This window comes from Magnolia sinica, chromosome 17, assembly GCF_029962835.1.
Source record: "Magnolia sinica isolate HGM2019 chromosome 17, MsV1, whole genome shotgun sequence".
Lineage (NCBI taxonomy): Eukaryota > Viridiplantae > Streptophyta > Magnoliopsida > Magnoliales > Magnoliaceae > Magnolia > Magnolia sinica.
The window spans coordinates 19,452,487-19,524,575 of NC_080589.1; the positions used below are offsets into that span (position 1 = coordinate 19,452,487).

The window sequence follows — 72,089 nt, forward strand, 5'->3', positions numbered from 1 at the left end:
TTTGTTTTCCCTTTGTCTATGACTTCGTGACCTTATGAAAAGGTTGGATGATAAATAAACATCAATGTGGGTCTTAGTGAAAAAATAGCTTTCAACAGTTGTTATCTTTATAATCATTATTTCTTAAGGTGTGGCCCATTCTACTTTGGGATTTGCCTCATTTTTGGACTCATACCCTAAAATATGTTGTTAAAAAGGTTGGATGGTGTGGATAAGTCACATACATCACGATGGGGTCCACAAGTTTAAATCAATACAGGCATTGTTTTTTGGACTCATTTTCAAGATGTAATTCCTGCTGATTTAAGGCTGGTGGGAAACTTAAAAATCAAATAACCTCTAATTAACACCTATCCTAGAATTGAGTCTATATGATGAGCTATCTCGGGTTACTTGATCGATGATTCCCTATCGTTGATGCTGATGCTTTATCAATACTTTAGCTTCAAAATTAAATACCTTGCATGCAATACTCTATTGAAATGACGAGGTAATGTAAGGCTGGTAAAATATTTACAACTAATAAGGTAGTTGGAATTCTAGAAAATTTACCTAGAAGATTCAAATTTTCATTGCTAATTTGGATCGCTCACTTTTCACTTTTAATCCTTCACTTGTAGCCATCAATTGATGATTCAAATTTATTTATCAATGTGATGTTATAAATGTATACAGTGCACAATGTGTTCCACAAATTTAATGGTGTAGATAGCTTATGCATCTTGGCACATGAGGAGATGAGTCACTGCCTTTTTAAAATAATTCAAAACTTAACATAATAACCTATAAATCCTCAATTAAGGTAAAAGGCAAGCGGATTAGGGGAGACTCCAGCCTTACCGTGGGTTTACCATAGGGCCCACCTTGATGTATGTACTATGTATCCACACCATCCAACCATTTTTCCAGATCATTTTATAAAGTTAGCCGAAAAATAAAACATATCCTATTATCAGGTGGACCATATGTGTTGATTGACCATCAATGGGATAAGAGAGTTTTGGATAAAGCTAATAATCTTTTTATCCCCTTCATCCAGGCTTATCTGAGCTTATCAACAGATTATATGGTAAATAAACACTGCGGAACCATTAAGATGCGCCCTAAAAAGTTTTTAATAGTACGGCAGTCAATCACCACTATGTCTTATGGTACGGTCGACTTGATAATTTGATCTGCTTCAAAAAGATGATGCTCTTGAATTATTTAAAAAGCAGATCGATGGCGTGGATACATTATAAATACGAAAAGATGAGCCCACGGGGGGACGCGGTTTGCATCCTACCCTGGGGTCCACCGTGATGTAATTATTTTATTCATGCCGTTGAATACTACTTTTCTCGGATCATTTTAAGTACGATCATAAAAATGAGGCAGGTCCACAGCTCCGGTGGACCACACTAAAGGAAGTACTGACAATGACACCCACCATTAAACCTTTCTAAAGGCCAACATGATTTTTTTACCATCCAACCTCATCATAAGGTCATGTAGGCGTGGATGAAGTGAAAACACAAATATCAGCTTCATCCAAAACTTCTCCCGCTCTCAAGAAGTTTTTAATGGTGGATGTTCAATTCCTACTTTGTGGTCCACTTAAGCACGAAACCTGCCTCATTTTTTTTAATTGTGTCTTAAAATGATCCTAGAAAAGCGTTGAATGGCGTAGATAAAATATTTACATCATGGTGTGCCCCATAGAGCCCTGCCTGCGGTGGGGGTTGGATGCAAAATGCATCCGAGCCACGCAACCCCGTGGTAGGACGCGGATTGCGTCCTACCTGGGCAGGGCTCGGTAGGACTCATCGTGATATGAGTGTTTTATCCATGCTGTTAATCATTTTTCTCAGATTAGTATAAAATATCATTTAAAACATTAGGCAGAAATAAGGCTTAAGTTGGCTACAAATTAGGCATCACACTTTCACCATTAAAAACTTCTTGGTAGCTGGAGAAGTTTAGTATCAAGCTGATATTTATTTTTTCGCTTCATCCACGTCTAAATGACCTCATTAATAGGTTGGATGGTAAAAAAAATAAATCACGGTGGCCCTTAGAAAGGTTTCAACAGTGGGTGTCATTATCACTGCAGCTTCTTTTGGTGTGGTCTATTGGAGCTGTGGACTTACTTCATTTTTTATTTTATTTTTTCAGATTTAAAATCATTTAGGAGAAAATATAAATGGCGTGGATAAAACACTTATATCACGATGGGCACCACATAGCCCTGCCCGGATGGATTACCGTCCGGGCAGGGGTAGGACGCAATCCGCGTCCCCCGCAGTAAGAGCCGCACTTGCGTGAGGAGGCCGGGGTCTCACCTGATCTGCAAAGTACGCCCCTGGTTACGTATGCACAGAAAATAGTGGACAGTGACGTCTGTTGGGGACAAAAGATACGGAGTTCGGAGACTCGGACTCTATGCCTCGGGTCGCCAAAGGATGTGTCAGATCCGAGGCATGGTTTACTGAACCGAGACAGAAGATGAGTCGGTTCGGACAACACATCAGCGATCCGGGCATGCATCGGGCCGATCTTCTTGCCGGATCAGCTAGCGCAAGATAAAGCCTCATCCCGGATATCTTGGAAGAAGATCCCCGACCCCGAAGCTCATGGGATCGAATGAAGGCTGGAGATGGGCACGATCCTATCTCCGTGATACCAGGAGAGAATCCCGCGCATGATATCAGGAGGAGAATCCTCGCACGATTGAATGCTCCAGCAGCTATAAAAGAGGAACCTCCATCGTCTCGGAGGATAAGGCAAAAATTCTATCTCAAAACCCCTTAATACGCTTAGACCCAGAATCCAGGCCTGACTTTGGCATCGGAGGGTCCCCTGCTTAAGCCAGGGTCTCCTTTGTCCTCTTTTTGTGCAGGTATACGAAGGTCTAAGAGGGCGAACCAGATATTCGCATCAACAGTTTGGCGCCGTCTGTGGGAACCGTACAAAAAAGCCATCTCATACTTCTATATTGAGTTCCATGGTGATGACTAGAAGGACGGTCCCAGAAGAAGATTTGAATGAGATTGCGATTACAGGGCCAGCGGGTCCAGTCACGGTCCCCGCAGCCCAGAACCCACCTAATAACCGCCAACGAGGAGCGACCAGAACAAGCAACAATCAGCGGGGTCGCGACGATGGGCGGTTGGACAAGGAGGTTCAAGAAATCCGGTCTGATATGAATATGATGAAGCAGATGCTGGAACGAATGTATCAGCAGCAAATGCAGCCACTCCCGCATCCTCAAGGGGAGACAGCGCACGTACCGACTGTGGCGGGTGATCCTCAACCTTCCGCGCCGCAATCTTTCCGGCCGAGCCAACCCCAAGGCGAATCAGAACCATCTCCAGCGCAGTCGGCCAACGCTTCCCTGCCCTCGACCGATCTTCGACACGAGATAGAGCGAAGAAGGCGCAACCCCCCTTCCATGGAAGGCACAACGGAGAGCAGTGAACCTTGGAAAGCCGATATTCAAAATTTTAAAAGAGAAGTGCGGGAAGAAATGGCGAAAGAGATGGCAGACATAAAGCATGGCCGGAATATGTACTCGGCCAGATCCGAAGCCAAGGCGTCCCCCTTTGTGGACTCGGTAATGAAGGCTCGGTTGCCCGAGAGGTTTCGCTTACCTCAGATCACTCCTTTCACCGGCAAGACCGACCCGACGGAGCACATCGAATGCTTCAGAACCTATATGGAGCTCCACGATGCCTCGGATGCAGTGATGTGTCGGGCCTTTTCTCTTACGTTGACCGATGTAGCTCGACTGTGGTTCAAACAGTTGAAACCAAAGTCCATCGGCTCATTCGTTGAGCTGAGCGACGCCTTCCTCACAAACTTCATCGGCGGAAAAAAGAAATTGAAGCCCCCTGCACATCTGAACAACATAGTTCAAAAGCAGGGAGAGCTATTGAAAGACTATATCAAGCGTTTCAATTTCGAATCCCTTCAGGTTCGAAAACATTCAGAAGAAACGGCTCTCAATGCGCTCATGCAAGGAGTTAGAGATAAGCCATTCCTGGCATCTCTAGACAAAACTCCGCCCGATACTCTGGCAGAATTTATGGCGCGGTCAGATAAGTATGCAAACGCCGAAGAAACGCGAATTCTGCGTGAAACCAAAACTTTGGTCAAAGAGTCGGCCAAAAAGGAAGCCGACTCGGCCGGAGGAAGGAAACGCAAGGATGATCAAGCGCATGATGAGCGAAGGTCAGGCAAACGGCCAGATCGAAGATTTTCCATATATACCCCCCTGAACAAGACTCAGGAACAGGTATTGATGGAAATAAAAAACGAAGGCTTTGTCAACTGGCCCAGTAAGCTCAGGAGTAATCCTAATCGGCGGGACAAGGATAAATACTGCCATTATCACCGTGATCACGGGCATAACACAAGTGATTGCCGACACCTGAAGGAAGAGATCGAACGACTCATAAGGGACGGCCGACTCAAAGAGCATGTGGTTAAAGCTGGGGAAGCTGAGGGACGTCCGACCGAGAGTCAGCCCATGGAAGAAATCCGGACAATTATCGGCGGCCCACGAGGTGGAGGCGACTCAAACAATGCTCGAAGGAATCACGCGAGGAAGCTCAGTCAGTCTAAGTCCGAGCTTATGATTATAGATCGGCCACCAAAGGAGAAGAAAAGGGAAAGATATTGCATCTCGTTTACAGAGGAAGATGCCCGAGGTATCTATCACCCCCACGATGACGCATTGATTGTCACCCTGACTATCGCTAACCGAAAAGTGTTCCGGATACTCGTCGATACGGGGTCATCTGCAGACGTGTTATTTACACAGGCGTTCGACAAAATGGGGATCGAACGATCCATGCTACGCCCAGTTCGAACCCCGTTAATCGGTTTCTCCGGAGGACAGGTACTGCCTGAAGGGATTGTCTCGTTACCACTCACTGCTGGTAGTGCCCCACATCAGACGACGATGATGGTTGATTTCTTGGTCGTCGATCAACCCTCAGTATACAACGCAATACTTGGCCGACCTTCATTAAGTCTCCTCCAAGCCGTGGTATCTACATACCATCTTTCACTGAAATTCCCGACTGACTCGGGAGTAGGAATTGTCAAAGGAGACCAGCAAGATGCGAGGCGTTGTTACATGATAGCTGTAAAGGGAACCGCCGACAAAAGTCCGATCAACATATCAACGATCGAATCATTGGACCCTCGGGGCGAGAATTATGAACGAGGGCAGCCGGTCGAAGATCTTATCTCAGTCCCGTTGGTCGAGACAGATGGATTCAAGACGGTACGAATTGGCTCGTCTTTACAGTCCCCCTTGAAAGAAAAGCTGATGGCCCTGCTCCGTAGGTACGCCGACGTATTTGCCTGGTGTCATGAAGATATGCCCGGAATCGACCCCTCTGTGATGACTCACCGACTCAACATCGATCCATCATATCGACCGATCCGACAGAAGCGACGACCGCTCGGCCCTGAACGATACGCCATCATTGAAGAAGAAGTCAACAAACTCCTCCAGGCTAATTTCATAGAAGAAATACACTATCCAGAATGGGTCGCGAATGTCGTGCTTGTAAAGAAATCCAGCGGGAAGTGGCGAGTCTGTATTGATTATACTGACTTAAATAAAGCCTGCCCGAAGGACAGCTTTCCGCTTCCGAGGATAGACCAGCTAGTAGATAGTACCGCCGGGCATGAGCTCCTTAGCTTCATGGATGCATATTCAGGGTATAATCAAATTGTAATGCATCAAACAGACAAATCAAAAACTACATTTGTCACCGACAAAGGCCTTTATTATTACCGAGTGATGCCCTTTGGTCTGAAGAATGCCGGCGCAACTTATCAAAGATTAGTTAACAAAATCTTTGCTCGGCTTATAGGCCGAACCATGGAAGTATACATTGACGACATGCTCGTCAAAAGTATACACGCGGCAGATCATGTGGATGATTTGGAAGAAATGTTCCTCATCCTACGGAAGTTTCGGATGAAGTTGAACCCGAGTAAATGCGCTTTTGGGGTGGGCTCTGGAAAGTTCCTCGGTTTCTTGGTTAGTCAGCGAGGAATAGAAGCAAACCCTGAGAAGATAAAGGCTTTGATTGATATGGAATCCCCTAAAACCATTAAGGACATCCAAAGGTTGACTGGACGAATCGCAGCATTTAATCGGTTCCTGTCCAAAGCCACGGATAAGTGTCTCCTTTTCTTCAAACAGTTGAAAGAAAGACAAACAATGGGTTGGACGGAAGAATGTGAAGCGGCATTCCAACAATTAAAATCATATCTCGGCTCTCCACCTCTCTTATCAAAACCCGAACTAGGGGAGTCCCTGCTCCTTTACCTAGCAGTATCCGAGGCAGCGGTTAGCTCGGCTTTGATACGAGAATCCGAAGGAAAGCAACTGCCGGTTTATTACGTCAGCAAAGCGTTATTGCCAGCAGAAACGAGATACCCAAGCTTGGAAAAAGTGGCCTTGGCTTTAATAACTTCCTCTCGCCGACTCAGGCCGTATTTCCATGCCCATACCATCATCGTGGTGACCGATCTTCCGCTTCGCCAGGTATTGCAGAAACCAGAAGCGTCCGGCCGACTCACAAAGTGGGCTATCGAACTGAGTGAGTTTGACATTCAATACAGACCGAAGGTAGCAATCAAAGGGCAAGCCGTAGCTGATTTTATTGCCGAGGGAACACCACCAACCGAACTCCCGGTCAACGATATGCCAAAGGATGTTGCAGTTCCAACAACAACCGCTCCCCCGACCCTACCCTGCCCTATTCCCTGGAAACTGTTTGTCGACGGTTCTTCCAACTCGAAGGCAAGTGGGGCTGGGATTGTGCTGGAGACCCCCGATCATACCTATATACAGTATGCCTTACGACTTGGATTCCAAGCGTCGAACAATACGGCAGAATATGAAGCATTGTTACTCGGCCTCCGACTCGCCGCCAGCATGGAAGTCACGCACCTAAGTGTTTTCAGCGATTCTCAGTTGGTTGTTAATCAAGTTACCGGTGTATACCAGACACGGAAAGAACAGTTAAGAGCATACATGAAGAAAGCGAAAGAACTTATCAATGGATTTCAACTCTGTCGTGTCACTCGGATCCCTCGAACAGAAAACGGCAAAGCCGATTTATTAGCAAAGCTCGCCTCCGCCGATGAAGATGATATACCCAGATCCGTCCCTGTCGAATACGTCGATAAGCCAAGTATAAACGAACCAATTAGCGGGGCCATCAATACGATCGACTCGGAACCTTCCTGGATCGATCCAATCCGCCAATATCTTGACGAGGGAAAGCTGCCTGAAGATCGTGCCGAGGCTCGACGAGTTAAGATCCGAGCCTCCCGTTACACCATACTCAACGGATCCCTCTATAAGAAAGGTTACTACGCTCCGTTGCTGCGGTGCCTCAAACCCAGTGAGGCGAACTATGTATTACGTGAAATCCATGAAGGAATCTATGGAAACCACTCTGGAGGGCGATCTCTCGCCCACAAGGTCCTACGACAGGGATATTACTGGCCCACTATTCAACACGACGCTCGCAAGCTCGTCCAAAAATGCGACAAATGTCAACGGTTCGCGGCAATTCCGAGGCAAGCCCCCGAGGCACTGACGCCAATGACTGGTCCCTGGCCCTTCGCACAGTGGGGTGTCGACATCATAGGTCCACTCCCTATGGGAAAAGGTCAGACCAAGTTTGCTGTGGTAGCAGTGGATTATTTTACGAAATGGGCCGAGGCAGAGCCATTAGCTAAAATAACCGAGCAGAAGATCACCGAGTTTGTGTGGAAAAACATTATCTGCCGATTCGGAGTACCCCGCACCATTATTACAGACAATGGAAGGCAATTCGATAATAGAAGCTTTCGCGAGATGTGCGGCAACCTCGGAATCAGAAACGTCTATTCTTCGCCTCATCATCCTCAAACTAACGAACAAGTAGAAGTGGTTAACAAGATTATCAAGCAACATTTACGGACCAAGCTTGACCGGGCCAAAGGAGCATGGGCCGAAGAGCTCCCGAAAATTCTTTGGGCTTACCGAACTACAGCTCAAACCGCCACAGGAGAAACCCCCTTTTCGCTCGCGTACGGCTCGGAAGCCGTCACTCCCGTTGAAATCGGATTACCTTCGGCTCGAATCACTTCGTTCAATGCGGAAGAAAATGAAGAACTCCTTGCACTCGGGCTCGACCTTCTGGACGAACAAAGGGAAGTAGCGCGGCTGCGCACGGAGGCACGGCAACGACAAGTGGCTCGGTTCTACAATACCCGAGTTAAGATCAGGAGGTTTCGAATGGGAGATATAGTTCTCTGAAAAGTATTTTCCAATACCAAGGAATTTGGATCGGGTACGTTGGGGCCCAATTGGGAAGGACCCTATATCGTCTCGGGCACCATCCGACCAGGAACGTATCGGCTAGAAGATCTAAACGGACAATCGTTGCCTCATCCTTGGAACGCTGAGCACCTCAAGATTTACTATCCTTAGTACTCAATGTTTAAAAACTCTGAACTAAGAAAGATTGAAGCCGAGTCAAATGAATAAAACTGAGCGTTTCCTTTCATTCATCAATCGCATGCGAGTACAACATGTGAGTACATCGAATTTAAAAAAAAAAAAAAAATACAAGGGGCCCTGGTTACTGTCCTCCGGTAGGAGCGGCACCCAAAGCGTTCTCGCATGTACCGGCCTCATCCCCAGCAGTGACTTCAGCAGCGGCGTCCGGATTCTCGGATTCTGAGGCTCCTCCTCCCTCGATTTCTGAGAGATCAAGGTCAGGAAAAGATTTCTTTATGTCTTTGACACATTCCAGATATCCGCTTTGGAACAAGCGATCCCTCTCATCCTCGAACTCCGCTGACTCAAGGAAAGCTTGGACGGCTTGGTCCCTAGCCTTCTCAGCCTCCCGAGTCTTCTCGTTGGCCTGCTGAATATGCTCCGCCGCCTCAAGCTTAGCCCGAGCCAAGTCATCTGCACAAGAAGCATGGGCTGCGAGAACTCGTCGGTTCTCTTCTTCAGCTCTGGAAAGGAGAGCCGACACCCGAGCGACCTCGGCCTGCGCTTCATCAAGGGCTCTCTTGGAGAAAGCCGCCTCTGCTTTCGCGTCTTCGGCAGCTTTCCGGGCAAGGGCCGCCTCGCCTGTCAGAACGCCGACCCGAGTTTCGGCTTCCTCGCGTCGCCCTTCGGCCTCCGACAGAAGAGCCTGCAGCCGATGAGTCGAAGATAACTCTTTGCTGGCCTTAATCAAGCAGGGAGCGAGTTCAAAAAGCACCCTTGCTGCATGGCCGACGGTTTGCGATGAAGGAGCGTTGTAGAGGCTGATGAACTCTTTTTCGCCCCCATGGGCTAAGGCCCAGGGAACCATCCCCGACACCACCTTCTGCAGGACGGACGGCCCTTCTTGGTTCGTTTCCTCCCCTCTGGAGGACGCAGTCCTCGTCTCTTCTTCCCCTCTGGAAGACGCAGCCCTAGCCTCTTCCTCCTGTCTCGGAACATCCGTCGCAACGTGTCCCGAGTCGGGTGCCGCCTGAGGTTCCGAGGCTGCGGCCACCGTCGCTTCCACCCTTTCTTCCGGGTCAGAAATTACGACGACAGAAGGGGCGGAAGAACTCGCAGGCTCCCTCTCCTTCCGCACCACTCTTTGCCTCTTCGGCGGCCGAGGCTCCGACAGAAGGACTGATCGCGGAGGAGCCTTTAACTTCGTAACTGCCCTAAGAGGAGGACGAGCCCCAGTCATTTCCGAGGGAGCCGGTTCAGGAGCAATCCTAAGATTGGGTCGAGCTTCGGGCAAATCTAAAAATAATAAAAAAAATGAAGTAAGTCAGGGAAAATTCAGAAGATGCATGAGGATACATTTTCAATTACCTGTGACGGCCGAGTCTAGACCTGCGAGATGAAGACGCTCCGGCTGTAAAAGCACCTTCCAGGACCTATCTGCTGGATCCAACGCCCTCAACTCTTTGATCCGAGCTGAAGCACTGGAGCCGAGCTTTGGCCGCTTCTTCGGAATATCTGCCAGACACAAGAACGTCAGACTCAGAATATTATGAAAATAAAAAAAAAGGGGGCAAGGGAGAAGACCCAAGTCACCTGCTCTCTGGAACGCCCGAGGAACACGAGCCTCGCAGGGCTCGGACTCAGCCGTCTCCCAGCGACCACAGGCCCAAAACCAACGTTCTCTCCAATGTTTGTTGGAAGTGGGAGGGTCAGTTATTAGGGAGCCGCCTCCGCCCCGCCAAGCAGCGAAGACATAAAAGCCGGGGTAGTTCGGGTTCACGCGCACTTGGTACAAGTGGAGAAACTCGTCGACTGTTAGCAGTGGCTGTTCCATCTCAGCCCACAACACCGCACACCCGAATAAGTTCCTCCACCCGTTCGGAACTATTTGCCCCGGGGCAATCTGAATACGAGATAAAACTCCCCGGACAATGGCCTGAAGGGGCAGACGCAAGCCGCATTGCATTGAGACTTGGTAGATCGCGACCGCCCCAGCAGGAGGATGATCCGGCAAGTCATTTGGACGGGGGAGATAAGTGATAACCGATTCGGGGATATGATACCCGATTCGGATTCTGTCTAAATCCGCCTCAGTCAAAACTGAAGGAACCGGGCCGCTTAGATCATCCCCCGATCCTTCTCCTTCAGACTCGGCGTGTGCCGACTCATCAACAGGAACCGACCCAGAGGTTCCCTCGGCAATCAACATTTCCTCTTCTTCCTCCTCTTCTTCCTCTATGCCCCTTGAAAAATTAGGCCTTCCCGGGCGGGTTAATAAAGACGACCCACCATGAGAAGGATCAACGGAAGTAGGGCGCTCCGCCGGAGCTTCAGTAACCCTCTCAGAAAGAAAAGCAGCGTTCGCATCAACTGCTATCTCTGTCAGTAAGGAAGGCGATTCCGCAACATTCCAAAAACGTTGCGCTTCGCCTTCATCTCCGGAAACTCCCTCCTGGGGACTTCGAGGGCCTCTAGCCGCCATTATCACTAAATAAAGAGGAAGGAGAGACTCACCGGAGGGAGAAAGGAAAACGGAAATGGCGAAAGGAGACGCTGGCAGTTAAGAGAGAGGAAAGGAAGAAGACGCAAGACCAAAAAAGCTCCGAAGGAAAAGCAAAGCGGGAATGGCAGTAGAAGTTCGAAATGCGGGACCCCCACCATTTTATAAGATTGCCATGTAGCGGAAGCAATTAATGGGGAAATGATTCGACGCCTGCATCGACTCCCCCACTCGACACGTGGCGCACGTCTACTGACGACAATAATGCCCTTGCTACGTGTCCAACCCTCATTGGCGGGGTGAGCGATTTGACGGCTGACGGCGCATGCGATGTCAGAAACTGAACCGTCTCCCGTCAAAGGCGACACAGAATGCATTAAATGACTACTTATTGTCTCGGACTTAATATCAAGACATTCAAAGTTTAAGCAAAGTACACCTTAAAAAACAATGGGGATTGTACTTGTTGGGGACAAAAGATACGGAGTTCGGAGACTCGGACTCTATGCCTCGGGTCGCCAAAGGATGTGTCAGATCCGAGGCATGGTTTACTGAACCGAGACAGAAGATGAGTCGGTTCGGACGACACATCAGCGATCCGGGCATGCATCGGGCCGATCTTCTTGCCGGATCAGCCAGCGCAAGATAAAGCCTCATCCCGGATATCTTGGGAGAAGATCCCCGACCCCGAAGCTCACGGGATCGAATGAAGGCTGGAGATGGGCACGATCCTATCTCCGCGATACCAGGAGAGAATCCCGCGCATGATATCAGGAGGAGAATCCTCGCACGATTGAATGCTCCAGCAACTATAAAAGAGGAACCTCCATCGTCTCAGAGGGTAAGGCAAAAATTCTGTCTCAAAACCCCTCAATACGCTTAGACCCAGAATCCAGGCCTGACTTTGGCATCGGAGGGTCCCCTGCTTAAGCCAGGGTCTCCTTTGTCCTCTTTTTGTGCAGGTACACGAAGGTCTAAGAGGGCGAACCAGATATTCGCATCAACAACGTCCACCCTTAAAAACTTTCCTTAAAAACTTCTAAGGGCCCAGGAAGTTTTCGATCAAGCTAATATTTGTGTTTTCAAGTGATTTTAAACTTATGAACATATTAGATATTAGATCTCGAGAAAACATCATGGCACACCTTATGAAGGTTTCAACGGTGAGCGTCACTCTCTTCCTGTTTTCTGTGGTGGGGTTCACACCTGCTTTTGTATAATGCCATCAAATGATCTTCTCAAATGGATGGACGGTGTTCGATACAACACACACATCATTGTGAGCCTCACAGAACTTAGTGACGTCACTTCACTAACGAGTCTCGATACTCAACCTGTCAGCAGCTAATCCGCGTGAGAAATTTACGACTGTGGACCCCACCTTTTATCCATTGGATATTCTTGAAACAATACAAACTTAGAATACGCAGTTGGACCTCCTCGTACGGACAACAAATTTCAGGACGAAAATACCCCTCCTTTTCACGGAAACCTCCTTTTCACGGAAACGGATTGGGTACGCCTCCTGCCACCCGCCCAAGACGGATAGTCAGTGGTACGTGGGCCTCACCATGATGTTTGCTTTTCATCCATGCCGTCCATATATTTTTTGAGATCATTTTATGATATGAGACCAAAAATGAGGTATATCCAAGTCTCAAGTGTACCACATTACAGGAAACAGTGTTGAATGAGCGTCAACCATTGGAAACTCAGGTGGAGCCCACTGTGATGTTTGTGAGAAATCCTCCCCATCTAAGTTCATTCATAGGGTCACAAAGACCTGGATGAAGAGGAAAAACAAATTTCAGAATGATCAAAAACTTTTGTAACCCCTGAAAGGGTTTCAATGGTAGACGTTCAATTCCCCACTGCCTTTTACAGTGTGGTCCACTTGATAGCTAGATCTATTTTATTTTTCGTCTCAAGCCTTAATATGAGCTCGCCAAATAGATGAACGGTTTGGATATAACACAAACCTCATGATTGGACCCACACATGCAACACATTAAAAAAAAAAAAACCACTGACAGTCTGTGTGTGGTTTTTTTTTTTTTTTTTTTTTTTTTTTTACTTTGAGAACTTTTTCTCCCTTACATTTTTCTCTAATACATAATTATATAAATATGTATATATAAGTAAATAAAAATATTTTTTTATCTTTTAATTCATTTCTTTGTCCATGTATTCAACAAGCATATCTCCTAAATTAAAATGATTTGTTTTTTTTTTTACACACCCCCACACACTCACACTAGTGGAATTTTACCACCTATGGATACTCAAACGCTTGACCAGGTGTTGAAACTCCTAGGAGTCTACCACCTGAGGGAGAGTAAGGATCCAAACTAGAATGATATGCTTAACGTACTATATATGATTTTGGGGTAGGAGAAGTTAATTTAGCGGGGCAAGCATGAAATTCAGAGGGGCAAACATGAAATTCAGAGGGCAAGCCAATCCCTCAAACCAAACACGTCCCATGCAATTTTGAATGGATTAGGTTGGATTGGATGGGATTTAGAGGTAATGATGGTGTTGTCGGTGGATTGTCTTAAGATCCATGGGATTGGGATCAGATCACCGACTCTGTTTGGCACGCCAGGCCAATCCCAGGATTTGACTTTCAATCCCTTCCAATACCATCCAAGCCCTTCCAATCCGACCGGCCAAACGGGCCCTAAGAGTCTACCACCCGAGGGAGAGTAAGGATCCAAACTAGAATGATATACTTAACGTACTATATATGATTTTGGGGTAGGAGAAGTTAATTAGCGGGGCAAGCATGAAATTCAGTGGGGCAAACATGAAATTCAACGGGGCAAACATGAAAATGAGAGGGCAAGCATGAAAATTAGCGAGGCAAACATGAAAATGAGAGGGCCAAACATGAAAATGAGCAAGGCAAGCATGAAAAAGAGCAGGGCAAACATGAAAAAGAGCGGGGTAAACTAGAAAATCAGTGGGGGAAACATGAAAAGCAGCGGGGCAAACTAGAAAAACAGCGGGGCAAACTAAAATATGAGCGGGGCAAACTAGAAAATCAGCGGGGGAAACATGAAAATCAGCGGGGGAAACATGAAATGCAGCGGGGCAAACATGAAATGCAGCGGGGCAAATTAGAAAATCAGCGGGGGAAACATGAAAAGAAGCGGGGCAAACTAGAAAATCAGCGGGGGAAACATGAAAAGCAGCGGGGCAAACTGAAACATGAGCGGGGCAAACTAGAAAAACAGCGGGGCAAACTAGAAAATCAGCGGGGGAAACATAAAAAGTAGCGGGGCAAACTAGAAAATCAGCGGGGGAAACATGAAAAGCAGCGGGAAAAACTGAAACATGAGCGGGGCAAACTAGAAAAACAGCGGGGGAAACATAAAAAGTAGCGGGGTAAACTAGAAAATCAGCGGGGGAAACATGAAAAGCAGCGGGGCAAACTAGAAAAACAGCGGGGCAAACTGAAATATGAGTGGGGCAAACTAGAAAATCAGCGGGGGAAACATGAAACGCAGCGGGGCAAACTGAAATATGAGCGGGGCAAACTAGAAAATTAGCGGAGGAAACATGAAAAGCAGCGGGGCAAATAGATTGAGTGTGGATTGTTTGTGTAGAACGTACACTAGTGACGTTGGGTCTCATTTGTCCATGTCATTTTCAAGGACTCAAGCTAACAAGATATGTCGGATTTCTCTCTCCCAAATAGATTACGTTCTATGCTACATGACTTTTTAAAGGGGTAGTCCTATATTTTAGCTTGGTTTTTTAAAGAAAAAAAATGAAGTTCTTTATGATGAATAATCACGTATATAATTAATAAAATCATAGATACAAAAAATAAATCCTATATTGAAATATAATAAACTAATATAATAATGAAAATATTAGCATGCATACACCCGACCAACCCAATCAACCCATCGAGCCCTCTTGTGTTGGGCTTGGGTTGAGAATTCCTAACCCAAGATTGGGTTGGGTTAGGTCAAGGTTTAGGTATAGGAACCTTGGGTTGGGTTAGGGTTGAGCACCAACCCAAACCAACCGGCCTGACTTTCAGCCCTAATTTCATGTTTGCCTTACTCAATTTCATATTTTACCCGCTAAATTTCTAGTTATCCCCACTCAATTTCATGTTTGCCTCACTTAATTTCATGTTTGCCCCGTTGAATTTTCAGTTTGACCACGAAGTAATTGAAATTGACCACAAACTGAATGAAATGGATTTTTGACCATCGACCAGATGGAATCTTGGAAAATAACTAGGTTGGTTGGCTAAATTAGCTTCTCCTACTCCAAAATCATATGTGGTATGTTAAGTAAATCATTCTAGTTTAGGAGATATGCTTGTTAAATAAATAGACAAAGAAATGAATTGAAAGATAGAAAAATATTTTTATATACTTATATATACATATTTACTTAATTATATAGCCCACTATGCAGTATGTGTGAAACCACCTCCATCTATTAGGTCAAAACACTTACTTTCACCATTAGCTATAGGGTCCCACTGACCCTAATTCACTAGCTTCTTTTTCTTTTTCTTTTTTCGTTATAATTCCTACGGCATTTTGTGGGTCCCATTATAAGGTACGTGTTATATCCAAACCGTCCATCTATTTGACGAGCTCGTATTAAGGCTTGAGACGAAAAATAAGACAGATCTAGCTATCACCTAGATCCATAGCTCAACTGGCAGACTGAGTGAAAATACCTCGTTTCAACACTTGAGGTCTTGGTATCGATCCTAAGAGCGGGGCAAGCATGAAAAAGAGTGGGGCAAACATAAAAATGAGCAAGGTAAGCATGAAATATGAGCGGGGCAAACTAGAAAAACAGCGGAGCAAACTGAAGTATGAGCGGGGCAAACTAAAAAAACAGCGGGGCAAACTAGAAAAGCAGTGAGAGAAACATGAAAAACAGCGGGGCAAACTAGAAAAACAGCGGGGAAAACATGAAAAACAGTGGGGGAAACATGAAAAACAGTGAGGCAAAGTAGAAAAACAGCGGGGGAAACATGAAAAATAACGAGGGAAACATGAAAAACAGTGGGGGAAACATGAAAAACAGCGGGACAAACTAGAAAAACAGCGGGGGAAACATGAAAAACAGCGGGAAAAACATGAAAAATAGCGGGGCATGTTTTTCATGTTTTTCCCGCTGTTTACATGTGGAATGTAGATTTTTATGTTTCCCATTTTTTTCCTCTCTTAATCATATGATTTACTCAGAGGTTAAGGACTAGCTGCTTTTCATGTTTTTCCCACTGTTTTTCTAGTTTACCCCGCTCATACTTCAGTTTGCCCGCTATTTTTATGTTTGCCCCACTCATATTTCGGTTTGCCTCGCTATTTTTCTAGTTTGCTCCGCTATTTTTCACGGAAATACCCCTCATTTTCACATAAACGGATTGGGTACTCCTCCGCCACCCGCCAATGGTGGATCGTCCGTCTCATGGGCCCCATCATGATGTATGATTTTCATCCATGCCGTCCATATATTTTTCCAAATCATTTTATGGTATGATACCAAAAATGAGGTATATCCAAATCTCAACTATACCACATTACAGGAAACAGTGTTGAATGAGCGTCAACCATTAGAAACTCAGGTGGGGCCAACTGTGATGTTTGTGAGAAACCCGATAAAACTTAGGTTAGGCTTGGGTTGAGGTCTCAGGTTATCCGACCTAACCCGAACTCGATCAATATATTAGTTACTTATAAATTATAATTGAGTGTGGATTGTTTGTGTAGAAGGTACACTAGTGATGTCGGGTCTCATTTGTCCACGTCATTTCCAAGGGATCACACCATGGGAAATAATGGGCATAATGATTTCCACCGTTGAAACCATAATGGGCCCAATAGTGATGTTTGTTTGTTATCAAACATATTCATAAGATCATATAGACATGGATTAATAGAAAAAACAATTATAAGCTTGATCCAAAACTTCTATAGCCCCCAAGAAATGATCAACAATAGAAGTTCAATTAAAAATTTCATTTCGTGTGGTCCATTTGAACATTGAATAAGTTTAGATTTATCGGCTTAAGCAATGAAAAAATCTGTTAAGTTCGCCATGCTGATTGTCTAGTTTGCCCCATTGAATTTCATGCTTGCCCTGCTCAATTTCATGTTTGGATTTTCTCTTTCCAACTATCCTTATAAACTTCGTGTGTTGGATAGGTTCTGACGACCTTGACCCAAACCCTAGGTTGAAGCATTTAATCGGGTTTTCTCTTTCCAAATATCCGTAAAAATGTTATACATATGTTATATTTGAGGATTATATAAATATGCAAACCCACTGATGTGTATTGTGTTCGACGAAATACCTATGTGGGCCTAATAATAACATTACTTGCTAAGTATGGTTGACAAAATGAGTTCAAACTTGGTTTTGCTAAGTGAGGTTGACAAAAAAGAAAAATGCCATCAGGATTATTGTGAAGGAAAAAAACTAAAAACACAACTATTGTAACCTGACCCGGTCGACCCCATCTGGCTGTAATGGCCATTGACCCGGTCGACCCCAACTCACTGTTTTGACCTGACCCGGTCGACCGGGTAGACCCGGTCGACCCCATCTGGCTGTAATGGCCATTGACCCGGTCGACCGGGTCAGAGCTTGGCCTATCGCTACGGATTATAACCGTAGCCATAACTATAGTGCTATGCACTTTTTTTTCTATTTTCTCTTTTTTTTTTTCTTTTTTTTTTTTTTACATGGAGAACATTTTCCCCCTTACATTTTTCTATAATACATAATTATGTAAATATGTATATATAAGTACATAAAAATATTTTTCTATCTTTTAATTCATTTCTTTGTCTATTTATTTAACAAGCATATCTCCTAAACTAGAGTGATTTACTTAACTTACCGCATAGGATTTTGGGGTAGGAGAAGCTAATTTAGCCAACCAACCTAGTTATTTTCCAAGATTCCATTGGGTTGATGGTCGAAAATCTATTTAATTCATTTCGTGGTCAATTTCAATCACTTCGCGGTCGGGTTGGATCGAGTTGAAAGTCGAGTGGGTTGGTTCGGGTTAGTGCTCAACCCTAACCCAACCCAACCCAATCTTGGGTTGGAAATTCTCAACCCAAACCCAACCCAAGAGGGCTCGACAAGTTGATTGGGTTGGTCGGGTATATATGTGCTAATATTTTTGTTATTACATTAATTTATTATATTTCAATATAGGACTTATTTTTTGTATCTATGATTTTATTAATTATATACGTGATTATTCATCATAAAGAACTTCATTTTTTTCTTTTAAAAACTAAGCTAAAATATAGGACTACTCCTTTAAAAAGTCATGTAGCATAGCACGCAATCTATTTGGGAGAGAGAAATCCGGCATATATTGTTAGTGTGAGTCCTTGGAAATGACTTGGACAAATGAGACCCGACATCACTAGCGTACCTTCTACACAAACAATCCACACTCAATTATAATTTATAAGTAACTAATATATTGATCGGGTTCGGGTTGGGTCGGGCAACCTGAGACCTCAACCCAAGCCCAACGTAAGTTTTATCGGGTTGGTGTTTGTATAGCCCTTCACGTAGGTAGCCCTTCGCACATGTAGGTAGCCCTTCACATGTCATTAAGGGCCCTTTTTACTATGTAAAGCATCCAAATTGCGGGGCAAACTAGAAAAACAGCGGGCAAACTTAAGTATGAGCGGGGCAAACTAGAAAAATAGTGGGGCAAACTTAAGTATAAGCGGATCAAACTAGAAAAACAGCGGGGCAAACTGAATTATGAGCGGGGCAAACTAGAAAAATAGCAAGGCAAACTAGAGAAACAGCGGAGCAAACTGAATTATGAGCGGGGCAAACTAGAAAAACAGCGGGGTAAACTGCATTATGAGCGGGGCAAACTAGAAAAACAGCGGGGCAAACTGAATTATGAGCGGGGCAAACTACATTATGAGCGGGGCAAACTACTAGACCCTGTCATTAAAGGATTCTGGTTAAAAAAATAACACAAATATTTTTTATGAGACATCTATTTAGTGGGCTCTAGATAGAAGGCTATAAACAAAGACTGTGTAGACATTTGTCAGTAAGAAGGGAAAGTGATGGCTAGGATTTTCGGATCCTCGTGATTTTTGAACCATGGACCATCCATGGAAGAGAGAGTGGACAGTCTCAATCCACTGTCTTCCCTCCCACGTGTACGGTGGAGGGTACTGTATTGTACTATGATAGAGCCGACTCTACCGGCAACTGAAAAAAGAAATGCTTGTGGCGATTCACGAGAGGAGAGAGAAGATATCAACGTCAGCACGCTTGGCGGCATGGCACACGTGTGAGAGATCTGTTCCAACCGTCCATTTTCATCGTACATGCGTGGCCCACTTAGTAGACTGGGCCTAAGTAATGAGTCCGAAATTTTTTAGGTTTACCCATCTATTCATGGACGCCTATATCCTACACAAGAGTCGAGTTTCACGTGTGTTGTGATTCACGTTTTAAATCTTTTCACGCCTATATCCAACCCCCTCGCTACCTTGATGCATGTGTTGTATATTCACGCCATTCGTTTAAGGGCTGTTTAGATTTATGTATGAGATTGTTTTACATTGTCTTTTTATTAGGACAAGGTATTCATAAATACAGTTTTATACTATCTAGGCTGTAAATCTATATAGGTCCTTAACTTGCTGACTCATTTTAGCTCAAGAACTTAAAAATTAAAAACATCCAAACTCATTAAAAACTTTCAAAGGCTCACTATGTTATATATTTTATATCTAAATATGTATATATAAGTATATAAAAATATTTTTCTATCTTTTAATTCATTTCTTTATCTATTTATTTAACAAGCATATCTCCTAAATTAGAATGATTTACTTAAGTTACCATATATAATTTTGGGTAGGAGATGCTAATTTAGCCAACCAACCTAGTTATTTTCCAAGATTCCATCGGGTTGATGATCGAAAATCTTATTTCATTTAGTTCATGGTCAATTCCAATCACTTCGCGGTCGGGTTGGTTCGAGTTGAAAGTCGGGTGGGTTAGTTCGGGTTGGTGCTCAACCCTAACCCAACCCAAGTTTCCTATACCTAAACCTTGACCCAACTCAACCCAATCTTGGGTTGGGAATTCTCAACCCAAGCCCAACCCAAGAGGGCTCGACGGGTTGATTGGGTTGGTCGGGTGTATACGTGCTAATATTTTCGTTATTACATTAGTTTATTATATTTCAATATAGGACTTATTTTTTGTATCTATACTTTTATTAATTATATACGTGATTATTCATCATAAAGAACTTCATTTTTTCCTTTTAAAAACCAAGCTAAAATATGGGACTACTCCTTTAAAAAGTCATGTAACATAGCACGCAATCTATTTTGGAGAGAGAACTCCGGCATTTCTTGTTAGCGCGAGTCCTTGGAAATGACGTGGATAAATGAGACCCGACATCACTAGTGTACCTTCTACATAAACAATCCACACTCAATTATAATTTATAAGTAACTAATATATTGATCGGGTTCGAGTTGGGTCGGGCAACCTGAGACCTCAACCCAAGCCCAGCCTAAGTTTTATCGGGTTGGTGTTTGTATAGCCCAAGCTTGAGATCGGACCCGATATATCCTGCCCGAGCCCAACCCAATGTCGGGTCGGTCACGGGTCGGTCGGGTTGAACCCGCCCAACTTTCAGCCGTACATGAACTTGAGCGGAGGAAATTAGAAAATCAGCGGGGCAACTAGAAAATCAGCGGGGCAAATTAGGAAATTAGCGGGGCAAACTAAAAAATTACCTGGACAAACTAGAAAATCAGCGGGGCAAACTAGAAAATCAGCGAGGCAAACTAGGAAATCAGCGAGGAAAACTAGAAAATCAACGGGGCAAACTATAAAATCAGCGAGGCAAACTAGAAAATCAGCGGGAGAAACTAGAAAATCAGTGGGGCAAACATGAATTTGAGCAGGGCAAACTAGAAAATCGATGGGGCAAACTAGAATATCAGCGGGGTAAACTAATAAATCAGCAAGGCAAACTAGAAAATTAGCTGGGCAAACTAGGAAATCGGCAGGGCAAACATGAAATTCAGCGGGGCAAACTAGACAATTAGCGGGGCAAACTTAACAGATAATTTTATGGCTTGAGCCGATAAATCTAAACGTATCCAATCTTCAAATGGACCACACTCATTTTCATATTTGCCCCGCTCATTTTAATGTTTGCCCAGCTCTTTTTCATGCTTGCCCCGCTCTTTTTCATGTTTGCCCCGCACTTTTTCATGCTTGCCCCGCTCATAATTCAGTTTGTCCCGCTGTTTTTATAGTTTGCCCTGCTCATACTTAAGTTTACCCCACTGTTTTTCTAATTTGCCCCGCTCATAATTCAGTTTCCCCCGCTGTTTTTCTAGTTTGCCCCTCTCATAATTCAGTTTTCCCCGCTGTTTTTCTAATTTGCCCCACTCATAATTCAGTTTCCTCCGCTGTTTTTCTAGTTTGTCCCGCTGTTTTTCTAGTTTGCCCCGCTCATAATTCAGTTTGCCCTGCTCATACTTAAGTTTGCCCCACTATTTTTCTAGTTTGCCCCGCTCATATTTGATTTGCCCATTTGTTTTTAAGTTTGTCTCGCTCATATTTCAGTTTAATTACAGATTTAAAGAACCCATTGTTTTTCTAGTTTGCCCCGCTCGGGTGGTAGACTCTTAGGAGTTTCAACACCCGGTCAAGTGTTCGAGTATCCGTAGGTGGTGAAATATGTATATATAAGTGTATAAAAATATTTTCCTATCTTTTAATTCATTTCTTTGTCTATTTATTTAACAAGCATATCTCCTAAATTAGAATGATTTACTTAACTTACCACATAAGATTTTAGGGGTAGGAGTAGCTAATTTAGCCAACCAACCTAGTTATTTTCCAAGATTCCATCGGGTCGATGGTCGAAAATCCATTTCATTTAGTTTGTGGTCAATTTCAATCACTTCGCTGTTAAACTAGAAATTTGGTGGGGCAAACATGAACTTGAGTGAGGCAAACATGAAATTGAGCGGGGCAAACTAGACATTCGACGGGGCAAACATGAAATTGAGCAAGGCAAACATGAAATTAGGGCTGAAAGTCGGGCGAGTTAGTTCGCGTTGGTGCTCAACCTTAACCCAACCCAAGGTTCCTATACCTAAACCTTGACCCAACCCAACCCAAGGTTCCCATACCTAAATCAGCGGGGCAAATTAGAATATTAGCGGGGGATACTAGAAAATCAGCGGGGGAAACATGAAAATCAGCGGGAGAAACTGGAAAATCAGCGGGGCAAACTAGAAAATCAGCGGGGCAAACTAGAAAATCAGCGGGGGATACTAGAAAATCAGCGGGGCAAACTACAAAATCAGCGGGGGAAATTGAAAAATCATCGGGGCAAACTAGAAAATCAGTGAAATAGGTAGTCCTTTCCTTATATATTAAATGTTGGTATACACGTGAAATAGGTAGTGTCCTTATCATGTGTATGAGTTGTACTGTAGTGAAAAGAGTACAAACTATAGTGTTTGACTATCCACTTTGTTGGTGTCCTTGTACAATGGTTTGATTACAGTGGTCCACATCTTTGTACAGAATGCATAGTTTTTAATTTTCACAAGTGGGAGACATTTTTGGGTGATGCAGAACAATTCATTGGTCAGTTGACTTCCACTGAGGATGTATCAAGGCACAAAGCGACATATATTCACTATAAAAGAATAAAATTACAGGAGATAGAGATTACCCGATTCGAACAAGTTTTGAATCACCTAAGCTATAAGCTTGAAACCCTACGAACGAATTAGAAAGCTCTTGATACCCCATATTCTTGATCACACCATATATATATATATATATATATATATATATATATATATATATATATATATATATATATATATATATATATACACACACACACATATACATACATATACATGGCATCTAGGTGAATCACAATCGAAATAGGAAATAAATCCCGCACGATCGTTCGATGAAACATTCGATGACACTTCGATGGCATCGAACATCTTCGATGTTATCAAACTAACCAAAATGATCTAGCGACTAAACATGTATTTTTCAAATTTTCTCGATGAGACTTTGATGTCATCGACGGTTTGTCGATGGCATTGAACCTTTTTTAATAGCTTTGAGTAGGACACCAAAATTGTCCAGTAACAAATCGTGAGATTTTCATATTTTAGTTAGTATTGCACTAAAAAAGAAAAGAAAATGGGCTTTATTGTTACACACTGTCAGCATGGCGATTCATATGTAAGTGTAATAATTATATATGACACAGGCAAATAGCAAAATTGTGTTTACAAAAATGACGATTCATATGCTTGACCCGCTCATTTTCATGCTTGACCCACTCATTTTCATGCTTGCCCCGCTGATTTTCATGTTTGTCGCGCTGATTTTCTAGTTTGTCCCGCTCATATTTCAGTTTGCCCCGCTGATTTTCTAGTTTGCCCCGCTCATTTTCTTGCTTGCCCCACTCATTTTCATGTTTTCCCCACTGATTTTCTAGTTTCCCCCGCTCATTTTCATGTTTCCCCCGCTCATTTTCTTGTTTCCCCCGCTCATTTTCATTTTTCACTGCTAATTTTCTAGTTTGCCCCGCTCATATTTCAGTTTGCCTCACTCATACTTCAGTTTGCCCCGTTGTTTTTCTAGTTTGTTCCGCTGTTTTTCTAGTTTGTCCCGCTTATATTTCAGTTTGCCCCGCTCATTTTCATGCTTGCCCCGTTAATTTTCATGGGTAATTTCGTCATGTATAAACAACATAGTTTCCTTGTTTGGATGAAACTTTTGTTTTGGAGTTTTTGGGGTCTGAATCTTTCTTTCTGCTCCCAATTGAAATAGGGTTTGAGAACACAAAAAATGACGTGTTCACAGCTTTTACTCGTAATCTTCATATGGTTAACTCTACGTGATAATCTCATAATCACTTTCATGACAAACTACATAAATAATTGTGTTCTTTAATTTTCTTCATTGCTTTCACATTTTTAATTAACCGTATGATTGTGAGTTCATAATGGTTTCCTACCTATTCAAATAAACATGAAAATCAAAGCCAACAGTAAAACTTGGAGAGGAATGATATGATCGTTGACAAGATAATATGAATAGTACTCTTGGGTCTTGAGTTTATTCAACTGTGATGCATAATTTGGTGATCCAGGCCAGTCGTCTAATGGGTCGTACCATGAATTAAATTTTTTCCAAAATTTTCCCTGTAAGTAAATCATTCTAGTTTAGGATTCTTACTCTTGCTCGGGTGGTAGACTCTTATGAGTTTCAACACCCAGTCAAGCATTTGAGTATCCATACGTGGTGAAATTCCTCAAGTGTGAGTGCATGGGGGTGTGTGTGCATGTGTAAAAAAAAAAAAGAAAAAAAAAACATTCTAGTTTAGGAAATATGCTTGTTAAATAAATAGGCAAAGAAATGAATTAAAAGATAGAAAAATATTTTTATATACTTATATATACATATTTACATAATTATGTATTAGAGAAAAATGTAAGGGAGAAGAAGTTCTTCATGTAAAAAATAAAAATAAAATAAAAAATAAAATAAAAAAGAGAAAAAGGTGCATAGCATAACAGTTATGGCTACGGTTATAATCCGTAGCCATAGTCCGGGTCCCAACCCGATCGACCCAAACTCACTGGCTCCTTTTTTTTTCTTTCTTCCCCATTTTAATCCCCACCGATTTTTGTGGGTCCCATTATGAGGTATGTGTTATATCAAAACCGTCCATCTATTTGGAGAACTCGTATTAATACTTGAGATGAAAAATAAGACAAATCTAGCTGTCAAGTGGACCACACTGTAAATGGCAGTGGGTAATTGAACGTCTACCATTGAAACCCATTTAGGGGTTACAAAAGTTTTGGATCATTATGAAATTTGTTTTTCCAGTTCATCCAGGTCTTTGTGACCCTATGAATGAACTTAGATGGGGAGGATTTCTCACAAACATCACAGTGGGCCCCACCTGAGTTCCCATCGCCCGGACTGTCGTCAGCGCTCGTCTCTGCACGCCAGCCAGGGGAAGACAGGGGTATTTTCGTCCTCAAAGTTGGTGGCCGTACGAGGAGGTCCAAGTGCGTATTCAAAGTTTGTATTGCTTCAAAAAAACCACTGGATAAAAGGTGGGGTCCACAGTCGTAAATTTCTCAATCCGCGTCCGTCGGATAGAGAACGGATTGGATTGGCTACTCCCCCTCCCACTGGCCAATGGCTAGTAGTCAGTGCTTTATGGGCCCCACCATGATGTATGTGTTTCATCCATGCCGTCGATATATTTTTTTAAATCATTTTATGATATGATCCAAAAAATGAGATATATCCCAAACTCAAGTGGACCACATTACAGGAAACAGTGTTGAATGAACGTAGACCATTAAGAACTTTTTGGGGCATAAAAGTTTTGAATCAAGCTGATATTTGTTTTTTCCCTTCATCTAGGTCTGTATGACCTAATCAACAGATTGGATGTCAAATAAAAAGTACAGTGGGCCTTAGGAGTATTTTAATGGTGGATATCCAATCACTTTTGTTTCCCTGTGGTGGATGTTGTACGCGTCGAGCACACTAATTTAAACTAAACCGACTTTGGAATCCACCGTATCTAAGTCCCATTCGTTAAATAAACCTTTCGCAGGAAGTTCCTGCGCTGGGATCATAGGTGGGGCCCACCGTGATGTTTGTCAGGAATCCACTCCGTTCATCCCTTTTTTGAGATCATTTCAGAACATAAGACCAAAAGTGAGCAGGATCCAAGGCTTAAGTGGGTCGTATTAAAGGAAAAGGTAGTTAGGTAAATTCCTACCGTTGAAACCTCTCTGAGTTTGACAGTGATGTTTACATGACATCCATACCGTTAATAACGTCATTCCTGCTGGGATGAGGCCCCACGAATATTTCAACTGTAGAGCATTGGATACGGTTCATTTTTAGCCTCATGTCCTGAAATGAACTTACAAAACGGATGGACGGGGAGGATTTCGTACAAACATCTCAATAGTTCCCACATGGGTTCCCAGCGCAGGAACTTCCTGCGAAAATCCGCGTCCCAAATCATATTCGTACCACTAAAATCTGTAAGTTATAGACTTACAGTCAACATAGTTGCATTGGGACGCTTAGACTCTCTAGTCCATTGATATAGACCGCTCGTTACGTCCAGCACACATTTAGTGGGTTACCGATCAAACACCACACTGATCGGACAAATATAACCGTTTGATCGATAGCTCCTAATATGGATGGTCAAGATCATTCACACAAAATAGATCCACTAACTAATTTGATCCGTCTATCTGTTGAGATTCATCATGGAGTAACTATGAGTCTAAAGAATCACTTAAGAAATTGTAACCATCCAATCCATGGTTTGGAAAATGGATGGCTATAAAAATAAGGACAAATCAACTGTAGATCGGACAACCTGATCCGTGCGATCTATCGAGTTCTGGACTCAAGGGACAGTGATCTATCGAGTTACTGTCTAAGTGAACTAATGCCAGCTCTGTGAAGCCCACCTTGTTGTACACGTAAATCCACTCCGTCCATCAGGTGAGAACCCTTATTTAAACGGTCATATAGAAGGCTTCGATAGTCTACACCAGTGGTAACAATGGATATGGCTGATTTTTTTTTTCTTCAGTACTTAGAAACGAGAATAAAATCTGATGGACGGAATGGATTTTACATATGCAAGTGATGGGCCCCACAGTATGGCACAGCCCTGGTAGAGTATTCAGTCCGTCTGGTTTTATTCTGTGTGGAGGTAACCATGGTGTGCATATTTCATCAAACCCGTTAAAAATATTTAAATCACTGCAATTAATCCAATACAGAAAATTCAGCCTGATCCAAAACTTAAGTGGGCCACGCAGCATGAACTTCATAGTTTTAGGTGTATTTTTACATTTTTTTGATAGGTGCCCTACAGGAACCTTTTTTCAGGCTAATACTTTGTTTGTACGGTTAAAATCGTTTTTTCCATCTGATGGACGGATTGGATTTACATATAAGCATGGTAGGCCCGTGAAAGAGTGGGTACTTAACGTGCGAGTCTCGCAGAGGATTTTAGACCCTTTTGGCAGGAACACTAGTTATCTCGAGTTTTTGTAACACAAAGTTATGTGGGGCCCATCGCGATGTCCGAGTGAAATCCACTCCGTCCATCAGTTTCCCCTGCTAATTTTAGTAAGACGGCCAAAAATGAGGATCCATTACTGCAGTGGGGCCCACCGCGGGAAACAAGGGACGGAAACGCTCACCATTGAAACCTTTTTGGGCTTCCCACGTGATGTTTATATGCCATCTAATCCGTTGACGAGATGATTCACACCAGGACGAACGAAAAAAAACAAATATCAGCTTGATACAAATCTCATGTGGGCCCCAAGAAGGTTTAAATGGTGGGCGTTCAATCCCCAATGTTTCTTATACTGTGGCCCACTTGAGTCTTTGGATTCTCCTCACTTTTTGGATCTCATCCCAAAATAAGCTACCCAACCTAATGGACGAGTGGATTTCACGCGTTCATGAGGATGGCCCCACAGAACTTTCGATTACAGGAACGGCTGGAAACTCGCTGCCCCGCGCTTGGGTAACTCGTACTATGTAACCTTCGCAAATAGAGAACCTAAGTAATTGGAACTTTCTTAAGATCCAAACCCTCCATCAGATACATTGCATCATTTTGACCATTGAAACAACAAATCATGACTTTACAAAAGTTAGGTAGGCCACACCATAGGAATCCTTTGGGATGGAAACGTTCACCATTAGTTTTGTATAGGACCCACTGTAATTTTTTTATATCATCCAATCCATTCATGTGATGTGCCTCATCAAGATGAAAGTATATCCAAAAATTACATTATTCTAAAACTCAGGTGGGCAATTCCACGTGAATTTAGACTTTTTATGTAGAAAATGTTTCACGTGGCCTTCTTGAAGTTTAAATCATCTTGATTTTTGGAATCAAGACTAAAAAAAAGGAGCTCTACATGATGGACGGTCTGGATTTTATATACGTGAATTAATATCTACCACGTTAGTGCAAGGAACCCATGTACGTAACTAGCGCGAAGATTCAAGCATCCTCTATTGGAAACCTTTTGCTATTAAAATGAGAAGTGGGCCACCACCATATAAGGTCCCACGTGGCGCAGTCCTATGAAAACATGAAGACGTATCTAAATGCCCAACACAATCATAGCGTCTCCCACTCTCTTCTTCTCTTTACTCCCTGCCGTACACACACCCAACTCCAGTGTATTCTCTTTAACTTCCTTTCCGTTTCCAACTTCCCTCTCTCTCCAATATATAATGACCTCCTTCCTTCTCTACAGACCTCTCTCTGTCGAACTCCAAAACCCTAATTATCTCTTCTCTCCCATTCTCTCTACTTCAACACCACTTACTTCCAATCCGATCTTCCAACATCTCATTTTACTCATTTCTCTGATTCAATCGCATTCCCTCACCGAAAATCGCTGGAGAAACTGTCATTTCATGTTTAATTTTCGCCGTTTGAATACGGCGATCAGTAGTCGAGGGCGAGAATCTGGTCGCATTGTGGATTCTACTAACTTTTGGCGAATCGTGTTCAGTTTAGTGAAGTAATTGATCTTTGATCGTTATCCGTTGATTGGAGAAGATTGAGTTGGATTCATGTCTTGATTCGGATTATTTGGAGAATTTGAGCTCATAAAGAGAAATTAATTGAGAAATTGGTGATAAGTAGATTATCTTTGAAATCATGGCATTTGAAATGGGTTCGGTTTTGATGAATCTGGGAATGGTTTTGACATCTGATCATGCTTCCGTGGTTTCGATTAACATGTTCGTGACGCTTCTCTGTGCCTGCATTGTGATCGGTCATCTACTCGAGGAGAACCGCTGGATGAACGAATCGATCACGGCACTAGCGATCGTGAGTGTTGCATTTCCATTTAGTAATGAATTCTTAGGAATGCAGAGTCTACTCGTACGCTCATGTGCCGGTGGGCCCCACTAGCCCGACATTTAGTCCGCTTGTCAGACGGGCCATTCTTGCACATTGAATGTGGAAAATTGGTACCTGATGAACCTGGTGGCTTGATTTTCGGCCAGGTGGGGACCACCTGATGAATGGCTTGGATCACACCGGCTGGCGTATCCTCAGCAGAGGTCATGAATTGTTGTAAGCAGTGTTGATTTTCAGTGGGTTGATCGCAGGGTCTGTGCACTGGAGCCTTTATTCTGCTGATTAGTGGAGGGAAAAGTTCTCGCATTTTAGTCTTCAGTGAAGATATTTTCTTTATCTATCTTCTTCCACCTATCATATTCAATGCTGGGTATGTCAGATTTTTTCTTATTGAGTGTATATCAATGTGATTTTATCAGTATTTTTTATCCGCCAATCCATAAGTAACCCATTTCTAGTTTTTTAAGGCTGATTGTATGTTAAAAAATGGAATCACCAGGGATGATCCTGTACAACTAGTTTGTAATGTATTACAATGCAAATTGGTTTTTATTGTATATCTGGTACTATGTTCATTTGGTTCAATGCACTCGTCACTGATCATTTAACAAATATCAAACATATCGGATGATCCTAACCGTTCAATCAATGGCTTGAAAAGAATGGTCCAGGTAAGTATTAAAAGAAGTGTAATCATCAACCTAGACAGTTTATCTGGTGGACCCTACAGGGGATTGCTTATGCCTCTCAAGAATCACTTTGGTTTGACGATCCGAACCATCTCATCAATCTCTTGAGAAAGGGACAGCTACAGAAAAATGGCCTGCTGTTTGTATGGCTTGGATCATCTGGTCGGTGTGATTTTGTCACGGTGGCCCATGAAGAATGGATTGGACTCCTTCGATTTTTAGATAGATGTTTTGGAACCAACACTTGTTCATAAAACTCTTTCTTTTCTTTTTTGTAATATGATGCAAAGTAGTTTTATAGGATCAACGCCCTTATAAATCAGATGTTTGATATTTATTCATTGGTTTGAAATACTAAGCAAAAATTTTTCAGGTTTATGGAATGATATATATAACTTTTGTGGATATATTGCATACCAAAGTGAAGATTTAACCCCCGAATTAGCAGCTGAAAAAAAAAAAAGATTTTTATTAGTAAGATAGACATTTATTGATCAAATCCCATCATCGGGAATATCAAGGCTGTATAACTTGTCTTGGGTGGTATGAGAATTATAGGGTCATGTTGCATTAGGACATGATCCAAACCAGTGATTTTGATGGGATTGGAGAACTGTAGGCTAAAAGAATCGAATCAGGTAGATTGCTAACGCCTGTTTCATTAACCAAAGTGAACCTGCTTGAATGTCCAAGTAGTAGTTTAGTTGTTTGTTGTCCATGTGCGAACTCATCCCATAGGGAAGCAGACTGAACTGTAGCATGAGGAAGGGGGATCTGCCGGAAAGGGCACTTATACCTCAGGCAATACCAGGTCTTTGCTTCAAAAGGAAAGGCCTTTTCTTCTTTCTTCTTCTATTTGTCGAAGAAAAAAGTTGTGTTCTTTCTTCCGTTGGGAAGCTGACCTTTTCAGGCTTGATTGAATACTGTTGAAAATCGATCACTTTTATACTGAAGTCTTTTAAGAAGAAGAAAAAAGAAAAAGAAAAAGAAAAGGAAGAAGAAGAAGAAAGAAACCCTGCTCATCTTGAGCCCTTAATTATAGATAGGAGGGTGTGGACATAGCAGTAAATAGGCATGAATGTGGCATTATACTTGAATCATGCCCAACTCGTCACTATCAAGCAAAGCTCTTGCTCTAAGCAGTTTACCTCCTTCCTATATTGGAGAGGTCAACTACCTTGTGTCAGCATTAAATGAAAAGACTTGGCATTTCCACCTCTCCCCACATATAACTCTTTTCTATTATCTTCATCACGGCCCGACACCTAAATCTGTCTATTATTATTTCTGGCTCGGGGTTTAGTCATTCGCCTCATGCTTCACCTTCCCCTTACCATAAACATGGGAAGTCTTGTCTACTCTCTCGGCTCGCTTGCTTCTCAGTAACTTACATCAATAGATTGGAATTCTTCAATCTTTCTAATCAAAGATAAGAATGAGGGGTCACGTAATTTATATGGAACCTTAGGTGCTCCTCCTTATCATCAAAGGATATATAGAAAGGAGAATGTTTTTGTTAGTTGGGCAACATGATCTGGTGCTGTCACTCACCTCTGCCAGTCAGTAACTGTTATCTTCCATTCGTCAGTGATCGGCAGATCAGATTTCTGTCTACTCCTCGCCCTCTAGTTCTAATGGAATGATTATATGTAACAAAGATTATGATCCTTTCTACATGCGGCCTTATACTTGTCGTTCTTTTGTGGAGTCAACTTTTGATCTCTTCCAATAGAAGAAGACTTGTTTCCTCCAGCCAGGTCTTGCTTCCTTCCTTTCTTACTACCAAGGTTTATAGGCAGAAGCCTCCAACCTATGGTAGCTGACGCAATATGACCAGAGGAAACATATATTTTTTAATCTCTTTCACTTGGGCAAAGCAAAGAAGCAGGACTTTCAGAAGGTCTGGGAGTTAGACCGTTGAAGCTTTGAAAGGGGAAGGGAACCAGGCGGTGAACATCAACAACTAGGACAATTGATTAGATCTGACCATGGCCCGGAAGAAACATGAACAATCTGATCGACCAAGCACTAACAGGGCATAGGATGAAACCCTTTTCTTCCTTTCTTTGATAGGGAACCAATGATGGCTAGTGACATGACAAGTCTATTTCATTCATTGGGGGGCTCCTGGTGGTTTTCATTGTAAGAATCTTTTTGGTTCCCACTCCCTCCTTTCTGATCCTCCACTATGAGTTCACTTCCTACGAGCCCATGTATGATCGTGCAAAGCGGTTATGTTCGGTATTATGAATCTGGATACCATGGGATTGGACATCTGGCAATACATAACCTCCCTCCTGATGGGACAACTGGTCTTACGATTCAAGGGAATTGGACATCCCTTGAGTGGAAAATCTTCCGCAATGGAAAATCCTAGCCACTTACTTTTTGGCCTTTCTCCCTAATTGCTCATGTTTTTCTTCTTAAGTGTCTAGTTTGCAGGACACTAATCAGACCTTCCAATGTTGGAGATTATAGGGGCATCAACCATTTATGGTGTGATCCGTCGCATCAATGATTGAGATTACTGAATCATGTCCCTCCACTTGCACGGGATGGTACATTGGTACACTTTGCACCTTGATGCATCATAACAAACCAGTCACCTTGCAAGGTAGTGTCATTATGCCCATAATGGGCATCAATTGACTATGTTAATAAGTATTATTTCCAAGGTATTCAATAACAGTAATGGCTGGCATCACAACCGGCCATTCGACTGTGACAGACATTTTTTTAAAGGAAAAAAATGTGAAACAATTATTAGAAAAATTCAGAAAAATGAGAGGATTCCACATATATATTCTTTTTTGGTTTTGAAATGTTTATGGTGTAACAGGCCATTCTTTGGTAAGAATGTTGTTTTGGGCTGCCGAATGATATTATTAATCTAAGAGGCTAAGAGTGACTTAAAAAAGTCTATATTTAATATTCTAACTATATAATATCAATGATTCAATATAAATAAATATTATATGAGCATGAATCTAATGATAAGACAATTATATATTTATATAACTATTTAGCACAAAAAACCATAGTATAGGTTCATGAAATGTTGATGTATGAAGTGAACTCATAAGTGATAGATTAATGTCAAATATAAATACAAAAACATTACTCACTATATCACTACCAAAAAGAAAATTGTCTTGCCCGTGGCTGCTTAAGCTCATTGTCGTCTATCTGGCTGTGGAACGTGTGCCGCATGTCTATAGTCTATCTGGCTGTGGAATGGGTGTTGCATGTCCATAATAACTAGATGAAAAAACTATGTCAATGAAACTTGAGGATGATTGATCATGATCATCACTGCCACTTAGCATCTTCTATGTCGAATTCAAATAAGAATATCTAGTACCAGAGATAGATCCCATATTTATAGCCATAGCCTTACTGGAACTGCTCATTCTGTTGAGTCTATAACTGCGGCTGTGACGAATAACTTGGATCTTGGTCTGGATATCTATATCCCTCACATCCTTCTCCATGTGAAACATATTTAGGACTATCTAACAAGGAAGTGCTTCAGGAGCCTTCCTAAATTGTCCATAGCCATTTTCCATATCCACAAGTTGTCTGATGTCCTACTGGTACCCTATCTCCTTTAGTGCCAATGGTGTCAACCTCCCCATGATGCTTCTCCCCTCAATGATGGTATTATGAATCTGTACACTTATAAGGCCAGCTTCCTCTGGTCCATCAATGCTCATCGCCCTGAACTATGTGGATGGTTATATCCACATGTGTTGAGCAACACTGGGGGTAGGACCAGGTGCATCATCATCCGTTTCAGGCCAATTTGAGATGGTTGAAATCATGCAATCCATGGGATTCATCCCACTAATGCATATCCTAATCATTTGACATAATTTCCATCAAGAAATTTGAAGAAAAATTTAAAATTAAATTTGGATGAATAGTATCGGGCTGGTTTGAGACCACTTGAATGCCCCCAAAATGGTCTGAAATTCATGCAATCAGTAGAAATCATCCCACTAATGCATATCTCTAACCATTTGACACTATTTTCCTTCAAAATTTTGAAAAAAATAATAATTTAGGTGAATAGTGTCAAGCCGATTTGGCGTCAGCGGAAATTCATGCAATCCACGGAATTCATTCTGCTGATACATACCCCTAAGCATTTGACATCATTCTTCTAAAGAAATTTGAGGGGGGGAAAATGTCAATATTCAACCCAAAAATGACCCAAAATTACCAAAAAATACTAAAAGATAGAAAAAGAAATGAAAAACACTAATTTAGTGCATGCCTGAGTAGATCTAAACTCCATATATGTTATTGAACAATCGATACTCTAGTTATTTTTCAAATACTAAAAAAATTGAAAATTGTGGAAAATTATATAAAAACCAGTAAAAATACAAAAAGATTGAAAATTACACAAACATGGCCAAATTGAACACAAATCTAGCAAGATTTAGTTGCTTTGTTAATATAATATTGAATCAATACATTTGCAGTAAGAAAAACAAAAAAAAAAAAAAAAATTTAAATGTTTTTTTCGGTTTTTCCTAAATTCAGCCCCAGATTTGTGATTCTTCAAAAATGGCTTAAATTTTGTTTTAATTTTCAAAATTGAACAAATCTAGTAAAAAAAAAAAAAAGGGGTTAAAATACTCTCAAGAAGCAAAATGTCAAAAAGAGAAGGAAAATAGGGAAATTTGAAAAACAACCCCCAAAGGGGGACTTATATGCGTTAGGACGTTATGCATGGTCATAATGGCCCTTTATGGTCCGAAATTTTTGACACAGACGATTAAGACTCCGTATTGCATTGCAGCCTATGTTGTTATCATTACGTAGTAGCTGTTATGGATGCAATATCTAATTTACTATTTATAAGGTTTCCAATTGAATACATTTTGTTGCTTGCCAAGAATGTCACTGAATAATGATGCAAGATGGTGGTAAATGGCGCATCTGATGCATTTGAGATTTCCTTGCATAATTTGTGGTATGTGTGATTTTCACCCTGTGAACAGAAAGCCACTTCTTCCTTCTAATCATGATGCTCATACTTATGATTAGGCTTGCTTACCTATCATATGGCTGGACCTTTTTTCCAGTGACGTATAACTCTTTCAGTTATAGTTAGAGACTAATTATAAATCCATTTTTTGTTTGTATCCTAAATTTATATGTATGATCTTTGATAATCTTAATCCATTTTTTTCCTCTATCAGGTTCCAGGTAAAAAAGAAACAGTTTTTCCGCAACTTCATGACAATTATGCTGTTTGGTGCAGTTGGCACATTGATATCTTTTGGCATCATTTCAATTGGTGTGTTCTTAAACTCTGTCCTTTTCATTTGTTTTGGATTAGATTTAATGTGCTCATAAAACTACCAAAATGAAAAATTACAAGGTAAATATACACCTGCAAAATTTTGTATGCCATCATGAACACACAAATGGGTTAGCCTGAATGACTATATCGCTTCCATTTACATTGCCTTGTTGAAGACGCTAGAAGCCCGGCTCTCATGTAGATCAATTTATATTATGCCATTGTTAATGACTTAGTGTCAGTTGACAATGATATGAAACACATACAGAGATGTCAACTTGTATTGATCCTTATCAGCTGAGTCATCTGTTATGTAATGGCTGAGTCACGCATGGGACTTTTATGTGTAGGACAAACTATGTTTGCAGAATTCAACAGTGAAATGTGGGTGGCTTGATTATCTATTGAAAAACTGAGGTGTTTTTAATATTCTAAAGTTTTTGTAAGTGCACAAGCACCTCTACAAGCAGCCTCATTTGCCAATTGACACATGTATAGAACATTTCAGACTTGCATCATGTGGACACCGACTTGTAGATGAGCTGGTCTGAAGATCAAGCTGGTTCACTCACTAGGCAGGCTATATGTCTACGTTGAATATAGACTGTTGGAAATTTCTTGTATCTGCCCATTATTTTCATACATGTTTACTCCCACCTGATGAGTTAATCAGCCCAATTTTTGGGCCAGGTCTTCTACAATTGGACCTGACACATATAGTTAGGATGTCCTTCGCATGTGCCATTCGCTACATGTGGCCATGTGTAGAGATGTGTGTGGGTTAGCAAAGCTCATCTTCTGAACGGAATGTTACCCATGTAAAAGTCACCTGCTGAAGTTTCTGATTGTTTTTATACACGAGCTGCAGGGTATTGCTGCTGCAAAAGTTATTGAGTTTTTCATTGTTTCATTATCATAAAACAGAAGATAATAGTATATAAAAACGTGAGTTTTGTGAAAACAAGGATTTTTAAGGCTCCTCTTCTTGCTTGAGCAGAGTAAAAGTGCAGTTCCATCAAAAGAAGAATCTGGACCCTCTTCCTTGGTTCTTTCCAGGTCTCTTCCTCAAGTTGCTCATCATCCCAGAGGCACTTGGAAATATGATATTATACAGTCTGCATAAGCTGTCATTCTTAAGCCTCATTCTTTTGCTGGTCTTTGAAACCCATTTGAGTACAAGCATGCACATGGACATTGACCATGTTCAGTACAGAACACCACGTCTTCATCATTTGCTAGTGATCGGAATCATGTCCATTTAGGCTTCAAAGAAATAGTTATTGTATAAGAAGTTGGTGTCATTTGCAGAATTTCTCCATCATTATTGTAGCCTTGTCCCAGCTATTTGCCATTGGTTTTATGTATCCTGTTTCACCATTCAGTCCCATCTGAGGCTCTGTTCTTGGTAAGTGAACAAGTCTTCATATTACTTCACTTATCTTGATCCAAGTCCTTTAGGTCTTCCCCTCATCCTCCTTCCAGCCTCTTTAACTCTAATCACAGTTCCTCTCCTCTCCTGTCTCCTACTTTTGTAGCACATTGCATACCATCTCAAACTGCTCCATCATTTTATCTTCTATTGTTTCTATTCCTTCGCTGCTCGATATTAACTAAAGCCTTCTCTATATAGCTTTTCCCTCTGTAGATTAATTCTGTATACTGTCTTGGTTCTGCAAATGTTTCAACCTCTATATTCTTGACTCTGGAGCCTTCCTACAATCCTACAGTTTATCCCCATCTTCATTGAAAAGTTTCTTAATAAATCATAAGGTTTCTAATCACTAGGAAATTGGGCATGTTAAGTCTCGTACAAGCCCCCAAGTTTCTTCTTTAAGAAATCTTTGATGTCAAAAATGTTCCAATAGGAGGTGCCAGAAGATGTGGGTACATGATTTTAGATGCATATGCTTACATGTCAACAAGTCTGTGCATTTTGAATCCAGGTGTTATGTATCTTCATGTAAAGTTTGTATAGTGCTAAATTTTTATTTTATTTTATTTTATTATTATTTTTTATACTAGTAAGGTTTACAAAGTAAGATAACCAGGGATCGAACCATGTATAAATCACACACACAACCTTCTCTACCAGCTCTACTAATGAGCCAGAAGACTGCTAGATATTTTATTTGATATCCCTTTTAGTTACACTAGGTTTATTAGAATGAGTAGGAAATTATCAAATACTTGTTTTTGTAATGTTTATCCCACTTCTATAACTACTTATACCTATCCCAGGTGCTTCTCAATTATTCCAAATGTTGGATATAGCTCCTTTGCGGATTGGAGATTATCTTGGTTTTCTCTCTCTCTCTCTCTCTCTCTCTCTCTCTCTCTCTCTCTCTCTCTCTCTCTCTCTCTCTCTCTCTCTCTCTCTCTCTCTCTCTCTCTCTCTCTCTCTCTCTCTCTCTCTCTCTCTCTCTCTCATTACGCCATGCCATGTTGCTATTGCTCATCTTCTTCTTTTTTCCCTTTTTTTTGTTGCTCATCTTTATTGCATTTCAATGCTTGTAGCAATTGGAGCAATATTTTCCGCAACGGATTCTGTTTGCACCTTGCAGGTCAGGTTCGGAAAGTCTTGCATCGCCATGCTCCTGTTTCAGCAAATAAGCATATTGACTTTGCTGCAACTAAAATTCACTTCATCTAATGCAGGTGCTTAATCAAGATGATACACCTTTACTTCATAGTCTCGTCTTTGGGGAAGCTGTTGTCAATGATGCCACGTCAGTGGTCCTCTTTAATGCAATTCAGAGATTTGATCTCATTCACATCGACTCCAGCATTGCCTTGCAGTTTGTTGGCAACTTCTTTTTTTTATTTGTTGCAAGCACATTGCTGGGAGTGTTAGTAAGTCACTTCCTATTTATGCCATTCATTGTTAGTTTTTGGAAAGATCTATTCTCTCCCTCCCTCCCTCTCTCCATTATGCATGGTGTGAATTACATAATTGGATGAAATTTGTTTCCCTTGTTGCAGGCTGGATTGCTTAGTGCATACACTATAAAAAGATTGTACTTTGGCAGGTTTGTTTATGAAAGAACTTTACCTTCCTAGCAGTCTTCTGGTACATAATGCTTTGTGCAATGGAAATTTCCTTAATCTCTCATTCTCCCATCAATTTCAATTTGGATGGGATTCAATAGAAGGTGGGACCATGCTGGAAAGCGATTGATGTCAATGTGAGCCTCTTTGATGGCCAGTTCCAAGAGCTTGGGTAAAAGAGGAAGGTTGATGTCGGGTGGGCAACCAATAGTAAAACTTTTGCCGATCTACAACTTAAAAGCCAACCCCAAATTTCTTGGAGGAAGGTTTGGATGATGATGATGATTTCTCATCATGGCATCTTATAAGTTGATGTGGTGGAGTATTGTAGTTACACTATTTGCTGTCATAAGTAAAAAGTAAAACATAGCATCTTTTGATAATTTTCAGCGAAGGTTAGTTTTAATTATCCTTGATTAGTTGAATTGCTGTCAGCATAAAATGACGAAATAGAAATCAAGAAGCACTTCTGTTTTTTTTTTTTGTTTTTTTTTTTTTTTTTAAATTATTATTTTTTTTTTTTATTTAAAGAAAATCCTAATGCTTCTATTCTCCATTGCAGGCATTCTACTGATCGTGAAGTTGCACTTATGATACTCATGGCTTACCTTTCCTATATGGTGGCTGAAGTAAGATTCTTCTTTGAGCTTTTGTCATACATGTTGGTGTCCTTTTCTTATTTCACCAATTCCATTAATACATTGCATACAGTGCTGACGACTTAATTTTTTATTGCAGTTGTTCAGTCTAAGTGCTATTCTCACAGTATTTTTTTGCGGCATCGTGATGTCTCACTATACCTGGCATAACGTGACTGAGAGTTCAAGAGTAACTACCAAGTATGTCATTGACGGAATCCAACTCTCTCTCTCTCTCTCTCTCTCTCTCTCTCTCTCTCTCTCTCTCTCTCTCCATGTAATTGCTAATTACCATCATCTGGTTAACACAAGTTGTTTTTGCTGATGTTTCTAATTCTCCATTTATTGGTTATCACAGGCACACTTTTGCGACATTGTCATTCATGGCCGAGATATTTATCTTCCTTTATGTTGGCATGGATGCATTGGACATTGAAAAGTGGAATTTCGTTAGAAGCAGGTAAGGCGTATATCCAATTCCTATATCATGCTGTTGATGATGAGAACTCTCAAGTCCTTTTTTTTTTTTTGAAAGGTGAGAAACACACACTCTTACACCCCACGCACGCAACCTCAGGGATGATATACACAGTGTCTACCACTGAGCCAAGAGTACTCTTAACTCATTTTTGTTCACTGAATAGAGTAATTACTCTGATTCCATTCTTCTTATGGTCAATGTTCTGTGGAGTTATCTTCATTTATGAGTCTAGAAGATAGCCATTTGATCTACACATGGGAGATGGAGCTTTGCCATGTCTCTGAATATGGTGCCCGTGTTTATGTTTTCTTTTTAATTATTTCTTTTCAATTGATTTGAAAGGCCTGGATCTGTTGAACTTTAGAAATCTTAAAATAAATGTGTTGACTTCTTCGATTTGATCCTCCCCAACAACTTTCAAGCTGAGGCATGAATATCATTCATGGCTAACCAGCCTAAGGTTTTGGCATCCTTTCCAAATAGCCTTGGTGAAACTGTATATGAATTAATCTTCTGTTTCTATATTTGAAGTTCAAGAGATCTTTTCTTTTGCTTTCTCTTTCACAATATGGCAGCACATTTTTATGTTCAAATTGTTTTTTTATTCAAATCACATTAATAGAATACAGATACAGGTGAACCTGATTATTACAAAGCATATCTGTGTGATGATTCAGTAGATTTCTAATGCAATTCAAGTAGAGACAACTGTAAGAAACACACGATGAAGATGTATGTCCCTAAGTACTGTGTGATGAAGAATGTGGGCCATGTACTGATGTACATCTTATGGCAGTTGGAGAACTGGTGAAGAGCCCAACCATAAAGCAGAGCGTCAAATCCCAATTGTTGAGCCTCTAAGAACTTATTCTCAATGCTAGATTAACAAAAGTATCGACAAGTTGAATTCCTTCCTACCGTGAGGGTAATGTAAGTCCAGACGATAGTGAGAATTGTATGGTGAAGATGTTGGTCCCCAAGGACCTCATGCTGAGCTCTTTAACCTGTTTGGGGAACCTCCGTGTGTCTCCGAAGTATATTTACAAGACATCAAAGATGGTCTCTAGTCCATGTGTAGGAATTTGATGATGACATTTGAGGCCCCAAACCAGTCTGATTATTATGCAAAAATGTTTCTTGAGTCTCTTAATGACTGATTTTGAAGGAGGCTTTAGTGCCATTTTGTTCAAAGTATTTATTTATTTGTTTATGAAGTTAGGTCAAGTGTCCCACATAAGAACTGTGGTAAAAGAGTAGTTTTCTGTTGTACAGATTCTATGAAATATATGGAAACATGATTCTGGAGTTGGTTATCATCTCCTGACATGAAGCCAACATAAAGCCAAATATCATCTGTGGGACCCTTTCCTCCTATCCTTTCTCTAGATCTATAAAGAGCATGTACAGATTCCTTCTGTTCTCTCTATACTCTCTAAGCAAGAAAAGAGCTGGTTATCATCTCCTGACATGAAGCCAACATGATTCTCTGAAATCACAGTTTCTTCTAAGATTTTGTTCCACCCTCTCAGAACTTAGAGTCACTCATCAAGTTTGGTTTCTGGTTAGTTGCAACTTTGTGCTCCATTTGTTCTTTGTGCATGAATATGTTTTAATACCTATTTTATAGAATTCTCATTACAGAGTCAAAATGACTTGGACTACAGACACATGTTAGCTATTTTCCACAAGATGAATGTTTCTGCCCCATTTTTCACTTCTTCAAAACTGATCCTCTTCTGGATTTGTTGATCGAAAATGAGTTGATATATGCATCCCAACCCATCCATTGCAGAAATAACCGGAATCTCCAGAAAACTTCATTGATTGCACTATGTTAAATTCATGTGCTCTTGTAATCTTTATGCTTCTCAGGATGTTGATTTCTATGGGAATATCTCATTTACATTTATAAGATGCATAATCGAACTGCCCGATAACAGTAGCATCTATTGATCTCATACTGATTGACCATCTTCTTTTGACAGCCTTGGAAAATTAGTCGAGGCAAGTTCAATACTGATAGGATTGGTCCTGGTTGGAAGAGCAGCTTTTGTTTTCCCATTATCCTTTTTATCTAACCTAACAAAAAAGTCTCTTAATGACAAAATTACCTTCAATCAACAAGTGAGTACTTGGGCTTTTGGGTGGTTTAATTCTCTTCCAAACCAATCAAAAGACTTAACGAATGCAACAAATTTTGACCCACAGGTTACAATATGGTGGGCCGGTCTTATGCGAGGTGCAGTATCAGTGGCCCTAGCTTATCATCAGGTAATTATATTTTCAAATTGAAGTGTCTGTTAATTGCAGACATGGTTTATATTATTCCTTTTAATATCACTGGTATTGCCAAATGGATTTTTGGATCATTTTCTCCATTTCACAAGAAAACCATAATACCATTCTTTTTCGAATTAACCTAGAGTCTAATATGGGCTTATATGAAGTAGTTCTTGTTAGATAAGATACCCTTTACTGAATTTACTGTAAACCAAAACTGGAAACATAGCATTCTGGGTTTTTCTTTTTAGCTAATGTGTTTAGTACTCTTGTTATGTTTGATGAAAAACATTTATTTTGATGCATCTGCAGTTCACAAGGTCAGGCCACACCAAGCTGAGTGGACATGCCATGATGATCACTAGCACCATCACCGTTGTTCTCTTCAGCACAGTGGTAAGATACCTCTTGCCTCTACCTCTGCATGCTAGTTGGTATTAATATTGGAGGAACATAAGCTGTTTCTCAATGTGCTCCTAGTGGGGCCCATGGTTTGTTGAGCCCGGACTGTTGATCTGATAGGCTCCATTATGGACAAGGGATGCTGAAAAAAATCTCCCAGATTGGAAGTTCCCAACCCTTTGATCAGTGAAAGTGGCTAGGAGCTCCCAGAAGACACTGCAACAGTGCTCCTATGGAGCTCCTACAAATATATGATGTGGCACAATGGATAATCTTCTAGACTGTTCATTGGGTGGATGCTGCCATGGATTGATCACTGCTGAAAAATATTGCCGACTGGACTATTATTATTGTCTAACTGGTGACCTACAAAGGATGGTAGGGCAGCATTGGCAATGATCCGCATTGAACAGAGCAGCCTCACCAGTTGGATTGAGAGGGCAGTGGCCTATCCATGGGGGGACTTGCCTAATAAATGGTCCAGGTCAGGGACCATTGTGCCATGTATTCAATTTGAGATCTGTGCACAGGTTATATATCCATCATCTCCAGTTTATTTTCTAATAGATTACAACTGTTGTAACTATCACTGTATGAAACTGCTTGATATCATGCTCAGGTGTTTGGCTTGATGACTAAACCTCTGGTGAGGCTCTTACTGCCACCCAATGCAAAATACATCAATGGCATTACATCAGAACCATCGAGTCCGAAGTCCTTCCTCTCCCCACTTCTTGGTAATGGCCAGGATTCTGAAGTTGAAGCGGGCCCGACCAGCCTCCGCATGCTTCTGAGTACACCCTCTCACACAGTCCACCATTACTGGCGTAAGTTCGACAATGCCTTCATGCGGCCAATGTTCGGTGGACGAGGGTTTGCACCGTTTGTTCCTGGATCCCCAATCGAACAGAGTGATCTTCCATGGTAACTAAAAGAAAGAAAGGAAGGAAGATATGAAATTGACTTGGGTTCTCTTGGTTTTGCATATTTTTCTAATCCCTAGGGGTAGTGATGGTAACTAAAAGAAAGAAAGGAAGATATGAAATTGACTTGTGTTCTCTTGGGTATGCACATTTTCTAATCCTTAGGGGCAGTGAGGAGTGCCTGATTTTGGTATGTGCGAGGATTGCAAGTTTTTGACGTAGGCAGCGGAGGTGATACAATTTTCCTTGGCTTGATATTTTCATTTTTTTTCTTTCATTATCTCTTGCGGCGTGATTATTGCCGATGTTGATAAGAGTGATGTTGATAAGTGCCATGTGATTTCAACACAGTAATTTGCATTTTATTTTTTTGTATATGAGTGTGTAATATACTGATTGTCTTTGGCATGTATTTGATTTGCTATCTGAAAGAGAATGTGGTCATGTAATTTTCCTGAAAAGTGAAATGATATTGAATCGAGCCTTTTGAATTACAAGTTGTTGCAGCTTTGCTGGTTTGGGTTTGTAACTTTTGAAGTCTACAACTTTATTTTAGCTTTCATTTCTTAACTTCGAATGCATTGGATGCCTCTTTAGATCTAGAGGAAATGCAACACCTGCTCTATTCCTTATGGTTCTAAAGGTGATTGACATTTGGAGTTTCAACACGAGGTCACGGGTTCGAGCATCCCTTGTGGTGTGAGTGCGCGAGAGTGGGGGTGTTTGTGTGAGTGCGTGCGTGTGTGTGGGGGTGGGCTGTGAGTGTGTGTAAAAAAAAAATGTAAAAAAAAAATAAATAAATAAGAAGAAGAAGAAGAAGAAGATTGATTTCAATGTTTTAAAACCCAGACTGACCTGTTTCTGTGGCTAGTTGGTCGAACCAGTCCGACCCATGCTGCCTATGTGACATCATAAATGAGTAAAATACATAAAGAGGTTTGAGAACATTTCTGGCACATTTGGACCAGAAGAGCTGCCCAATCCCGAATGTTGGGCTGGTGGAACTAGACACTTTTGAGTGGTTTCTTTCCCAAGATGGGTTTTGATTACCTTGGGCCGCTCTGTTCCAATCATCTGGTCAGCAGGGTTTTAAAACACTATCTCTATCCTCAATTGTCAAGAGGCTTACTAGCAACCAAAAATACAGTTGTTTGCTTTTTCTGTGGCATCTCCACTGCACATATAGCATTCATCCAGGTGATCATAACCATTTATCTAGTGGGACACCACATTGACAGGCCACAAACAAAATGATGAACAATTGAGATAATTTAGTCTCATTTCAATAGTGTGCAGAATGATGGGATGTCTAGGATTGTCCAGGGACAAGGTTTTTGCGCTATGGCCTGTCAACTGCTGTGACCCACCAGAACAGTTTCAGTCAGCCTGGACAAGTGCCACATATATAGCGCACATTCTATTGATGGGCAGGCAATCATCTCTAGGGTAGAATGCAAGAATGTTGCTAACACCCACAACTAGGAGCATAAAATCTCATACAATTCGCTGCTCTCCAAGAAAATCTATTGAAGTCTTGCTTTTCATTGAAGTGTGACATGGAGCAAAACAAAAGAGGGGGTAAAAAAAGAGAGTGCAAAATAGCACTTGGGTAGATTTCAGTTTAGAAGCCCAGCAACGTCTGGTGCCCTAGAAATTGCAACTGGAAACTCTGCATGCCAGCTGCGATCGACCCCACCATGGTGTAACATCACGAGCAAAACAAACGTTCACCGACCAAATCAATGGAGACATGAAATGCCAGCTGCGATCAACCCCACCATGTTTTTTCTTTCTTTTCCCTTTCTGATGTTGATTTTTCTTTCTTCTTTTCCCTTTCTTGCATTGGCCACCCTCTTTGTTCTTTATATTTTTTGTATTTTTGCCTTTGGTTGGTAATATGAGAGTTTGCTTTATTGCATTCCAAAAAAAAAAAAAGAGCATCCCCTTTTTTTTTCTGACACGCTATTCGATGGGAATACATTCCTAAGATCCCATTTGGACGCACTTCCTCAAAAGGGAGTTTCTGAAAAAGGGTTTCAAGCTTGCATTTTTGGTCGACTAGGCAAAAACCAACAAGTTGGCATTTTAGCACCCATTTTGTTGAGCGGAGACAAGATGGGGTTCACAAAGTGCATCCAAATGTACAACATCAAATTCCATTTGGATCAAACTAGTGTTTATGCCTCACATGCCCCTTTGGAGGGTCTGTCAAAATGGACCCTTAGCACAAAAGATTGCAAAAGAAGTATAGAAAGCCTCAAGCCCTAAGCAATTAGATAGCACACCATTCTTCAAACCTATTAACATTCATTTTCAATGAGTTCCAGACTGCATAACACTTCTAGTCATTTTTCAGCGCATGCCAGCTCCATAATCAAAGAGAGATTCCTTGAAAATGTCAAACCATTATCTAAATAAGTTTATTACCTTTGAGTAGCCATTTGAATGTAGGGGTACTGGTACAGACCCAGTTTTTTCACAGTATCACAAGATGCTGAAGTGCTATAATACAATAATAAAAAGATTTTTTATTTTTTTTAAAAAAAAAAAGGTACCTTCATACAGGCAGTTTATGCTATCATGTGGGATCCACCATGGCCCAAGCACCAGGCTGGTCACTCAGAAGGTGGGTTATAAGCATATCCATTCAGTGTGGACTACTGGTAAAATTTTAAACTTTCCAGTGTTTTCATACATGTGGCCACCTGATTAGTGGAACAACCTGAGTTTTGGGTCAGGTCATCTAAACATTGGGAACCAGCCAAAAAACAGCTCGGAATCTCCTGAACACATGCTGTCTAAACCACCTGATTGCCATAAGTGTGGACCTAACAAAACTCTATTATGTAATTCCAACAGAAATGACAACTGACGAGGTCAAGCTCCATTATATAATGCAGTGTATGGTAAACATTGTAGCTGGTTATTCATGTACATATACATGTGCATTACAGAAGAGTTGTGAAATTCCGTCTCGTGTAAACCCAGCTACTTTGCTTGAGAACAGATCCATTTCTTCTTCTTTTTTCAATAAATCAACAATTTTATCTCAAAACAAGAATCATCATGAGAGAGAGAGAGAGAGAGAGAGAGAGAGAGAGAGTCTCACAGAGAAAGAGATCAATTTGAGTCTCATTGATGCTTGAGAACTATATAAAAAAGAAAAAAAAAAAAGATCAATTAGCAACCACACAACTAAACTGCAGTACAATTTCAATTCCACCAATTGCCTAGTCTTGCATGAAGCTTGACCAGGTGTTATTCATGTTATATCGTACTCGAGAAAAGCATCATATATAATGGCATTCATCAAACACGGGCAGCTGAAGCACTATTCTTCTTCCTCTCCAGCAGAGCAAATCTTTATTTTTTTTTCTTTACTGCATTCAGGAAATAGATACCAGGTTTCATTCTTAAGGATGCATCTGGAAGTACCTCAAGAATCCAGGGCAGGTGGAATATACTTTTGCAAATTGTTGTTGTGGTTGTTTCTAGTAGCTCAAAAGAGCAGCACCATTGCTTCCTTGCTCAGCAGGTTCAAAAGCAAGTGACCCCAACAAAAACTTCAACCAAATGTCGATTTGGGGTACTTCTAACACCAAATGCAGCCTAAATCCATCCTTCCGTAACACAAGTAGATCAATCAACATTCACTTCTCCTCACGTTCACACTGATTTGATATCATTATTATGCAGTTCCCAGTCAAATCAATCTATGTACTTCATAGATTTCTATCTTTCCAAACTCAAATTAAGAGAGAAACAGCCAAAGGGGTTAATTGGTTTCATACATCAGTGTTTGCAATATTCATTGGGAACTTGGTACCTGTGGCCCTATTCGACATCTCTAATGGCCACCCTCTCCATCTCCTTCCGGACTGCCTCCCTATTCAATCTTTCCCTCTCCGCCCTCTCCCGCCACCCCTCTTCCAACAACTCCACAAACTTCTCTTTTATCCCAACCAAAGGATCCTTATCAATCAGTACATCCCCATCATAAGCCTCCCTCAATATTGCTGTCCGAATCCCCCCTTTCAACGACACGTAGAAAATCCCCGAATGCCTTGTGAATGTGTTCGCAAATGCATTCGAGAACCGATACTCCTCACTGAACTTCCCCAACGATGGCACTGCCATCCTCTTAAAAACTGACATGGACAACAGCTCGTGGAAGACACCTACATTCCTCTTCTCCATCTCTGGCGAAGCCTGGTCCAAGTTCGAAATATCTTCGTATGGCGAAATGTATGGAAGCTCCATCCAATCTCTCACCCATTCCCTCATCTCCTTCTTCAGGAAGAACCCGGGCGGGAGACGGACATTAAAACAAGGCCGGACCCGAATCCCCATCATCTTGGACTCCTCTTCCGCCCTCAATTCTATAACCGATTTTGCGAATTCAGGCTCCCAAGAAACCAACTCCAAGAACGATTTTCCCTCCCCAGGACTACCCACCAATTGAAAATAATTTCCATACTTGGGCACCAAACTGCACAAAAAATCATCTGGGAATCCAAAATCCCTCTTCACGTGCAATAATTTGTCGGCATTGATTACTTTATTCTTCGATATCATCAACAATTTACACAGTTTCTTCACAAGAAGATGCTCATTTTCAGCTTTGATCCGTTTCTCTTCATCGAGAAACTGTTGCAACCGGTCACTGATGCGGAGGAAAGGGACTTGTTGGGTTTTGGGTTTGATCCGATCGAGATAAAGATCAAAGAGGCCAGGGTTCTGATGGAGGAAGGTCTCAATTCGGATGGGAAGACGGAGTCTTTCTCTACGTCTTTCTAAGTACAGTAGAGGGATGACTTGGCCGGGCTCATTGAGGACTTCTTTGACTACTTTCGCACACATCCGCCATTGCTTGTCCTTCTCGATGGCGTTGTCTAAATGGCAGTCCTTCCGCCATACCACTTTAAGGCTCGAGACGGAGGCGAATTGGGTGAAAAAGCTGTCCATTGAATTTATGGAGAAGGCAGAAGACAGACAACCAGGAAATGAAATCGGACGGAAAGAGGTAAGAGAAAGCTTGGAAATGGCGAAATACGATAGAGGGTGGTATAAAGGCATGATTTGGGATTTGGGTTTTTTGAATCTCAATCAATGGTGTTTTGCAGGTATTGATCTGAACAGATTGGGTTAAAGAGGAGTGCTAAAAATTCATCAAGAGAAAGATATTGAAGAAACTGAGTGATTCCGATTCCAATTCCAATTTTGTGAAAGAATCTATGGAGAGCGAGGATGGAAGAGAGCCGAAATGAGAGAGAGTGTGTGGGAGAGAGAGAGAGAGAGAGAGAGAGATTGGAATGCCGTACATAAAGCAAAGAGCTGCTTGGATTCGATCATGTGGAAATTCGAATCCAAACGATTACTATTGTTGATGAAAAGAAAAGCAATTACCTTCAAAGGGTTTTGAAGTTGAAGAAGAAACGGCCATTTTCAAGGGTTCGGGGGTTTTGGGAATGACATGAAAGAGATGTACAGAGCGTGGATTGCATACTGAGTAAATCTGTGTGGCCCACCCTAATGTATCTGTCTTATCCACACCGTCCATCCATTTTTTCAGCTCATTTTATGTACTAAGCCTAAAATTGAAGTACATCCAAATCTCACTGGACCACACCAGAGGAAACAGTGGGGATAATGACATCCACCCCACCGTTGAAACCTTCCAAGGGCCCACAGACGTGGACGAAGATAAGCGGAAACGGATTGGCTACTCCCCCCGCAACCAGCCAATGGCTGATGGTCGGTGCTCTGTGGGCCCCACCATGATGTATGTGTTTCCTCCATGTCATCCATCTATTTTTCTAGATATTTTATGGTATGAGACCAAAAATGAGATATATCTCAATCTCAAGTGGACCACATTACAGGAAACAGGGTTGAATGAACGTAGACCATTAAAAACTTTTTGGGGGCCATAAAAGTTTTGGATCAAGATGATCTTTGTTTTTTCCCTTCATCTGGGTCTGTATGACCTAATCAACAGATTGGATGTCAAATAAACAATACAGTGGGCCTTAGGAGGATTTTAATGGTGGATATCTAATCACTGTTGTTTTCCTACGGTGTGGTCCACATGGGATTTATATCCCTCTAATGTTTGGGATGATGCTCTAAAATGAGCTTTAAAACGGAATGGATGAAACACATACATCATAGTGGGGGCTGCAGAGTACCGACCACCAGGCCCGGGGCTGGTGCAGGGGAAGTTGCCAATCCGTTTCCGGGATAAACGGAAGCGTATTGGCTTGCGTACCACACACCAGCTATATAGCTGCTGTAGATACATGTCGTGCGAAGACGAGCGCCGACGCTCCTCCAACTCCGAGTTATACGAACGGTTCAAATGAGATCAAAGTTACATTGGCTCCACAATGATGTATTTATTATATCCATACCGTTCATCCATTTTTCGAGATCATTTCAGAGCATTAAAAAAAAAAAATTGAATCATATCCAAAGTTCAAATGAACCACACCAGAAATAGCATCGAGGATAATGATTTTCACCATTAAAAAAATTGTAGGGTCCACAATAATGTTTATTTTGCATCCAATCTGTTAATAAGGTCAAAAATACATGGATGAAAAGGAAAAAAAAATTTCACGGTGATCTGAAAACTTTTGTGACCCCAAAAGCATTTCAATGGTAGACGTTCAATCCCCCACTGTTTTTTGTAGTGTGGTCCACTTGATCTTTAAATCTATCATATTTTTCGGCTCAAGCCTTAAGACAAGCTCGAAAAATGGATGGACGGTTTGGATATAACACATACCTCATGATAGGACCCACAGAACTTGCTTATGTCAATACACCATCTCTATAGCTGGTGTGTGGTACTGTAACGCCCTGGATTTCGAGGGTCGAGTAAAGCTCTACTCCTGAGATCCAGCGCATCACTTATGCAACATGGATAATGATGTTCAGATTCCGTCCATATTAATGAGTTAAACATGAGTGAGATTATACTAAAACAGCATATCAGACTCCAGATATAATTAAATTGAGCAAGCGGAAGACTGAAACATATATGTATCTGAACAGGTAAATGTTTTACAACCTCCAGAGTATGATTATGTACCCGGGTTAAATATGTACATATATTGTTTCAAAATAGACAAAATATCAAAATGTAAGTGTCCATCTAATCCATTTGTCCCTATAATCCAATCGAATCAGTACAAGGTCTACATAAACCCACCTGAGAGCTGCACGTAGGAGAATTCTTCCTCCTCGTCCGTGAAGTTGGGTTCTGTGACGTAAGCTACATCGTCATTATCTGCATCTACAACAGAGTCTGGTTGGTGTTTTAAAACACCGTCTCAAGGTGAGAGTAGTGATCAACTCAGTGGTACTATAAGGCCTTAACATGTTATCAAGTCAATCAAGCAGTAATGATAAAGCAATACAACAACCACTTCCTAGTTACTCTTATTAATGCAAGAATTGCGTACAGTAATGATGCATGCCCTCACACAAAGCTCCTTCACAAGTGACTCCGACAACCAATTTCGCGCATGACAAACTCCCTAAAGTGTAACTTCCTCGCCAAAGCACATGCAATGCGGTGCATGGTCATGTTAGTGGAGTATTTAATTAAGCTTATTTATAAAGTAAATTTGGGAAGCTAAGGTACCTCCCTTTTATATCATTACCCCAAATGAATGATCCGTCTAGGGTTGTCAATCCTAGTTAACCACATAAAATAGGTAAGTTGTAGGGCATCACCCCTAATAAATAGCAGTCGATAGGCAAATTCAAAGTTTATACTCGCGGTTACTACGGGGAGGCTCATCACCTCAGCATAAGCCGACAGCTTGAACATGGTGTCTCATACCACTATGTCCGGCTCACGAGTTTGGGTTGCTCACTGGTCACTATGGGAAGGCTCGTCACCCCAGCGTAGGCCGACAGCTAGACCACGGTGTCCCATACCATCATGCCCGGCTCATGAGTCTTAGCGGATCATGGTACCACGGTTGAAGTGGGCTTTTGCATTGGTAAGTGGTACCTTAGATTCAAGCAGAGATGTCCATACATGGTAAACACACAATAGGTTAATTGGTTTATTTGGCAAGTTCGATTGGTACAAGCACATGTAAACTTGATCGATATGGAGCGCATAAGCACCCCTTGTGACCTAACCACCGTCGACAATCGTTGTGTGACTCGGATTTGTCAAGTTACCCAATGTGGCAGACCAATTCAGCCACCTTGACGAGAATTGTTACTGATTGCCTAAGCTAGGTTGTAGCTCCAATCTTACTCAGATGCAATAATTTAGTACATGGGATAATCAATTCAGCACTTAACAAATAATCCAATTGAGAATTCTCATTTGAGCATTTCATCAGACACATTGAACATGTTACTAAATACCTACATTTTATCCGTAAATTGCGTAGCGACAATTATGGTTACATGAAAGAAACTATACATATGAACAAGGTAATTAAAAATCATATCTTAATACTATTAATAAATACAAATCATCAACATTTTCTCATTCAGACAATTTATTAAACACTTAGGTTACACTTCACCAAATACATAGACTAGGATAGTTACACCATGTGTTTTAGCAAATCCTTATACAAAGAGGTCAGCATGCATATAATAACGATGAATCCTAGATTAGTAGACATGACAAACACAAATCATATTTTCATGTTCATTCAAACATTTCAACAAACACATGAGATGCATATTTATTCAACATAGTTCACGCATGTATATTGTATCAAAAACGGCGTAACTAAGATCGTATGGCAACAATCAAGTCAGACATAAATCATTGCTGACATTGAAAGCATTGAAAATCATAACATAAATGTTTATAGTCCACACCTTTCGTCGGAATACTCGATTCGGACGCGGTTTGAATTCTTTGTTCCCAAAAATGGAACGTCGGGTACCTAGGCAATGAAATAGATTAGTTATTCATTGATTACTCTATTTGGATCTCTAAATCAATATTAGGGTTAGGTTTTCTTACCCAAATCAAAGTCGAAAACGATCGTGTAGCGAAGTGGAAAGGTGATTCAGTGTGTGGAGTAGTGGGAGAGAATCCCAGCAACGATCTCCCAAAGTCTCTCTCCTCTCCTTCCTCTTTTCTCTTCTTTTTCTCTCTTCTCTCTCCTAGGGTTAAAGAAATTCGTATGGAATGGAAATGGGGTGGTTTAAGGGCTATATAGGCCCAAAAGTGATGCAAATAGCCCCAGGGTCATGGTATACTTAATTTATATCCAAAGGGCGATTGTTTTTAACAAATAGGGCTCATAGGAAGGCTCACTACTCACATACGTCGTAGTATAAGTTCTGTGACAATAGATCCATGTCAGGATATGGTTTTGGTGCGATCTGACAAGTTGATCGGCCGTGAAGGACCCGTGTCAGATCAACGATCATACTTACTCGATCGGGGCCACAAGTATACGGATACGTGCAGGGAAATTTCCTTTTCCGATGGGTGAAGTTTGGTCAGAAACTGACGGTCCGAAATTCCTAATTTCATGCCTGAGTGAATGGCCCAATTCACTTAAGTTTCAATACATTTTCTAAAGGTATTCGCGTTTTCTCACACACTTTACTCAAGGCTTAAGTTATGCGTTTCTGGATAATATCTGGGCTCGATTCCCACGATGGTAGTTAAGCCCAGTAAGGCGGACATAACCCTATATTTTCACAATCATCAGACTTTCAACGCACGGTCCAGGTAACAGGCTTTTGGGATTTTGGGATTTTTCCTATGTTTCTAAGTAGTGCTGAGTTAGCGATTTTGATAGTTTTGGGTATTGCCATTTGTATAAATAGTGGTTGGAGTTAAATCCACCAATTAATCCAGTGAATACTTAATTAATTTTTTGCTTAAATATCTACAAAGTACGGTCCTTAGGGATTTCTGCCTGAGGTGGTACTCGGGTCTTTGTACTGATTTTTTCGAGACGTTATAATCTACCCCCCTTAAAGAAAAATTTCATCCCTAAAATTAGTACATTTTCATACTCGAGGATCTGAGGGTAGTTCTTATGGACTTCAACTTCTATTTTCCAAGTAGCCTCTTCCTCAGTGTGATACGTCCATAATACCTTCACAAGTGGGATAACTTTGTTGCGTAGCACTTGTTCTCTCCTATCGAGAACATGCGTTGGTCGTAGTACATAAGTAGCATCTTCACTTAACTATACTTGCTCCCATTTGATAATGTGGGTAGGGTTAGGAACATATTTCTTCAACATGGACACGTGAAATACGTTGTGCAAGCCGGCGAGTGGTGTGGGCAAAGCGATGCGATATGCCACTACACTCACTCAAGCCAAAATTTGGAATGGGCCAATAAATCTCGGCGTGAGTTTCCCTTTCTTGTCAAATTAAGGGACTCCCTTCATTGGAAAAAACTTAAGGAATACATTGTCTTTAACTTCAAATTTCAGTTGTCCGCCGTCTTGTATTGAAGTAATTTTTGTCTGCTCTGGGCTGCGAGAAGTCACCGCCTAATAATATCAATCTTCTCTGAGGTCGCCTGTACTAAATCTGGGCCAACCAAACTCTTCTGGCCAACTTCTACCAAACAATGTGGTGCTCGACATGGGGTGCCCATACAAGGCTTCGTAAGGAGCCATGTCAATGCTCGCTTGGAAGCTGTTGTTATAAGCAAACTCAGCATAGGGGAGACAGTTATCCCAACTGTCCTTGAAATCAAGCACACACGCTTGCAACATGTCTTCAAGTATCTGATTTACCCGTTCCATCTGCCCATCGGTCTGTGGGTGGAACGCAGTACTGAACTTCAGTTTCACTCCCATTGCTTCTTGGATTCGAGTCCAGAAAATGGACGTAAATCGAGGTCTCAGTCTGACACAATCTCCATAGGAACTCCATGCAGTCATACTATCTCCTTGATGTACAGCTTGGATAGGTCGCTTGCCGAGTTAGAAGCTCTAATTAGGAGGAAATGAGCTGATTTCGTCAATCAGTCCACAATCACCCAAATAGAGTCATGCCCCTTTCTCATCTTCGGTAACTCGGAAATGAAATCCATAGATATGAAATCTCATTTCCATTCGGCTATGGGCATGAGCATGGGCTGAAGTAAGCCAGGGGGTCGGCGATGTTTGGCCTTAACCTACTGGCACGTGAGACAATGGGACACAAAATCTGCCATGTGAGCATTCATGTTGTCCCACCAGTACGAACGTTTCATATCTCTGTACATCTTTGTACTACCCGGATGCATTATCATCCTTGAATTGCGAGTGGCTTCCAGGACTTCCCTTCTCAAGCATGGAGATTCGGGACACATAGGCGGCCACGATATCGTAAACCTCCGTCCAAGTCAATTCTCCATTCAGATTCTTCACTGTCACTCTCTCATTCTCTCATTTTCACTAACAGTTCATCCTCCTTCTGAGCTGCAATAATTCGGTCATCCATAAGTTGTATGTGTGCATGTGTGCGACACTCTCGAATGGCTCCTCCACTATCAGCTTCTGTTCGAAATCTCGCATAAACTCTACCATATTCCACTCTTTTATCATTAGTGGGGCCGCAAATTCTATGATTTTCTTATGGCTCAATGCATCGGCCACAAGGTTGGCCTTGCCAGAATAGTAGGAGACTTCAAACTTGAAGTCTTTCAAGGTTTCCATCCAACGTCGTTACCTCATGTTCAGGTCTCTCTGCGTTAAAATGTACTTGAGGCTTTTGTGATCACAAAAGAGCTCGAACTCCTCTCCGTAGAGGTAATGTCTCCAGAGCTTTAATGCGAAGATGACTGCCCGCCAATTCCAGGTCGTGAGTAAGGTAATTTTTTTCGTGCTTCCTCAACGTCGTGTGATCATCCTATCCTTCTGCATCAGTACACATCCCAAACAAACACGAGAAGCGTCAGTGTATATAGTATATTTGACCCCTTGCTCTGGCAGTACTATCGCTAGTGCGGACGTCAGCTTGTCCTCTAATTCCTGAAAGGCTGCTTCTGCTTTTTCATTCCAGGAAAACTTAAGATCTTTCTGAGTGAGTTGAGACAACGGTCTGGCTATCTTGGAAAAATCCTTAATGAATCGACGATAATAGCTGGCAAGTCCGAGGAAACTCTTCACTTTTGTAACTGAGCCGAGTTGCTCCCAGTCTTATACCACGGCCACCTTGGTAAGATCCACAGCTATTCCTCCCTTGGAAACCATGTGCCCTAAGAATTTGACTTCTTCCTTCCAGAAGTCACATTTTCGGTACCGTGCAAATAAATGGTTCTGCCTAAAGGACTGCGCAAACATTTTCGGTATCAAGGATTACTCGCAAGTGTTCTTCGTGATCTTTCTGACTTTTGAAGTATATCAAAATGTCATCTATAAACACGGTGACGAATCGGTACAGATACGGCCGAAACACCCGGTCCATAAGATCTATGAACACAACCGGTGCATTTGTAAGCCCAAATGACATTACGAGGAACTTGCAGTGCCCAAAACTAGTTATAAATGCTGTTTTCTGCACGTCTTCATTCCTGATGCGCAACTGATGATACCCGGACTGTAAGTCGATCTTAGAAAAATATTGTGCTCCCTTCAATTGGTTAAACAGGTCGTCTATCTTGGGCAGATGATACTTGTTCTTCACTATTACGTGGTTCAACCTGTGATAATCTAGACATAACCTTAGCGATCCGTCCTTTTTCTTTACAAACAACACAGGTGCTCCCCAAGGCGACACGCTAGGCCATATAAAACCTGAATCTAAAAGATCATCTATCTGCTTCCTCAATTCCTCCATTTCGCACGGAGGCATACGGTATGTCGATAAGGAAATAGGTGTTGCACCTGGCACAAGGTCGATAGTAAAGTCGATCTCGCGCTGAGGAGATAGTCTAGGGATGGCTTTAAACACATTTGTGAGATCTCGGACTACTGGCATGTTCCCAAGTATCGGACTATTAAAATCTCTAACAAAGATGCGTAACAACGAACGCGGTAAAGAGAACTGACCTGAATAAGAAAAGTGAAGATCGTGTTCTCGAGCCCACGCGTCGTCACCAATCCAGTATCGCAGTCAATCTCGGCATTCATTTCGGTGAGTCAATCCATACCGAGGATAATGTCATAATGATAGAATGATGTGACAATCAGGTCAATAGACACCACCCTGCTTCATAAGTCTATCAGGCAACCCTTACATAGCTTAGTGGCGTCAGTAAAAGTTCATGCTACTGCGATAACTCTCACCCCAACCATAGGGGTAGTATTCAACCCTAACTGCTTGACCGTAGAGTATGATATCATCGAAATAGTGGACCCGGTGTCCACTAACAGGAATACAGGTGTACCTTGAATATAGGTAATGACTTCAAAGGCCAAAAACACTACAATTACTGACTCAGATGCTTCAACAACAAGTGCATGTACACGCGCTTGTTAAGGATGATTGGGTTGTGCTGCCATAGGTTGTTAAGGCGGCCTGTTTCGGGATACGGGAGGTTGGTAAAATGGTTGTGCTGGCGGTGCTGATCGTAGAGGTGGAGCTGATATGACTTGTGGTGGCTGGGTTTTTGATAAGGGTCGAATATTGCATATCAGACCCTAATTAGTGCATGATTTTACGTACATGATAATGCTTAATGGAATATTTTAATTATATTTTTTGTTACAGGATGAAATCAGGAGCGTTAATGGAAAAAGAGTACTACAAGCATGAATTTGACGCTCCGAAGTCACCAGAGCAGGAAACGCACTCAAGGGAACTAAGACTGAAGAATTTATATGCCAAGGACCCGAGGAAATCAAGCCGTTCACGTTAAAAAGGCCCGAAAATGGTCCAGAATGCAAGATCACATGGTTCCCGCCATCCGATTAACTTGAAACTTCATGCATAGCCTGGAGGCCATAAATAAACCGTACATATTAAATTTCAACCATTGGATATCTCGAGAAGTGGCCCAACGGCTAGATCATCCCTTTAATTCCTTAAGTGGGGCCCACCTGGTCCCTGGATATGGCTCATCTTTGGTATCAACGCTTTAAATTACATGGAGAATCATATGGACGGAGGAGATTTGGTGCATACATCATGAAGGACCTCACATGTGCACTGCATGCACGCAGTGCAGACGCACACCAGCAATGCATTAATACACGCAAGGTCGGTCAGCAGGCGCTGACCGACCAAATTTAAAAAAAAAAGGAGTTGCCGTTTTCGGCTTCGCGAAAACGGAAACAGGGACTTGCGGTCCCCTGTTGTGGGCCACCATCACGGATTTTAGGTCCAATCTGGACCGTCTATTAGATCATAATGGTCCATGTTACCATCGCCTAGGTGGCGTTATTTCAGATGGCAGTAGAGATCGGTTTTTAACCGTTTAAGAACAGAATGGATGGCAAGAAGCAAAATCACGTGGGCCGCATCAGCAGACAGTGAAAACAGTTTATTCTCGATCGAAATTCCGTCCTGCATCCAATGGACGAATTGGATTTACCAAAATAACGGGAGAATAGGTCCCACCAGCATCACAGCGGACCGGATCCGCATACTCTGTTTATGCACGCCGGACGCTGTCCGACTTTTGCAGCAATTGTGGCCCACCTCTACGGTTCGTATGAACAATCCAAGCCGTCCATCATGTAGACAACTTGAAAACGTCCTAAGGGACGGTATTTACTAGGAAACTGAGTGAGGAAAAGGGGGGCTGTTTTGCGTCTAAAACTTGGCTGCGTAAAGGAGTTACGCACGCTGGTGCGTGAAGAACTTTCCGCCGACTCTTTGTACGCATCCCAGCACGGCTCTGCACGGCATCAAAGAACTATAAAAGAGAAAGAAAAGGCTCGTAGAATGGGGGAGAAAAGGATTGAGGTTTTGAGGGGAATCCAAGGAAGAAGTTTGTTTTGGAGAGAAGAGAGAAAGAGAGGAGATAGGAGTGTGTGGCTGGACGTGGATCTGAGAACAGAGAGAGAAAGAGGGTGGCTGACAGATCCAGGGCAGATCCAGGGAGAGTTTGAAGAAAGCAAAAGAGAGAAAGCAAGAGGGAAGAGAGGATGGAATTTTTCTTTTCTAAATATTATTTTTCCGTCTTCCTACTTGATTCCATGAGTTGCTAATCTTTTAGCTAGGGCTGAGATGAAGCCCCTAATTTGAGTGACTCTTGTAAGTGTTGATTTCATCTGAATTTGATTGGTTTGTTTCTTTCTCTACTGTGCTTAACTGAAATATCCGTACTCCTCCATTCTAAGAGCTCAACCAAAGTCTAGTTATGGATGTTGCTTGGATTACTATTCTAGGTGCTTGTGTCTGACCATGAACAGGTTCCTATAGAGGAAGAAACAGGAATCTACATCTCTTCATGCCTGACCATGGATGGAAAGATGTAATCCATATGCTTTAAGGAATTATACATTCTGTGTGCCCGACCAAGGACATAGAGTGCGCTTTATTTATTTTTTTGATATCAATCTGAATTAGGGTGAATCAACAGGTAAAACAAGGTTTATGATAGTTAGGGGTGGATTCGAAAGTCCTAGTCTTCTCCTTGATTGAATTTTCCTTATTATTCTTGGTTATTTTTCCATTGATTTTTATTTAGTTTACTTAATTACTATCGCAAATGTTTGTTGGATTAGTTAAGAAGAGTCTTTAATTTTGAATTGTGACGACCAGTCCTCGTGGGAACGATCTCGTAATACGTACCATATCTACATCTGATTCGTATACTTGCGAGTTTAAAATCATTTAAATCAGGTTGGTTTAAATAAAACATCAAGTTTTTGGCGCCGTTGCCGCGGACTGTTTCGGTCCAATTGGATTTAGGATTCTCTCTTATCATAATTCATAGTCTTAGGTTTTTACTAACTTTAGGATAAATTTTTTTAGAAACTAACCTATTTCCTGTTTTGTAGAGACCTGACATAAACTACTAATTTGGTAATCTCTTTCTAAATTCTCTACTTTTTCTAATTTCTATTTTTAAAATTAGGGTTTTATTTTTTATTTTAGAAATTTTCTATTTCTAGGCTTTCTTTTTTAGAAATTTCTTATTTTCTAATTTTAGTTTTTGTTTCTATTTTCTAATTCTAGATTCTGATTCTTCTTTCAATTAACTTTCTATTTTCTAGTTTTAGAAATTTTTTCCCTTTTTAGAAACTAACTTAGCTTTTATTTCTAAGATTAGAAACTTTCTTTTTTAGAAATTAACCGTTGCTTAGGATTTTTTCTAGCATTATTTTAGGAAATTTAATTTATTTTTGTTTTCTTTTTGTTTATAGGAATTGAGGAAGGAAGCTGCTAAATAACATTGTCTTCAAAAAAGAGGAGCTCTCAAATCTTCAGACATTCATCATCTCATTTTCCGGGTTCTTCTTTCCAATTCTCATTTACATAGCTTTTTCTTGTTTTAGGAATTCATAACTTTTTCTTTTAGTCTTATTCATCTTAGGTTGCATCTTAGTTTAGTTTTCTTTCTTATATTAATAACATAGTTTATGCTAGGACGTAGATCTCTGAATATAGAACTAGCACCTTTTGATCCTGAAATAGAAAGAACCTTTCGTAGAAGATTTAGAAACATCCTATTTAAAATGGCGGAAGAGAATGAAACTAAAGCTCTTAGAGATTATTCAGCTCCTGTCCAATTCAATGCACCTTCATGTATAGTGTTGCCTGCCACGACGGCAGCACACTTTAAACTTAAACCTGGAGTCATACAACTGTTGCCATCCTTTTATGGTTCAGATAAGGAGGATCCATATCATCATGTGAAAGAATTCTTAGACATTTGCTCCACCTTTGAGTTCCAAAACTTTTCAGACGATTCGATCCGTTTGCGCCTTTTTCCTTTTTCTTTGAAGGATAAGGCGAAAGCATGGTTGAATTCTCTAGGAGTTGGGTCTATCACTACATGGGACCAACTGTCTAAGAAGTTCTTAAACAAGTTCTTCCCGGTTCACAAAACTAATGCTCTCCGTAGAGAAATTACGAATTTCACACAAAAAGAGGGTGAGCACTTTCATGAATGTTGGGAAAGATGGAAGGATTTACTTCTTAAATGTCCACACCATGGTTTTGAAAAGTGGCAACAGGTTCAATACTTCTATGACGGTCTGACACCCCAAAACCGTCGCATGGTTGACGCCACCAGTGGAGGGTCATTCATGACCAAAAGTGATGTCGAAGCTTGGAATTTCTTTGAAACCTTGTGTGAAAACTCCCAGCAATGGGACTATTCAAATAGAGGTGAAAGAAGCCCTCAACCACTGAAGAAAGGGGGTATATATGAGGTAGGAGTCACGCCAGATCTTTATGCCAAAATTGATACCCTGACAAAGAAGGTGGATGCTTTAATGTTAAACAATGGACCTCCACAAACAACTCAAGTCGAGTCATGTGCCATATGTTCTAGTCTCGCCCATCCTACGCAGTCTTGTCCATCTAGTTCAGCATTTCCAGAATTTCTCTCTGAACAAGTACATGCTATGAACACCTTTCAGAGAACTGAGAATAATCCTTACTCAAACACCTACAATCCAGGGTGGGCTAGACATCCAAATTTTTCTTGGGCAAAAGGACCACAACAAGGAGGACCATCTGGAAATCCTCCTATGCAACCTTACTCCCAAGTTGGCAGTCAACAACCTCAGCAGTTCTCACAGTATCAACAAGTGCCTCCACAATCTAGGAAACCATCTCTTGAGGATACACTCAATCTTTTTATGCAGAGTTCACTTCAATTTCAAAAAGACACCCAACATACTTTACTAGCTAACCAGCAGAGTTTACATGCAAATGCGCAATCCATTGCCAAGCTGGAAGTACAGTTGGGTCAACTTGCTGCCACATTGAGTGAGAGAGAGAAGGGCAAGTTCCCTAGTCAACCTGTGGTAAATCCAAAAGGACAGTATGAGATTGGCTCTAATTCAAACCAAGAACAATATCATGAGCAAGCCAAATCAATCATTACCCTTAGGTCCGGTAAACAGATCGAGAACAAAGTAGAGATGCCTAGGGAAGAATCAAAGTCCAATGCGGAAGATCAAAATGAAATGGAGAGACATACTAGTGCATCCAAAGTCCAACAACACTCAGACTCTCCAGGAACCACTCAAGTGCCATCTTATGTGCCTAAAGCACCTTTTCCTCAACGTCTGGCACCGGTTAAGAAAGGAAACAACTTTAATGAGATATTGGACATGTTTAAGCAAGTGCAAATCAACATTCCGTTGCTTGATGCTATCAAGCAAGTTCCTGCTTACGCTAAGTTTCTTAAAGATTTATGCACTCAAAAGCATAAGATGAATGTTCATAAGAAGGTCTTCCTTGCGGAGCAACTCAGCTCCATGATTCAACACAACACCCCTCCTAAATTTAGGGATCCAGGAGCTCCTACCATTTCTTGCGTCATAGGAGATCATAAGATTGAGAAGGCATTGCTTGATTTAGGGGCGAGCGTCAATTTGTTACCATATTCTGTGTATGAGCAGCTAGGACTTGGTGAGCTGAAATCAACCAAAATAACACTCCAACTAGCTGATAGATCTGTCAAGGTGCCCCGTGGTATTATTGAAGATGTGCTGATCCAGGTTGATAAGTTTTATTTTCCAGTGGATTTCATTGTTCTAGATACTCAGCCTGTCCAAAATCCTACAAGTCAAATCCCGGTTATCTTAGGACGTCCATTCTTGGCCACTTCTAATGCAATCATAAATTGTAGGAATGGAGTTATGAAGTTGTCCTTTGGTAACATGAAGATCAAGCTCAACATTTTCAATGCTGGACAACAAATGTCAGACTCGGATGATATATTTGAAGTGAATATGATTGAGAGTCTAGTGCATGACTCTTTCCTTGAATCTTCCGATGACGCTCTTGAGACTTGTTTAGCACATTTTGGCGTAGATTTTGACATAGAAAGTTCCATCCAAGAAGTCAATGCATTGCTTGACTCTAATCCAGAAATGAATACAACAAAATGGAAAGCTAGAGTGGAACCTCTTCCACCTTCTGAGTCTAAATTGGTCCCATCTATTGAGAAACCACCCAAAGTCGACCTTAAGCAATTACCTAAAACTCTCAAGTATGCATTTTTAGGACCTTCTGAAACCCTGCCTGTCATCATAGCTGCTAACCTTGATAAAGAACAGGAGGGTAAGTTGCTTAATGTTCTTAGAGAACATAAGGCAGCTATTGGGTGGACAATAGCGGACATAAAGGGAATAAGCCCCTCGGTGTGTATGCATCGTATTCATCTTGAAGAGAACGCGAAAACATCGCGTGAAATGCAAAGGAGGCTTAACCCTAACATGAAAGAGGTCGTCCGGGCTGAGGTGCTAAAATTGTTAGATGTTGGTATCATTTACCCCATTTCAGATAGCACATGGGTCAGTCCAGTTCAAGTTGTTCCTAAAAAGTCTGGGATTACGGTGAAAAAGAATGAGGATAATGAGTTAGTACCAACGCGCATGACTACGGGTTGGCGAGTTTGTATTGATTACCGTAAACTGAACCTGGTCACAAGGAAGGATCACTTTCCTCTTCCTTTCATAGATCAGATGCTGGAGAGATTGGCAGGGCATAGCTATTATTGTTTCCTGGATGGTTATTCCGGGTATAATCAGATTCCCATTGCTCCCGAGGATCAAGAGAAAACCACATTTACATGTCCTTTTGGCACATATGCCTATCGACGTATGCCATTTGGATTGTGTAATGCGCCTGCGACCTTCCAACGATGCATGATGAGTATTTTTTCAAATATGGTTGAGCGTTTTCTTGAGATTTTCATGGATGATTTTTCAATTTTCGGCTCTTCATTTGATGAATGTTTATACCATCTATCTCTTGTCTTGGAAAGATGTGAAAAAACGAACCTGGTATTGAATTGGGAAAAGTGTCATTTTATGGTTCAAAAAGGGATTGTACTCGGGCATGTTATTTCAAGTAAAGGCATTGAAGTTGATAAAGCCAAGATTGATTTAATTTCTAGCCTTCCTCCACCCAGAACGGATAAGGAGATTAGATCATTCTTATGGGCATGCGGGATTCTACAATAGATTCATTAAGGATTTTAGCAAAATTTCTCGACCCTTATGTAATTTACTAGCAAAAGATGTTGCTTTTGTCCTTAATGATGAGTGTCGGCAAGCTTTTGATAAGTTGAAGCATTTACTGACTTCTGCTCCAATCATCCAACCACCTGATTGGAGTTTACCTTTTGAGCTTATGTGTGATGCTTCGGATTATGCTGTTGGAGCCGTCCTAAGACAGAGATTGAATAAAATGCCTCATGTCATTTATTATGCTAGTAGGACTCTAAATGATGCACAGCTTAACTACTCTACCACTGAAAAAGAATTGTTGGCGGTGGTATTTGCTCTAGACAAATTCAGGTCGTATCTCATAGGATCAAAGGTTATAGTGTTCTCAGATCATGCAGCATTGAAATATCTTCTTTCTAAAAAGACGCTAAACCTCGATTGATTCGGTGGATTCTCTTGCTACAAGAATTCGATATTGAAATTCGGGATAAAAAGGGTTCCGAAAATGTAGTAGCCGACCATTTGTCTAGACTTGTCTTAGAGTCCACAGTGGATCCTTTGCCAATGAATGAGTCTTTCCCTGATGAACAACTTCTAACTATTTCTCAATTACCTTGGTACGCGGACATTGTAAACTATCTTGTTACAGGTCAACTTCCTTCTCATTGGACTAAACAAGATAAATCCAAATTTCTTGCTGAGGTTAAACATTTCTTTTGGGATGACCCATACTTATTCAAAATTTGTCCTGATCAGATTATTAGGAGATGTGTGCCTGAGAGTGAGTTTCATAGTATAATCTCCTTTTGTCATGATCATGCCTGTGGTGGTCATTTTGGTTCAAAGAAAACAGCTGCGAAAGTCTTACAAAGTGGATTTTATTGGCCTACACTGTTTCGGGACACCCATGCCTTTTGTTCAACATGTGATAAATGCCAACGTATGGGTAATATTTCTCACAGGAACATGATGCCACTTACCAATATTCTCATTGTTGAAATATTTGATGTTTGGGGTATTGACTTCATGGGCCCATTTCCCCCGTCATTTGGTTATGTGTATATCCTTGTGGCCGTCGACTATGTCTCAAAGTGGATTGAAGCAGTGCCATGTAAAATGAATGATCACAGAGTTGTGGTCCGTTTCTTAAAAGAAAATATTTTTTCTCGTTTTGGCACTCCTCGAGCTATTATAAGTGATGGGAGTACTCATTTTTGCAATAAACTGTTTGAATCTTTAATGAAGAAATATTCCATCACTCATAAAGTTACAACGCCATATCATCCACAAACAAGTGGACAAGTTGAGGTGTCAAATCGGGAGATTAAACAAATTTTAGAGAAAACGGTTCGCCCCGATCGTAAGGATTGGTCGCAATGGTTGAATGATGCTCTTTGGGCATATCGTACGGCTTTCAAAACTCCGATTGGAATGTCTCCGTACAGGCTTGTATTTGGGAAAGCCTGTCACTTACCTGTGGAATTAGAACATCATGCTTATTGGGCCATCAAAACTTTTAATTTTGATTTGCACAAGGCCGGATCACACCGTCAACTTCAACTCAATGAGTTAGAGGAAATTCGAAATGAGGCATATGAGAATGTAAAAATTTATAAAGAGAAGACAAAAATCTTCCATGACAAGTCGATTCTTCGCAAGACATTTGAACCGAACCAAAAAGTATTATTGTACAATTCCAGGCTACGCCTCTTTCCTGGAAAACTACGTTCGAGGTGGTATGGTCCTTATCGAGTCATAAAAGTATTTCCTCATGGAGCAATTGAGATTCAAAATCTAACAGACGGGAATATCTTCAAAGTAAATGGTCAACGGCTGAAACCATATTTAGATGATTTGGTGAACAAAGATGTGGAGGAAATTTATTTGGCGGACCCAGGTTATCAAGATTGATTAGTTCATGGTCCATTCTTGTCTGGCTGAAGACGTTAAACTTAGCGCTCCTGGGAGGCAACCCATCTTTTCATTCCATTTTATTTTCCTAGTCAGTTCAATGTTTGTGGGTACCATTACTGCAAACCCTCACGAGACTACAACTCGTCCACTAGGGGCAACCTAGGGGTTTAAAGGCTTGTTGCATACGCTAAATGCAATCGAGAGCACCTGCGAAAGTGGTATAGGTAGGATTTTCTTTTTGCATTTTTATCATTTTGTTTTTGTTGATTTCTCTTTTATGCTGATTCACTCTTACATGGATATTTTTTAGAAAGCCTCTAGATTCTTTCATACATGTACTATTTGTCCATCACTCCTCTTTTATTTTCGTTGTCCCATGTGCATTGCATGCTTATTTCTTTTACATTGAGGACAATGTAGATTTTAGGTTGGGGGTGGGCGATTAGGTTACCTCATCAGTATTTTCTTGGTCTTGAGCACAAATTGTGAAAATTTTTAAATTTTTCTGGAATTTCTTATGCATTTGAAGTGATTGTGAAGGATAAGGGTGATTTTAACATTGCAAGGTACAGAATGTCGGTAATTTATAACTCTTGGATTCAGCCATCCGTTAGATTTCACAGTTAAGTTTAAATTGTTAACCCATGATTAGAACTTTTAAACATTGATTGAGTCATGATCTCACATATCACATCTCGGTTGCACATTAAGGTTCCGTTTCAACATTAAATGATTAACTTGGTAATCACTAAGCATGAAAGAAACCAGCCTAAAATTTTTAGCTTCGGTCTATAACTAAGAATTGAGAGAAAGCGTAAGTCATATAATCTTCACCATAGGTTTGCTCCCTATAGATGAAGATTCGATTCCCCATGGTTGACATGAGAAAAGGGTTAGGAGTACAATCTTTACCATAGGTTTGCTCCCTATAGGTGAGGATTTGATTCCCTTCCTTGGCGTTACTGTTCAAGAAAAAAATCAAAGGCTGATAGAATGAAAAGTTAATCTGTAAGGCAAGTGTTGGTTTCAGTTGTCATCCATTCCGTTGTTAATTACCAATGATATCATGAAATTGACAATTGGATCTCTTAATGATAGTAAGCCGAGATTACACTATACGCTCGTGGAACTCAATGTTTAGAATATTCTAATTAATGGATTAATATTTTGAAATTGATTATGAAGTTTACCGTGAGCTTGATTCTAGAAAGAAAAATTCTGTGCACCGTTCATGAATCTTAGAATTCTCGCTCCTCGACGATCTGTTCGCAAGTCACTCGGGTTCATAGGAATTGTCTTTTATTTCTAAAATTATTTTTCGCATGTTTTGCTCGGGACTAGCAAAATGCTGGTTGGGGGTTGTGATAAGGGTTGAATATTGCATATCAGACCCTAATTATTGCATGATTTTACGTACATGATAATGCGTAATGGAATATTTTAATTATATTTTTTTTGCAGGATGAAATCAGGAGCGTTGATGGAAAAAGAATACTATAAGCATGGATTTGACACTCCGAAGTCACCAGAGCAAGGGACACACTCTAGAGAACTAAGACTGAAGAATTTATATGCCAAGGACCCGAGGAAATCAAGCCGTTCACGTTAAAAAGGCCCGAAAATGGTCCAGAATGCAAGATCACATGGTTCCCGCCATCCGATTAACTTGAAACTTCATGCATAGCCTGGAGGCCATAAATAAACCGTACATATTAAATTTCAACCATTGGATATCTCGAGAAGTGGCCCAACGGCTAGATCATCCCTTTAATTCCTTAAGTGGAGCCCACCTGGTCCCTGGATATGGCTCATCTTTGGTATCAACACTTTAAATTACATGGAGAATCATATGGACGGAGGAGATTTGGTGCATACATCATGAAGGACCTCACATGTGCACTGCATGCACGCAGTGCAGATGCACACCAGCAATGCATTAATACACGCAAGGTCGGACCAAATTAAAAAAAAAAAAGGAGTTGCCGTTTCGGCTTTGCGAAACAGGGACTTGCGGTCCCCTGTTGTGGGCCACCATCACGGATTTTAGGTCCAATCTGGACCGTCTATTAGATCATAATGGTCCATGTTACCATCGCCTAGGTGGCGTTATTTCAGATGGCAGTAGAGATCGGTTTTTAACCGTTTAAGAACAGAATGGATGGCAAGAAGCAAAATCACGTGGGCCGCATCAGCAGACAGTGAAAACAGTTTATTCTCGATCGAAATTCCGTCTTGCATCTAATGGACGGATTGGATTTACCAAAATAACAGGAGAATAGGTCCCACCAGCATCACAGCGGACCGGATCCGCATACTCTGTTTACGCACGCCGGACGCTGTCCGACTTTTGCAGCAGTTGTGGCCCACCTCTACGGTTCGTACGAACAATCCAAGCCGTCCATCATGTAGACAACTTGAAAACGTCCTAAGGGACGGTATTTACTAGGAAACTGAGCGAGGAAAAGGGGGGCTGTTTTACGTCTAAAACTTGGCTGCGTAAAGGAGTTACGCACGCTGGTGTGTGAAGAACTTTCCGCCGACTCTTTGTACGCATCCCAGCACGGCTCTGCACGGCATCAAAGAACTATAAAAGAGAAAGAAAAGGCTCGTAGAAGGAGGAGAAAAAGGATCGAGGTTTTGAGGGGAATCCAAGGAAGAAGTTTGTTTTGGAGAGAAGAGAGAAAGAGAGAAGATAGGAGTGTGTGGCTGGACGTGGATCTGAGAACAGAGAGAGAGAGGGTGGCTGACAGATCCAGGGCAGATCCAGGGAGAGCTTGAAGAAAGCAAAAGAGAGAAAGCAAGAGGGAAGAGAGGATGAAAATTTTCTTTTATAAATATTATTTTTCCGTCTTCCTACTTGATTCCATGAGTTGCTAATCTTTTAGCTAGGGCTGAGATGAAGCCCCTAATTTGAATGACTCTTGTAAGTGTTGATTTCATCTGAATTTGATTGGTTTGTTTCTTTCTCTACTGTGCTTAACTGAAATATCCGTACTCCTCCATTCTAAGAGCTCAACCAAAGTCTAGTTATGGATGTTGTTTGGATTACTATTCTAGGTGCTTGTGTCTGACCATGAACAGGTTCCTATAGAGGAAGAAACAGGAATCTACATCTCTTCATGCCTGACCATGGATGGAAAGATGTGATCCATATGCTTTAAGAAATTATACATTCTGTGTGCCCGACCAAGGACGTAGAGTGCACTTTATTTATTTTGATATCGATCTGGATTAGGGTGAATCAACAGGCAGAACAAGATTTATGATAGTTAGGGGTGGATTCGAAAGTCCTAGTCTTCTCCTTGATTGAATTTTCCTTATTATTCTTGGTTATTTTTCCATTGATTTTTATTTAGTTTACTTAATTACTATCGCAAATGTTTGTTGGATTAGTTAAGAAGAGTCTTTAATTTTGAATTGTGACGACCAGTCCTCGTGGGAACGATCTCGTAATACGTACCATATCTACATCCGATTCGTATACTTGCGAGTTTAAAATCATTTAAATCAGGTTGGTTTAAATAAAACATCAATTTCTGAGGTGACGTAAAACCATTGTCCCTCATCTTAGTAAAGCAAAAGGGCTCGTTATGGCCCGTCTTCTTACAGTAGGCGCACCAAAGATCTGATCGTCTCTACTGGGCCGGTGGAGCCATTAGCCTGGGAGGCGAATCCGCACACTGCCTCTTGCCTAGGAATGATCGGCTCGACAATTCAGGTCGAGGCCTCGGACTCGTTGGTATACGTGTCTGAGACACTCTTTCACCATCCTACTAAGCTCGCAGGGACATGTTTACTAGCTCTGCATAATTGGGAATGCTAGCGCAATACATTTTAGTGTGGATATCAAGCCGCAGACCCTCTGAAAATCGCCGCATTCTCATCGGCTCGTCTGCTAGGATCAATAGAGCATATCTGGCTAGCTCCGTGAAACGGTTCTCGTATTCAGATACGGTCATCCCCCCTTGTAAGAGGCGAAGAAATTCACCCTCATTTTCATTACGGTAAGTGAGGGGGAAGTACTTTCCATGGAAATGAACTTCGAACGCATCACACGTCCACACGTATCTTGTGGGAACGGTTCGTAGGTTACTGTCCCACCAAAAACTAGCCTCCTTCTCAAACATATAAGTAACAAGTTCCACTTGCTCTGCCTTAGTACAGTGCAACGGCTTTAGTATCTTGGATATACGATCCAACCAGTACTCAGCCTCCTCGAATCTGTGAGTACCCGCGAAGATAGGAGGGCGAAAACGCTGAAAGCGCTTGAATAAGCCACTCGTAGCCATAATTCCAGCAGACTGCACAGGTGGTACAGGCGGGACCATATTCATGTTTTGGGCAATGGCCCCCGCTATAGTGGCCAAGACTTGTTGTCGTTGCTGCATTAGGAACATCACCTGTTCCAACCTATCAGAAGGAGTAGCCGCCTGAGGCATGTGTGGCGTCGACGAAGACGCACGGTTCTATCCAAGAACCGTTGGTGCATTTAGTGTTGGCCCATTTGTAGGGTCATTGGCCGGCTGTGAATCCGGCATTGTTTCAATATCCAGGCCCAAACTGGGATCCGTATGGCTATCACTCAGGGGAGGTGCCCCATCAATTAATCCGCCAAGTGCGAAACGTGCTATATTCCGAGTGTTTTTAGGAGGCATTCCCTATATACAATATAGGGTGCAACTTGTGTAAGATTAGGATAACATTACCCATTTTTCCAAACATTCTACACATTCCAAATCAAAGAAGCTTCATGCATTTCATTTAGCCAAAATTTATCACAATACATGAGATGTAGTATTACATAAATTATGACAGAAGATACATGTGAGCTAATTTAGCAAAAGTTTTAACACTAACTATTCTAACATCCATCTAAGCCGACCAAGGCTATTACAAAGAAAAACAAGAAACAGAGAAAACCAGAAGACAACTGCAACACATGACTACTCCTCTGACTCTGGTGAAGGTGGAGCCATACCCTTATTCTGCATACAGCATAGGAGGGTCTTCAATGTGCAAGACATCCTCTTGAATTTCTGTTTCAAATAAGCTCGATTCTCTTTGAACTCCTGCTTCAAGGCGGCCTGGTTTTCTTCAATCTTGGCCATGAGGGCTTCTAAGGCAGCCCGATCATGGCGGTCTTCATGTGTAGTAAGAGGTTCCCCATCTGAATCTTGGGCATCCTCTACCTCTTCCTGCTCTTCCTCCCCACTTCTTTCTTCAACTTCATTGCTTTCTTCCTCACTACCTTCTTCCTCACTGCCTTCTTCCCCTGCATTTCCTTCCTCATCTTCACTTCCATCGTCCTCTTCACTTTCTTCTTTTATTTCATCCCCATACTCATCGAGTCGGGCTTAGCATTACCTAGGGCCAATCCCCATATTATTGAGTGTAGTCTCACTGATAAAGTGGATGGGCACAAGATTATCCATATTAAGTCTGAAGCCGAAATTATGGGCAATCTTGCAGATAAGTCGATCGAATGGGAGTGAAGCATCTCCCCGAGTAGAGCGTGCGGTCCTGATTATCTGAGACAGGGCGAAGGTAGGCAGCTACAGCTTGTCTCCCTGTCTAGCTCGGTATAAGAAGAACACCATCAAACGAGTGCATTCTATACGGTTACTTCACCTAGGAAACATGTTATACGTGCATATGTGATGGAGCAGGCGGAAGTCTGCCCTCATCTTAGTCGATGTGAGGCTATTGTCTCACCTTCAATGAGTCAGTCGGTCACAAAGAAAATGTGTGCAGCGCTCTTTCTCTCATCTACTAGTGAGATGAGTTGCACTTGCATGTACCACACCACGCTCAATTCCCGTAATGCAGGCTATGACATCCAAATTGACTATGGCTTCTTGCCTCCTCAAAGGAATAGTAAACTGAAGATGCTCCAGTAGTGGGTTTCGTATGTGGGCATAGAAGGTTCGCACGGTGCCTTCACTCGAATGAGCCTTCCCTTCAAACATGGGACCCCACCTAGTCTTCAACAGAAGGTCAATAACCAAATATAATCCAAATAGTTTCTCATCAACGTGAGCTTCAAATATGACTTTACGGTCATGAAACTTACCAAGTCCAATGCCCGCCGGTAGTGATCTTTCGAGCGAGATTTGGGGATCGAGATCTCGTTTAGATCTTCACTCTCGCTCGGTACTTGTACTAGCCTCAGCGCTCGCCTTCTTCCTCGAGTGGGTTGGACGGCTCGGCCCGGCCTCATCCGGGGCCGCTCTTCTCTTTCCCATGAGGAAAATGAGCGTTGAGATTGAGAACACGACGGTGACAAGCTCAAAGAGAGCCATAGAGACAGAAAAGTGTGAGAGTGAAGTGGATTTGAGGATGTGGGAAATATGAGACACAAAAAGAGGATTCTTGTGCTCAAATATGTGGAAATAAGGAAGATGGAGAGTGGAAAGGGTAGTTTGGAGAGAATGGTGGAAGATTGGTGTGAAATGTAGAAGAAAATACAGCTTTGAGTGTATGGAATGGGGATTTGAGAGGAAAAATGGGATTTTGGAGGGTTATAGGGTTTGAAATAGGATGGAATGGTAAAAGGGGAGAGAAAAGGGGTTAAATGAGGGGCCCCACACAGTCAGTCACACGGTGGTGCGCCACCACCCGCGCGGTGCCGCCACGCCCCGCTGTGGAGGCGGGCGGTGCGTAGCTACTCGGGCGGTGCCACCACGCCCCCGTGGGGTGTCCGGCTGTGGCTCCGCCCTGGAGCGGTGGCCACCCTCTCTCGGGGTGCTGAATACGCGCGAGGGACCCCCTGGGTCCCACGGTATTTCGCAGTTTGGGCCCCTATGCCCGTAAGGTCCACCTACGGCATTCAATATGAGCGTATTCGCGCCTTTTGGTTTGTTTCAAGTTTGAAATTCGTCAATTTATAGTTCAAACCCGTCAATTGACGGCCTAAAAGGGGATGAGATCAATTCACATGATCTTAGGCATGTATGGGCTACACTACAATGTTCAATCTCGCCCGTCAGCAAAACTTTGGGATCTTACAATCATTTCTACATTTCATCGCCCTCTTCCAAAGTCAGAGTGCGTTATAGTGCGTCGTATTACCTATACCCAGGCCCAGTTTAATCTAAATCATGCTCTGATACCTACTTGTAACGCCCCGGATTTCGAGAGTCGAGCAAAGCTCTACTCCAGAGATCCAGCGCATCACTTATGCAACATGAATAATGATGTTCAGATTTCGTTCATATTAATGAGTTAAACATGAGTGGGATTATACCAAAACAACACATCATACTCCAGATATAATTAAATTGAGAAAGCGAAAGACTAAAACATATATGTATCTGAACAGGTAAATGTTTGATAACCTCCAGAGTATGATTATGTAGTCGGGCTGAATATG

The 72,089-nt window shown here is 41.6% G+C and overlaps 2 protein-coding genes and 1 non-coding gene across 3 annotated transcripts; 1 reads left to right on the forward strand and 2 right to left on the reverse strand.

Moving 5' to 3' along the window:
- The first annotated feature begins 28,281 nt into the window (after positions 1 to 28,281).
- On the forward strand, positions 28,282 to 43,311 carry LOC131230736 (sodium/hydrogen exchanger 1-like). Its single transcript, XM_058226685.1, has 14 exons — positions 28,282 to 28,977; positions 29,262 to 29,380; positions 34,910 to 35,007; positions 37,252 to 37,311; positions 37,528 to 37,574; positions 37,669 to 37,863; positions 37,993 to 38,039; positions 38,621 to 38,687; positions 38,797 to 38,897; positions 39,055 to 39,156; positions 41,163 to 41,301; positions 41,386 to 41,448; positions 41,770 to 41,853; positions 42,479 to 43,311. Exons 1-14 carry the CDS (start codon positions 28,804 to 28,806, stop codon positions 42,785 to 42,787), a joined length of 1,605 nt encoding a protein of 534 aa, XP_058082668.1. The 5' UTR covers positions 28,282 to 28,803; the 3' UTR covers positions 42,788 to 43,311.
- Positions 43,312 to 44,294: 983 nt separating this feature from the next.
- On the reverse strand, positions 44,295 to 48,242 carry LOC131230737 (protein WHAT'S THIS FACTOR 1 homolog, chloroplastic). Its single transcript, XM_058226686.1, has one exon. It carries the CDS (start codon positions 47,856 to 47,858, stop codon positions 46,617 to 46,619), a length of 1,242 nt encoding a protein of 413 aa, XP_058082669.1. The 5' UTR covers positions 47,859 to 48,242; the 3' UTR covers positions 44,295 to 46,616.
- An 11,489-nt stretch (positions 48,243 to 59,731) lies between these two features.
- LOC131232178 (small nucleolar RNA R71) lies at positions 59,732 to 59,838 on the reverse strand. The gene has a single exon (XR_009164793.1). It is a non-coding gene; the product is annotated as a small nucleolar RNA R71 (small nucleolar RNA).
- Between the last annotated feature and the right edge of the window lie 12,251 nt (positions 59,839 to 72,089).

Excerpts from the sequence above, each read along its gene's own strand:
- LOC131230736 (XM_058226685.1), top strand. The coding sequence starts at position 28,804 with ATGGCATTTGAAATGGGTTCGGTTTTGATGAATCTGGGAATGGTTTTG. Across the intron at positions 37,575-37,668 it reads ATTCTGTTTGCACCTTGCAG|GTGCTTAATCAAGATGATAC; the intron begins GTCAGGTTCGGA and ends CATCTAATGCAG. Across the intron at positions 38,688-38,796 it reads TTTCCTATATGGTGGCTGAA|TTGTTCAGTCTAAGTGCTAT; the intron begins GTAAGATTCTTC and ends TTTTTATTGCAG.
- LOC131230737 (XM_058226686.1), bottom strand. The coding sequence starts at position 47,858 with ATGCCTTTATACCACCCTCTATCGTATTTCGCCATTTCCAAGCTTTCT.